At 41.9% G+C, this 71686-nt stretch overlaps 5 protein-coding genes across 6 annotated transcripts in view; 4 read left to right on the forward strand and 1 right to left on the reverse strand.

Moving 5' to 3' along the window:
* Window positions 1-3221: 3221 nt before the first annotated feature.
* LOC126394465 (myogenesis-regulating glycosidase-like) lies at window positions 3222-14851 on the reverse strand. The gene is made up of 6 exons (XM_050051283.1): window positions 14752-14851; window positions 10929-11397; window positions 7962-8493; window positions 6419-7223; window positions 6182-6300; window positions 3222-5528 (listed from the first exon to the last, which is right to left on the reverse strand). Exons 2-6 carry the CDS (start codon window positions 11204-11206, stop codon window positions 5181-5183), a joined length of 2082 nt encoding a protein of 693 aa, XP_049907240.1. The 5' UTR covers window positions 11207-11397; window positions 14752-14851; the 3' UTR covers window positions 3222-5180.
* Window positions 14852-15180: 329 nt separating this feature from the next.
* On the forward strand, window positions 15181-27317 carry LOC126394599 (izumo sperm-egg fusion protein 1). 2 transcript variants are annotated; one of them, XM_050051521.1, is made up of 10 exons: window positions 15181-15364; window positions 17122-17401; window positions 17935-18009; window positions 18124-18207; window positions 18325-18345; window positions 18512-18601; window positions 18850-18977; window positions 19179-19329; window positions 21285-21453; window positions 21884-27317. In XM_050051521.1, the coding sequence occupies exons 2-10, from the start codon at window positions 17200-17202 to the stop codon at window positions 21963-21965; spliced, it is 1002 nt and encodes a 333-aa protein (XP_049907478.1). In that variant the 5' UTR covers window positions 15181-15364; window positions 17122-17199; the 3' UTR covers window positions 21966-27317. The 2 variants fall into 2 exon arrangements, with proteins under 2 accessions (XP_049907478.1, XP_049907479.1); XM_050051522.1 differs by lacking the exon at window positions 15181-15364 and adding an exon at window positions 15485-15918.
* Window positions 27318-27501: 184 nt separating this feature from the next.
* Window positions 27502-30306, forward strand: dusp2 (dual specificity phosphatase 2). The gene is made up of 4 exons (XM_050051523.1): window positions 27502-28065; window positions 28341-28462; window positions 28608-28827; window positions 29373-30306. Exons 1-4 carry the CDS (start codon window positions 27678-27680, stop codon window positions 29588-29590), a joined length of 948 nt encoding a protein of 315 aa, XP_049907480.1. The 5' UTR covers window positions 27502-27677; the 3' UTR covers window positions 29591-30306.
* A 14338-nt stretch (window positions 30307-44644) lies between these two features.
* Window positions 44645-51056, forward strand: adra2b (adrenoceptor alpha 2B). Its single transcript, XM_050052048.1, has 2 exons — window positions 44645-45512; window positions 45689-51056. Exon 2 carries the CDS (start codon window positions 45710-45712, stop codon window positions 47285-47287), a length of 1578 nt encoding a protein of 525 aa, XP_049908005.1. The 5' UTR covers window positions 44645-45512; window positions 45689-45709; the 3' UTR covers window positions 47288-51056.
* Window positions 51057-67871: 16815 nt separating this feature from the next.
* Window positions 67872-71686, forward strand: part of gpat2 (glycerol-3-phosphate acyltransferase 2, mitochondrial) — a 198776-nt gene continuing 194961 nt past the window's right edge. The window contains exon 1 of the mRNA XM_050050490.1: window positions 67872-67941. The gene's annotated coding sequence lies outside the window, so the exon portion shown is untranslated. The remainder of the gene's footprint in view (window positions 67942-71686) is intronic.

The raw sequence follows: 71686 nt of genomic DNA on the forward strand, positions 1-71686 counted from the left end.
GGTAAACTTCCTGCACTGTTCCAGTCCTAGCACTCTCATGTTCTTTGACTTTTCCACTGCTTTCAACCCCACAAAGCCCTGCCGCCTAAGATAGAAGCTTCTGGCGATGCTACTGCACCTCAGCACCACATCCCTGGTTATGCACTTCCTCATTGGCCAGCCACAGTATATCAGAGTGGGTAGCTGTACCTCTGAGATTTCTCAGATTTCGACACACTCTACACCTCAGACTTCTGTTACAGCACTAGTTCCTGCCACCTCCAAACGTTTTCAGGTGGCTCCTCCACAGACCAGCCACCGGGGGGGTCAAAGGACAAAGATGCTGGGCCCAAAGCTCAGGGGGGCTCATGCAAAGGTCAGTGACCCTTTAAAGGGGATCAAGTACAACAATTTACAACACATTCTCACTCTGACCTCGTCTCATATTAACGTTTGGTCATGAACTTTCCACGTCCAGATACGACGTGAAAGGTACCCTGGGTGCGTTGGTTGTTGACGTTCCGGGACACCGTGTCAAGTTCTGCCTGTTACATGCATTGTCTTCTTTCAAAATACACTTCGGTTTTCATGGGAAATTTACCGTTTACATACAGTCTCTTTCAAGAACGCAAATTGATGTTGTTTTCCTCCAACAACTAACGCATGTGGTTGGGTTTAAGCAACAAAAACACGTGGTTAGGTTTAGGAAAAAAGAACAGGGTTGGGTTTTATAATGTTATGGGACATGAACACTGCTCTCCCGGGTGAAAGTCAGTGTTTGTTGGACCCATCCACCCTACTTGGTGACTGGCCGTGTGTCATGCCGAGATTCAAGGATGGCTTTTTCGTCAGTGCCTGACTTCATTCCGCCTCACTCTTGTGCAACTTCCCTCCTGAGGCTCCGACATGTTTCTTTGGTTGGGTTGATTTTTTTTTTGTCTTGTCTTAGAGCATGCAACATCTTCATACACCATCTTCCACTCACCCTGGAACTCGCACACCTCACTGGTGTTACCGATTGTTCACATCTCATTATATGTTTTTTTTTTAAAACATTATTTAGTAAATTCTTTATTCTTGGCCTCCGCCCTTCTGTGAAGTCTCCCTCCTTTTGTCTGAAACATGAGTCAGTTCATGACAAGAACATTATGATGTCACAGTGAGGCTGACCTTTGACCTTTGGATATGAAATGTCAGCGCTTCATCATTTTGTTAGATATTTGTGTGGAATTTTATCAGAATATGAATTCTTGAGTTATGGCTAAGAACAGGTTTTGTGAGGTCAGTGATCTTGAAATTTGAGAGAACTGGACCCAAAAGCGTGACTCAGGCAGCTGTTCAGTTTAAAGTGGATTTATTTTCAATAAAGCAAGACGGGGTGTCTTGGGTCGATCGAGGGCACTCAGGAGAAACAGGGCAGGCAGGCTGAGCAGGGCTGGAAACAGGTTGGCAGGCTGGAGTGGCAGGCAAACAGGTGACAGGTGAGTGTGGATCTGAGGCACAGAGAAACAAGGTTTAGGCAAAAGGAAGTAGGCCATAGTTAGTACTGCAAGGTTGACTGAACGATCTGGTAGAGACTGGACTGCAGAGCCGGGGTATCTGTACTGCTGGGGTTGATTAGTGGCTAGCTTTCAGGTGAGCAGGCAGATCGGCAGCAGGAGTGATGAGAGCCATGTCCAGACATGCAGACACAGAGAGAGACAAACAAGGATCCACAAGAAACAAAGGTGAGGGGGGAAACAGCTGACACATGAGGAATGAAGGAAAGGCACAGACTATGACAGAACTGTTGGTAATAGCAGTCACTGTAGCGCCCCATTCCAACAAACCATGTAGTTTCAGTTGGGAGAAGTGTCTGAGTGGTGAGTTTGTTATGTTCCACAAGCTCAAATGGAAAGAAAGGAGACACTGTTACATCTATTTTCCCTATTAAACATAAAAGCACCCCTTCAGAATTTCAGTTTCTCTCTTTTACCAATCTGAGACCAATGTTAGCTTAATTGCCTTGTTAACTTATCGGAAAACACACTTAATTCAAGCACAGAAACAAAGAAACAAAATAAAAACTCATCAAAATCTTGGTTAGTCTTATCATTGTTCCAACATATTGTTCCAACATATCATTAACTCTAGATTGGTCGGAGTAAGCCTTTAATTTACAAAGATGTGAAAATATGCTAGCTCTGTTTTCACCAGGCTGTCACCCTCTGTCACTGCCGGCCGCATGTTTACAGTCTTGTCACATTATCCCGATCACTCGGCATCTTTCTCAGCTCAGCTGCCTGGTTCACCAGTAGAGACTGACCTCTGGTGGCGCGTGCTGTGCACTACATAACATACATCCTCAATCCAGCATCTCTGTATCAGTTTAATATAACACGTTTCCACCAAAATTAGCACATATATGCAGGTTTTTAAACATGGTTAAAAACGCTAAAAATAGGCAGTAGACTCCTTTCCCATTGCCAGTAGAGCAAAGCTGTGTAAACGGGGGTGTTTCATTCAGTGTCATGGACAGGCCAGGTCAAGACCCAGTAGAAAGGAGCATAGAGGCCAGTGAAAATATTACAGTGGTTACTTCCTCTATATATGTCTAACTTATTCAGTCTCTTTCTCAAACCTGGTGCAGACTAATTTGGACTGATATTTGAGCGCTGCTTGAGCGGAGATGGACTGTATTTTATTACATCTCACTGATGAAGGAGCTAGAATTAATTAATTAATGTGTTAACCTGGCTGTGTGTTCCCAATGCCGATCAGATCAGATTCCCTTTTTTTGTAATTTCTATGATGAAACATAAACAGGAAATACTGTTTCACGTCTAAAACTGGCAAATTTCAAAGTTCCCTGTGCAGTAGATCAGAGCCGGAGGTGCTAAATACCTAACTACTGCAGAGTCATTTGTCCTGAGTGTGAATGCCAATCTCTCCCATTGTATTAAAAAGTCAAATGTTAGCAGGTGTTTACTGTAGGTTTTTTGGGCTATAGTTAAGGTATGGGAGCGTCCATATTTTTGACAGTATTGATGATCATACCTCTCTCGTTACCTCTAAATACCCTGGTGTACCATGATACCGTGATATCCTCCAAGCGTACATGTTATACTATATTATGTTAATATGTTACATTGACTCTTGAACTATATTCTGTTAATTTAAAACATTACTTAGCCATATTATATCATCAATCTGCACTCCTTACATAGACAAGGTGTGTCTTATCTGATCTTACAGATGCATTTATTGAAAAATAAAAATGTCATGTGAAAACTTCTGACTATAGTTTTGGTGATGTTTGTGTGCTCACAAGAACAAACATGTATGTGAACAGAAAGTTCAACAAGTATTTTGTTTTCTTTGGCAGTTCACCTTCATAACTCAGGTAGTATTTATTCACTGCAATACAAAGACTGTTAACATTGGCAATCATTCAGTTAGGAAACACTTCCCATCAGCATTTCAAACTCTGTTGTGTCACAGTGGAAACACCCAGAACGATTTCACCTAAAAACTCCTCCACTAAAATATTGGCCACATCATTTATTCAGTGTTCTGACAAAAATCCCTTTATATTAATCTGACACTTTTTCATACAGCAGTTAATCTAGTTTACTGACATGTCTGCCACAAAACATGAGTATTATTACAAATTATGCATATATTATTATTATTGTTTTAAGAAATGTTACTGTCATTCACCAGTCAAAGTCACTGTGTTTGAGATTTGAACATTTGTGATGTTGGCACCATCTGGTGGTCGTGTCAAGAATGCAAAGAAGGCAAGACAAAGACCTCCAATTTACAGCAATTCTTCCAACATTCATCAAACAAAAATAATCAGACCATTTTTAAAGATACTCTAATCCCATGGCAATCTTGTGTATAGTGACTGAAACATTTCAAAAAAAAATAAAAAATACTGCACACTCTAGCTTATATAGTACACTTATTTTCAAGCAAGGCATTTAGATAATTTGTCCACTGGTGTGCTTTACTGTCATGCCATAAATCAGTGTGTGAGAGCAGACAAACGTGTTTTCAGATGGCAGACAAACGTGTTTTCAGATGGCAGATCCTCCTGTACTTTGCAGTTTCAGTGCTTAAAAAATGTTAAGGTGCAATGCATCAAGCATATATCACTGTGTGCAGAGCTGAGTGTTTAATCGCTCTATGGTTCTCGGTGCGAAGGATGGCAGAGCTTTGTTCAGCTGATAAGGCAAATAAAGTCACAAGGCAGACATGGACGGCACGTTAGAATATGGCATCTTTACAATACCTGTTTTAAGAGGCAAACCAGTAGCAATAGTGTAATAAATCTATTAACTCTAACATGAATGTTTTTTCTTTTTTATCTACCCTGAGCTGTGATTATAATTTTTTGACGAAAGCAGCACATTTTGGCACTGAAATGACAGAATGGCACAACAGGTCAAGGAGTGTCGATCATGACAAGTACCCCCAATTTAAACCCAGAATCACATGAATTTCCTGTATATACACTCAAATACGATCCATTATTCAAAAGAATAATAAATATAAAGATCAAGTGACTGACAAAAGAGTCACATGTTGTCAGTGCAATGCTAATTAATGCACGTTAGCTTAAACATAGGTTCTTGAGAATGTTTTCCATGATACAGCAGTTGCTATGGTGACATTAACTTAGAAACGACCTCTGAGGAGGAGTGCAACTGTCCAACTCAGAGTGCAGATTTATTGCCGGTTGAGTGCCTAACCCTGCCAAGCCACAACAAAGTCACACATTATTTCATCTACCCTTCATCACCTTTAAAACTAAAACCACTCTAGCTTTGGGCTTAGAGGAAACTTTGTCATCTAGATGTCTACGTGGTGGAAGACTGTGATGACAATACAATCTGAGATCGGTTTAACTATTGGCTGTGGAAGGCACATGAGGATGAGAATCAGCTTAAGGATGGAGCACAAGAATCAGAAGTAAATACAAGTTTCAATCTAATTCTTTGGGTCGACGGTTATAATCTGCAGGAAGAAGTCTGGAGAAAGAGCAGGTCGGACGAGACATGGGGCTCATCTTTACCAAAAATCACACTCTGCTGTAGCAGATCCCCTAGTGGTCATTTCCCTTTGAAAAACAAACACATCCTGCTTTTTCTTGGCATGTGTGCTCACAAGAATGTACATGTGCATACAATGTGTGTGTGCGAGTGTCTTCAATGTCTTCAGTGAACCCATGTAAAGAAAGCGATCTCGTCCAGGTCCACAGGGTAATCAGTTAGGTACATGGGACCCTTATCAAAATGTTCCCCCTTGTAGCTTCTCCATCGTCCCGCAGGCAGGTAGATGTCCCTCTCCTGCTTTCCTGGCTCCAACACTGGAGCCACCATCAGGTCGTCCCCGATCAGGAACTGGGAGTCGATCTTATAGGCTGCCTCGTCGTCATTGGCGATCCACCAGAGGGGCCTTATAATTGGATCTCCTGTATCAAGAACCTCACCGGCCAGTTCGAGAACCCTCGGGGCCACAAGAGTCTCATGGAGCCCTGTGAACTTCTGTGCAATCTGTACCACCTGCAGATTAATGCACAAAGATACAGTGTTGGCAGCACAGTGGAGCATGATTTGATGGCATCAAAACACAGGGATAGGTTTCTTAATTTATATACATTTATAACATCTACTGTAGTCATCTAGCAAATAATAATAATAATAATAAATTGGTTTAATGTTTTTGTCATGTATCTTTGCACCTTTTCTAAATGTAATAAAGTCAAGTCAGACTGAAAAGCTGCAATTATCACATAGAAATTCTGCTCCTTGTGGTTTTAATTTGCCCTCTCCAATTTTAAAATTAAAGCACAGAAAATAACAGAACAGGAAAAACAAACATTTATTTTTGGCTGGACCGCAGCATGCAAGGCCAGCCATATAAATGGGAAAGTCTGCCTGTGACTGACTGACTGAATGAGTGAATGATGAAGTTACACCATTGGTAAGGCAGAATTTATACTTCTGCGTCGTATGCTGGGGGGCTGGGCTGGAATGCTACAGCACTGTAAGCTAAAAGTCCCCGACTGAGTATATACTGCCACTTCCTGTTTCATATTAAATGTCTTTGTTTCAAATTAAAAGCCCTGTAGCATTTCATACACAGTCCAGCCATATATTAGGTTTTGACCTTGTCTTGTTTTCCAGCGAATATAACACTGTTTCAGTTTGCTCACCTCATCATCATAGGCCCATGGCGGTATAGAGAACTGCATGGCAGGCATGAAAGCAGACAGCTCCAACCATCGGATGTACAGCTCTCTGTCTGGAAGGACATTTTTGCCATCTGACCCACCTAAAAATACAACATAGATGTTAGACTGGCGACTAAAACCATATCTAAGATCTAAATTTGACAGAGCTAACCCTTGACTCTAAAACTCTCGGTAGCCATATGTTACAGAGTGTCATACCTGTGGTGCGGTTGGGGTATGCGTTCCCTCCTATCATATCCGGTAAAACAAACTGGTAGCCCAGAATGCTAATCGTCAGAACAGTGGGGATGATGGACTTGAGGCCGAGCTCATAACCCCACACAGAGTCTCTGTCAATGATCCTGAAGAAGCAGGAGATGTCCTGACTCTGGTAACCCACCCTCAGCTCTGCACGCTCACTGAACGGGATGGCCATCTCCGTGTAGCGGCGGGTGAAGGTGGAGGGGTCAGACAGTGGGACCAGGGTGCTAAACTGGCGTGGGAGATAACTTGTCTCTCCTGCATCGAACTTGAATGACGTCACGTCATAGCGGTTTTTGATCACTTGCAGGTGAGATGAATACCACTCACGGGCTTCTGGGTTGGTGAAGTCCAAGATTCCTCCAATGCCGTTCCACCAGCGAACCAGAGCAGGCAGCTCACCGCTCGGCTCCCGCACAAACAGTCCTTTCTCCACAGCGGCACCGAAATTAATGGAGTCGTAGTTGATAAACGGATGTGTCCAGAGCGACACTTGAAACCCGTCCTCTCGGAGTTTGTCAAACATACCGCTGGCATTGGGGAACTTCTGCGGGTCGAAGTCAAACTCTCCGTAGTCGGCCGTGTAGCGGTCATCCAGCTCCAGATGGGAGCACGTGAAGCCATGCTTGGTGATGTCAGAGGCGTAGCGCAGCAGCTTCTCCTGAGTTATAGCAGTTTTGTGGAGAGCCCATGTGGACCACAGTGGCTGTTTGAACACTTCAGGAGAAGGGACCTTGATGGGCTTTGGGAAATACCGACGCACCTGAGGAAAACACATGCATACAGAGCAGAGAGTTACTACAGAGGTATTCACATCCACATTTTTTGTTGTTGCTTTATTAATTAATCTATTGTTTGTTTTGATTAATGAAGTAATCACTTAGTCTATAAAATGTAAGAAAATGTACATCACTGTTTCCCAGAGTCCAACGTTACTGTCTTCAAACACCTTGTTTTTGTCAAATTATTGGTCCCAAAACCCAAAAACATTCACAATATTGTAACATAAAACAGAGAAAAGCAAATCCCCACAATGGAGAAACTAGAACCAGAGACTGTTTGATGCTTTTGGTCGATAAATTTCTTAATTGTCAGAATTGTTATTGATTCATTTCCTGTCTTTATACCAGTTAGGAATACGTTATGATCAGATGAACATCCAGCCAAGACTGCAACTTGGCTCAGGTATGTCCTGTCATCTTCACTCCAATTTTGCTCTTAGGTAAATTTGTTGTGCTATATTACACTATTCTTTGGCCTCACTCTTTAAGTGCACCACAATTCGCCTGGAAGAGAGCCAACACAGGCTTTTTCAAGTGTTCTTGTGCAGTTATTTGGTGCATACACGCGAGTAGACATCGCCCACCTGCCCCAGAACACCTCAACAAGGTAACTTAATCTGAACTACACTGTTCTTATATGAATAATAAAAGTTATACAGAAAATGAGACGGGTGATTGTGCTCTCATCATCAACAGTATGTCTGTATGTCTATACTTACCATGTATTTGTGAATAGAGGTGACATCCGACCCCACACACACTCTGTAGCTGAGTTCAGGGAAGGCCTGCTGACCTTCTGGTGGTCTGAAGGGAGAGTCCTCGTATCGGGCCTGGAACCTGAGTGTCCTGTCCTTCTCTGACCAGCCCAAATGAAACGATACCGAGTCATTTATCTTGATCGCAGTCGCATTTGAAGACAGCCAATAGCGCTCCAAGATTCCCCCAAAAGCGTCCCGATTTGAGTAGACATCGCTGGTGATGAAAGGCTGCGGTTCCTTCTCACCCTGCATCCTGACAGGCCAGTACTGAGTTGCAGTTTCCGCCCCTCCATACCAATGAGAGTCATTGTAGGCCATGGCGTGCTCCACCAAGCGCTTATATTGGAGCTCCTCCCAGCGGACACGGTAACACATTACCGTGTCTTTTGGTCGAACTGTCTGGATGAAGAAGTTGAGCTTGCCAGAATCTGACTGGGTGCAGCTCAGAATGTTTCCCTCCTTTGAGCATGAGTCCAGATCCAGAGTACCAGACCTGGAAGGGAACATCGACAGAGGGGAAGAAAATATGAATTTGTATGTTAAGCACAGCACCAACTGAGCAAGATTATTCACCTATAATAATCATCAGTCTGTGAGATTACTACATCAGAGAAGAATTGCTCCTTTCTTTTACTCTATTTCTTTGCAAGTGCAGGGATTGTACTGTGGCTATTCCTGTCAATGTGCTGATAAGGGACACGACTAAATCAGTCTTCCCTGAGGGTGTAATCATCATGTGTCTGCCTCATCTGGCTTTCCATTATCCATCCACATATTTGCAGACAGGCAGCTTTTTAGTGCGGCACAGCTCACAAAGAGGAACCACTAACAGAAGTGATATATATATATATATATATATATACATATATATATAGCCAAGATTTATAGCCAAGATTTACTGGCTGTTAGTTTCACAAGGGAAGTATTCATTATGAGAGTGCACTGGATTGCATTACAACGTACAAATGTTCCTATTTTTGTGGTCACACCACATTTTGATTTCTCTTAAATGACCATGGCCTCAGCAGGATAATCATTATCACATATAGGATTGGGTACCATTCACATTTATTCCAATACCAGTACCAGTGCCTGGAATTCGGGACTGCGAGCTGCAGGGCTGATGTGGTCATGTACTCTGTAATCTGCTCCAGTCAACAAGCAATTTTGCTCCTCTGCTCATTTCTAATCACATGTGGAGATAATCTTCTGTCTCTGTCTGCTTGTGTGTGTGTGTGTGTGTGTGTTAGGGAGCTGGCTTGATCCTCCCTGTTTCTGCAGCTAAGGAGACACAAGGTCCCACTGTCCAGGAAGTCAGAGCCCCACTTCCTTGGATTCAGAAGAAACCCCAGAACAGAAACTCGACGCCCACTCTGCTGATTTTAGGGTGTGGTCAGATTGGCCGGATCTGAATGATCTCTGTGTTTGACCTGGAGTGTCCCTGGAGTGGGCGCGGTCTGACCAGACTACAGGTCCTTCCCACTAGACTCAGCCTTCTAGGGAGTAGGGAGGAGGACTTTTAAGAGGCTTAAGAGTTTCAAAGAGGCAACCTGCCATTACCAGCGTTATCGCACTTAAGCCTGATTTATATATATAACGCTTTAACAGCCTCATATTATGATGCAGTTCATTTCATAATCCACCAGGTGTCCACGACTTGCAGGCTCACAAACACATCTGTTGACGGATGTACCGGGCAACAGGGTCAGCTACACCTGCTCACTAAGATAAAAGTTTCTGTCCATTCCTTGCTCAGAGTTCATCTGAGATGCCCAGTCCCACATGTTGTAGTGGTCAATGAAGAGTCCATAAAGGTGTTTGTTTCAGAGGTGGCCTACCTCTGACTCTTACCTAGAGGAGACCATTATGACCACAGCATTAAACACTGACCACTCTTTAATACCGTCTCAGACCTAGGTCATAGGTGCAGCCTCCTTGTTTTCATACTTGGCAGCCTTGGACACATTTGCAGGTTGGTCTCAAGAGAGCTTCAGCAACTTGAGATGCCCAAAAACAGGGCTGAACAGTAAACAGCCCATAAAGTACTGTGCTGTTTCTGCTATCATTGGCTGCCGGCATTTTGGCAGACACGCTGCAACTCGTATCTTTGACAACTGAGTACTATGCTTTCTGTTTTGAAGACATATGTCAATGTGCATGACTTTGCAAGTGTATTCTGGAGCACCTTTGACATTTGTGTCCTTGTACCTCCTTGTTATTTTTATGTGGACATTAATAAATTGTTAAAATGTGCGGTGTGTTTGTGTGCCTGTTCGGCTCATGCGCTCTCAATTTAGACACAACTGACAAATATGTGGAATACGTACATAGTTAAAATATAGTAAACAAATATCATCAGAAACTATAAAATAAAAAAGAAAATAGGCCAAACACCGAAACTATTGCTGCAGATTGCGAGCCAGCCGGAGCGTTCTCACCCAGATCTCAGGTACTAGGATTTGGTACCCATTGATTTAACGTAAGTCTTGGTAGTACTGACATAACTCAGTTGGTACCCTTGAGAGTGCCGAGTTCAGTACCCAACCTTTACCACGTACAGTACATATGACATCTCCCTTACTTAATTGCAAAGCTGACTTAATTTTTTGATTGACAGAAAATTAGTTGTCTTATGTCAGTTATTTTGATGATCAATTAACAAGTCACTTTCCCAGCAGAAACTTCCAAAGATTCTCTGCTACCAGCTTCTTAAATCTACGTATTTTCTGCTCTTTCATGCAGTTTATTTCATTTTAAATTAAGTATCTTTAGCCTATGGACTGTTGATCTGAATATGTCACCTTGATCTATTAAAATTGAGATGGATGGATGGTGGATATTTGTCATCATTTGTCTTTGACATTTTAAAGATTAAAAGATGAATCAAGACAATAATAAGCAAGAAAATAATCCAGACAGTGAACCCACCTGAAGGTCATACTGAAGATGAGCGCCCCCGCCTGGTTATGAATGATAAAACCATCCTTGTTGAGGTCCAACAGTTCGGCCTTCAGCAGTTCGGCTTTACGGAGCGACGCTGAGTAGTAGCACCAGGCAACCACCGCAGCCAGCACCAGCACACAGCCTAACATGCCCGCCATCACCAGGGGCCGGCCTTCATGAGCCAGCTTCTTCTTCAGTGGAGAACCACCAGCTCCCCCCGCCATCTGCTGCTCCCCTGGAGCCACCGGGACGATCTGATACATACTGAGAACTTAAGGCAGTGAGGTATGCAGGTGAAACAGGTTTGGCTGCAGGAGGGGACAGCTGCAGTTTACTTGCTGTCAGTGTCTGTGACAATGTCAGAATATATCGTTGAGGTGAAGGGGAGCCTGATGTCTACCTGCCAATCTTCACCAAAGTCTCCATGACTGAGTCAGAGCTGATCTGTCCAAACCTGCAAGACAAACAGACACAGACAGGGATCAACATTCAGTTCAAGTATAGCCCAATGTGCAACACCACATCAACACACATCATGTCGTACACTGATCGGCCTGAATGTCCACTAAGGATGGAAGAATACATAAATAGACTGTGAATATATTTAGTAACAACATGATATACTGACAGACAGATGAGTTAAAGGAACAATGTGTAAGATTTGGGGTGATTTATTGGCATCTACCAGTGAGGACTGCAGATTGCAACCAGCTAAAACTTCTCCCGGTTACAATTTCTTCAATGTTCATTGTTCAGGATGTTTTTACTGGTGGCTGAATTATCCATAGAGGTCTCTTCCTCTCAAACACAAGCTGACCAGGGGCCTCATTTATAAAATAATGCGTAGGATCCATACTAAAAATGTACGTACGAACAAGAGCCAAAGATAGCGTGTGCCAAAAAAATATTCAACAGTTTCTACAATGAGGCTTCCACCTCACCATCTGCGTCGCCAATTTCCCTTCTCCAAACTGTAGTTTCTCCCATAAAGTCTGTTTTTATCCATCACAACTTTGGCGTGGGAAGTGCCTTTTTCAGGCCTCGTTTTGTGCATAAGCAATGTTTATAAATGAGACCCCTGGTGATTTAAAACTTCAGCATGTTGCAGACAGGCTACTTGCCCAGCACCTGCTAATGTGTGCTATCCCTTTTTCATCTGATATCTTAAGATCCAGATGTTCAGGAGGTTTTTACCATGAGCTGAATTATCCGCAGAGTTCTCCTCCTCTCCAAAATAAATGAACCAGGTGATTAATAAAGCGGTTTCACATTTTAAAAAAATCAATGTTTTTCTGACGCTGCTCATCGCAAATGAGGTTCTTGCTACTGTGGTTGATATGGAAACACAAAAACATGAATGGCCTTATCTAGAGCCAGTGTTTGGTTTGTCTATTCTGGGCAACTGTAGAAACATGGCAGTGCAACATGGTGATCTCAGTAGATGAGGACCTGCTCCTTGTGCAGATATAGAACAGCTCATTCGAAGGTAACAAAAACACAACAAACCTTATTTTTAAGGAAGTATACTTACTTTATTATATTCCATATCTGCCAATATATCCCCATAATCCTACATGCTGTTCCTTTAATTTTCAAATAAGCAGCATGGCACATACAAATCCAGAGTCTTGTAACCCCCATCACACAGGGTGTTTGCTTGACAATCCAGTTCTAATTATTACCACTCCAGGAGCTGTAGTTATAAATAGCTTTGGAGCTCTCCACACTCCATGCTCTCATGACTAAAACATTTAGCACTCACCTTCTGTTTCCTACCTCTCTCTAAAAACAATGTACTGTACAATGATTCTGTAAGAGAGTGTTAATTTTGTATGACATGTCTGTTATTAAATTTCTCTATAGTGCTGCTATGTGTGCCACTACCACACTAATGTATTCTGTGTGTGTCTCTCTAATAAAGCTGCATGTTACTGTGCTGTGTGCACTTTCTGTTAAGTGTCTCCTGCAGCATAGTTCAGCAGCAGCAGTGTCCAGCAGAGAGAGAGACAGCACAGAAGCTTTAATCTGGTAAATGGTAGGTGGATTGGCTCTGTAGCCACACAGGCACTGATGGTAACCGAACCAATGACACCATAAAAACAGGCTATGATCAGAGAAAGCACAGACACCGAGTCAGCGTGGTTCAATTACATTTATCTCTAAGGTAAGAGCACCTTGCGCAAGCGTAAATATTATTTAAGACTAGCAGCCCTCACTTAACTGCACTGCAGCAAGCCTTCAGTTTTTGCATCAATCATCCACAACACAACCGTATTTAACCTCCCAACAGGTATCATTATGCTCCAGCTCAGCGTTCTTATTCACACCAATGAAGTGTGTGTGATAGTGGCAATGCAGCAGGGAGGAAGGGAAACTTTGCAAATGCATACACAGCAAAAAATTCCTTCAGGGACAGACTGCAGTTCCACTTTAAAAAAGCATACACAAGCCTCTTGTTCGAATAACAACTTACCTTCTCTGGGTGTACAATTACAGACAAAAAGCAGCATCTTGTTCATATAATTATTTTTGATTATTCATGTATTTTGCACTAGTTGCTATAAGTTAACGCTTTGTTCTAGCTTTACAGTTCCCTCCCGTATGCACAAGATATCCCCGCTCTTTTTGGGCCAGACCTCACCCATTTTAATCATCATTTATTGGATCAATTCTAACTTGGTTTATTGGGTTTTTAAAAAATCAATTGCCTTGATGGCCCAAAGCAATTCCATGACACACTGTGTTGGGAGAGTCTTTGACAAGTCCCAAATATGGCGGCAGTAGCTCAGTCCATAGGGACTTGGGTTGGGAACCGAAGGGTCGCCTGTTCAAGTCCCCGTCCGGACCAAAAATATGGAGCGTGGACTGGTAGCTGGAGAGGTGCCAGTTCACCTCCTGGGCACTGCCGAGGTGCCCTTGAGCAAGGCACCAAACCCCCCAACTGTTCAGAGCGCCTGTCATGGGCAGCCCACTCTGACATCTCTCCACTTAGTGCATGTTTAGGTCCAGTTTGTGCATGTGTGTGTTCGGTAATGTGTGTAATTGACAACAGAGTGAAAAATTGAATTTCCCCTTGGGGATTAATAAAGTATATATAAAAAAAATAAAAATATGAGCACTCACTGCTTTGTAAGGAAACTACCAGGAACCTTAACCACTTTATAATGCATACAGTATCATTTTATGTAGATGTTAGGGGTAGTTTGTGACATAAACCTCCTCCCTGTGACCAGAAATATTTTCTTTTTGCCAGCAAATGTATGCAGTACAAAATGCTCACTGTTTTGATGTACAGAGGTAAATAACTAGTCTGCTCAGTGCAGTACAATAGACTGTACTATGTTGGCTGTGCATGTTTTCATTAAGATGTTTTCACTCCCTTGTGACTGCTATTTATTTTGTGTTCACTAAAATACAGCTGAATAATTAAAATATTACAGTAAAGACACTGTCGTCCGACTTTGCTGAAATAATGGTCACGCACAGCGCCTCCAGATGCACATATTCAGGTTGTTTTCCACAAGGTATCAAGATGACATAACTAACTGACCAAACATTTTCAGTGTGCCAGTGCCTGATCGATAACCAACAAGCACTTGTCGACACCACTATTGACGCTGCATGGGGACATTACAGTAGCAGCACAATACTTTGACTGGTTGTACCGGTTGTCACGAACTGGGCTTAAAAACAGTCATGTTCACAGTTGAAGTCGACGTTATCTACGTAAATAACACACAAATAAGTTAGAATATATATCAAAACGGTCGTTTAAAGCGTTTCGGCCACAAAAACAGAGTTATCTTACCTCCGCATCTGACGCTCTGGGGTCAATGTGTACAGCTGTGCGCGCAGTAGCTCACTGCGCAGCTGCAGAGCGGTTCGAAGTTCCATGATCCCGCCCATCAACGCACGATTGGTCCATTTCTGTGTCGATCATATACGTCATCACTTAAAGGGCTTCTGGGAAATGTAGTGTAAAAATATAATTCGTTGAATAAACAGACAATAGAATCAAGAAGAGCTTTCAAGTTTGTTTCCTTTGAGTGATTGAATTGTGAAATCCACAGGACAGAGATTTGATAGATATTTATGATTTTAAATTATCGTCTGTGTGTTTTTTATCTTACATGCTACCGTTGCCAATGGAAACAAGTGAAATGTCAGATACGCACGTTGAAGTATTTCATATTTTAGGGGATTTTATCATAAAAAATATAACTCTAATTGTATTTCTACGGACTATATAAACCTGCTAAAAACTGTGACTACATGTCATTGAACGTGACAACTTTGGAGGGTGAACAGTCTGTTAACAGTCAACAGTTCGCCATATCAGCAGAATCTGACCGACCTGGACTTGGTGCCAAGTCAGCTGGCACAGGAGCAAGATTGCACAACTGTCCTAACAAACTACAGAGGTGAGATCACTCAGAGCAAATAATGATGTTGTTGTTACGGACTGTAACTTACTTTATACCACTAGGTGACAGCAACAAGCTACAGTCAGGGGAGCTGAATGACACCATGTCAGAGCACTGTACAGGCTCTGTTGTATCCTTGTTTATCGTCTTTGGCAATGAATATATTCTTATTAGTTATTGTTGTTTCATTAAATATCAGTTGGCTAGTAGTGTCAACGATGCTAGCAACAGTAGAAAAACGTCGAGTAATTTAGCATGTAGTTCGCTTTATTACTGTTATCGTAATTAGCAACATTAGTGGTGTTGGCACCAACGGCTGAATTAAGCTAACCTAGCGTCAGCTATAGCAATTAGCACTAGTGACAGTGTGCTAGCATCTGTAGTAAGTTAGCTGTAGCAGAAGCAACAGCAGTGTTTAAAGCAGTTAATCTAAGTACTGTAAATAAATGTATGTATATATCAGTGGCAGAAGTAAGAGAGAGTCAAAGAGGCAGCCAAAGCTGGGTTACCAACTGCTAACTCCTTGATGTCCCAGGTGCACCCAGTGTCAGGTGGTTTTGCTAATTTAATGACTGTAGTGTTGTTTGGGGTTTTGCAGCTCTACAGTACAGTTTCATTGCCTAATCTTTTGGCCTTTCAGAGGGGCCATGTGTCAAAATATATGTTTAATAGCCAAATTGTTCTTGTTAATTTCGTGCCAAAGTGGTTAGATAAGATAAGAGTTGTTGAATGGCACAACTATACACTCAGTACTATTTACACTATATACAACTTTCACTAATGCACATATGGAAACACTAATATGTATATATTAATAGATGTATGGGTATATATTGACAGCTGTACAGGATAATTGCACATTGGATGTAATACACACTTGGTGTTTAGTATTAAAATATAAAACAATGTAAGAATAATTTAAACAGTGTTGTGGAATAGATAAATATTGCACGGAGTAAATACTGCAATTGTTTTAGAGCTAAAACAATTAGGCACATGACTGATTAATGCTAGATAATTGGCAGAATTTTTATTTATTTTAGCCAAAATGACAAATATTTACTACTTACTGATGTGATAGTAAACTTAGGGTTTTCAACTGTTAATCGGACAGAACCAGTATTTTTAGGATGTTACCTTGGGCTTTGGGAAATTGTGATTGGCATATCTCATTATTTTCTTTGGCGATTAATTGATCAATCAAAGGAATTAATGGCAGATTAATCGCAGGGTGCTGGAGCTTATCCCAGCTGACATTAGGCGAGAGGCGGGGTACACCCTGGACAGGTCACCAGACTATCACAGGGCTGACACATAGAAACAGACAACCATTCACACTCACATTCACACCTACGGGCAATTTAGAGTCAGTCACCAATTAACCTGCATGTGTTTGGACTGTGGGAGGAAGCCGGAGCACCCACGCTGACATGGGGAGAACATGCGAATTCCGCACACTGTGAGGCGACATGCTACCCACTGTGCCGTCCTGATTAATCAGTACTGTGTAAAAATGTTCCCTAATAAATTTGTTTTAATGAAACAACCATGACCAAATACACTGATATATATATATACTGCAGACTTAACTCATGAGGCCCACATGGAGCCAACAGCAATTTTTCTTCCCTACTTAACAAGTAATCTAGCAATGGTAATTTTGTCTTGATGAACAATAGGAGTGATTGGAGTAAAACTGTTACTCGTGACAGCAGCTGTGGGAGTAATAAAAATATCTGCCAACTCTGTTTCAGATCCTGCACTGAGTGAAAAATCAGAGGCGCCAAAGTGACTCATTCTGATGTGCACAAAGCTCAGGGTGCAAAGGGCAGATGCTGCTGATACTGGTGTCCCTTCTCTGCTGTGTCCATGCGGCCGAGGCCTGTCTGCAGTGTGACCGCAGTATCAGGCACCTACATGAGGACTTTGTCCTGTCTGCTCCCACTGTGGACGACCAGATTGAAATGAAAAAGATTTCTGAGCATGCCTATGTGACCTACAGAGAGACCAGTCTGGAACGAAAGGGAGTCATTGGTGAGATCAAAAAATGGTCTGCCACTAAACAATGTGGCTGTCTTCGCAGATTTCATGGATCTAGACTGAGCTGGGGGAAAGATTCTTCTACTATGGCATCTTGCTTTAATAATCTGCAGAGCATTATACATTTTTGAAATCTTGTCCACTTAGAAATATTTAAAACCATGTTAAAATTCAGTGTATCTGAGAAATGCAGCTGCCTAATTTGAGCTTACTTTAGTCTCTCCTTTTGTGTTTGATAATTGTATGTCCTGTCTGTTGTGTTTTATTCCTATTTAAACTGTAACTGGCGTGTTGTCTTTCTATCTCAAGGGACAATGCTGATAATAACCTTAAGCACTTAATATCTCACATCTTGTCTCTTAGTTTCCTTACATTTTTCCCATATATTGTCAGTTTTTTCCTGTTCTAGCCATTGCAGCTTTTACTGCTATGGTCCTCACTTGTTCTGAATAAAAGTACGAGTGACCTGCCTAAACTATAGAGTATTAAAACCAGTAAAACATTACTGTCTGTTTCCCACCGATTAGATCCCACCACTCTGTACAGAGCCAGAACTGAGTACCAGAGTGAATTTGACCGCTTCTTGAAAACCCCGCACACTGGTGAGAAACAAAATTCTCCCACATCATCACTGAATATATTTAGGTATGATACTGTGATCACAACACACTCAATGTCCACCAGATGTTAAGACAAAGCCTCCTCTTATTTTAAAGGATCTGTGACATTTGAAGCTATTCAGATCCTGGAGAAGGGCAGAAAGATCTTAGAAAAACACTTGGACACATTCATCCGTGATGGTAATTGACTTGAATAGCAGTGAGTGCCCTGCGCGGTATGAGGCAGGGCACTTTGTGTAGGTCATTGTCATGTACAAGATGCATTAGTTACAGACCATTTGTTTGTCTCTCCCTCAGGATTGTGCCCCAACAAGTGTGGTAAGTTTGCTCTGCTTGATCCTTCCCTCTGTATCTGTGTAAATCCTTTTGTCTATGTACTATACATATATATATATATATATATATATATATATATATATATATATACATCAGTGCATGTTTACAGAACACGTGGGTGTGCATGTGTGTGTGGTATGGTCTTCAGGGCTTTTGAAACGCAGAGTAATGGATTGCTTCTCTTGCCGCTACAAGATGTACATCTGTCCCTCTCCCTCTGGTCAGCAGGACTGCGGTGGTATGTTTTTATTTGTTTGTATGTGTGTGTGTGCATGTTGTTGGCGAGTGGTTGCGGGCTCGTCGTACGTATGTACTGGGAGCACAGAGTACATCGACACAAGCTGTCACGAGTGTGTAAATGTGTTCCTAAGCAAGGCACTGCTGCTGCCAGTCCATGTGCACAGCTAATGAAAAAGATTACTCAAGTAATCCCGATGAAAATGAATGAAGCGTCTCTCTTTTTCTCTCCTCTCTCCTTTTCTCCAGAGTACCCATTGCAGGCAGAGGAGGGAGGCCAGGCAGTGCTGAACTGTTTCCTCCCGTGGCATCGCCTTCTGTTGGGAAGAACAGAGTACCACTACTCCTGGGCCCCCGGAGAGCCGGGAACTAAAAAGGTCCCTCTGCCATCACTGGATGTTTCTCAAACGTGTACACACACAGATGCATAAGTAGTAGCTCAGCACTTTAAAACCACTCTGCATACTTCCTGATTCCCATGTATGACATTCTGTTCCTTATTTAGCTGCATGAATATGCAACTTTGCTGTCCTACACCCACTAACTTACAGCTCTCACTTCCTAATTTGTGTGTGCAGCTGAACGCCAGTGACTTCAAAGCCTTGGTGGTGACAGACGACTCATCTGTGGTCTTAAATCAGCTGGATGAGGATGAGCAGGGAACATATCACTGCTCTCTGCAGGGCCGTGATGGAACCATCTTCTACCGAGTCACTTTCCTACTCACTGGTAGAGTACAGCCCTCAGATAGAAGAAAAGATAGATGGAAAAACCGTCAGATAATTTAACTCTGAAAAGGCAAACAGTGACATCACATTGAGTTAATTCAGCACATATTAACAGCTGCCAAACAAGAGAACAAACACTCCAATAAACATTTGTGAACTCTAAATAATTGGCAGTAAATGACACACTTGAAGATCTGTAAAACAGTGAGCTGCTTACATGAGATGAATGTCTCACTCTTGGTGTTCTAGTTCAAGTGCTCCTTAAATTTTAGTCTTCAGGCCCATGGAGATGTTAAAGGTTCTCTATGCAACGCTCGGAGTGTTAATATAGCAGCAATTTGGTTTGTTAAGTGGACGACAGCAGCATGGAAGCATAGCGCCCTCCCTTCAGTTTCGTCAGCACTGTTGCCGTTGTTTACTGTGTGCTGCTAACCGCCAGCTTAAGCAGGCTTTGTACTTCTGAGTTAAATTGACTCCATACCCACGGCATAAGCTGACGTGCACTTCACCAAAAATGTAACTACACGTCACAGTGATGCAGACCACCTGTTCATTTTCGGAAACTGAAAACCATTTTCCCCAGTTGGAACCATAGGTGGAAGCATATTAAGACTGTGTGTAATTAATCCTGGCTTCATATGAATAGAGGAAATTCCACTAGCCACTGAGCTAATTTTTGCAAAGGGAAATGCCAACGGCTTATGCTAATAAAGTTAGCATGTTGTATTTGTGGGGATAACGTATCTAGCAAAAGACAGTTGTTTAGTTACAATGGAGACCAATTTTGTACATGTGTCTAATACTGTCGCTTTTTTTTTGTGTGTTTTAGCCTAGTTCAGACCAATGATTCGTGATGAGACAAAACCATTTTTCTTTGCAGAGAAAAGTTGTAGCGTTGCGAATTAGCCGGTCTGAGATCGACTCCAACCGGCTGATGGTGTCATGTGCAACTCAGCTATTCAAGTCACCAGTGGCTGGTTTTGCTACGTAAAGCATGTCACCTGTTTCTACAGCCAATCTGCTTGCAGTGAAGTCTGCTGGTCAAGTCAAAATGACCACAGACGGCGTGTTCGCTTGTTGTGGCAGGTGCTCCATTCCCGCTGAGCCCTTTGTTTCTGTCCTCATGGTGTGTCGGTGTCAGACGGTGGGTAGCTGCTGCTGCTCACTGATCAACACAGACACATGACCGCACAAGTATATGCTCACAACAACACAGCAACTTGTGAAGGCCACGGCAAGCTCGCCGTAGAACCTCTGAACATCTATAAATCAGCTTTTAGCCGCCTTTATGTTGAGAACCGTCTCCAGACAACTCATATGCTCTGAATTACGCATAGAGCCCCTTTAAAGGATATTCAGGAGGTCACATCCAAAATTAGAAACACAGCAGTTCATTTCAAAGAAATTAATTCACTACATGTTCAAAAGGTAAACTAAAGGCTTATAATTAGTATATGCGTATGTGTGTGTGTCTGAGTTTGTGGTTTGTGTCTGTGGGCTGGACGCTGGGTGTGTCCATTTTTTTATGTGGGTTGGTGTTTTTTCTCTTTTTTTGTTGCTGTGTGGACTTTCTTGTATTTTATAGAGCGCATACTTCCATACATGTCTCTTATTGCTGTATGGATTTTAATAAAGAGCACATTTGGTTTCACATCAGGTGAAATGAGCTGTATTCTGCAAATTGAAAACTACTTCTAAAAAGTGGTTTCATTCTCCACATCAGTTCTGTACCTAAAGCTTACAGTTCCAGCAATAACCTGCTAAATGAACAAGATAAATCCTCCCTGAAAGAAAGCCTTTTGTAGATGGAGTCCATGGCCGACTGTGTGTTAGTGTGGAGGTTGGTGACCTGTGAAAACCCCTCGTCATTGTCAAAATGTCAGAAAGTCTTGCCTTCATATTTCCCGTCTACAAATCTATAAGCTCATCTGTTATTTTCATCCTCTATCTTCACAGTCGCCTCTTTGTCCAACCAAACTCACCGACCTGTTGTCACTCTGCCCTTCCTGCCTCACGGAGACAACTACTCACCTTTTCAACCTACTGCGGGCCTGCTGGTGCCAGTCATCGCCATGGTTACCGCTCTGAGCCTGGCAGCGAGCGTAGGCCTCGCAGTCGTCCTGGGGTGAGAGACACTAAGTGGGCGGAGGGGAGAAAGCGAGGAGTGGAGGTTAGCAGGAAGGGGTGGATGTGAAAGAGGTGACACGGAGCAGTGAGCGAGCATGACAAACTAAATGATGCAAGACGAAGGAAGTGGTGGTGTGGTCATGTAGTTTGAGGAGTGAATCATGATTCATGAGGCTTAGGTGTATGTCACACGAAGCTACAATAGCTTTATAAATAAGTTAATTGTTTATAATTGGGGCGATTATGTCACTAAGCTGTTTTCTCTGAGAGTATCATCACTTTTTCCAGGAAGTGATGTCACCTGAAAAGTCACAGGTGTTAGCTGAGATTATAACACGCAGATGGGCAGGTTTTTCCGTTATTTGTTGTTGTTTTTTTGATTAAGTTGGGACTTTAAATTAGCATAACTGTGTTTGTGATCTTTGTAGACTGATGATGAGTCAGAGGAGAGCTGCAGAGGCGCCAAGGAGAAGGAGGAAGGAGGGAAAAAATAAACAAAACCCAGTGTGATGAAGATTTTTTACACAGTCAATACACACCTTAATGACAGGGAGGTTTTACTCACTTCAGCTGTGACATTTCTCTCAGTGGCTGAATAAATTTCCCAGCACACAATGCCAAGTCACGTCTAAAAATGACATGGAAGTGAGAAAATATTTGTAAATGAGGCTTCATAAAGCATAAAGGGTGTGAAGATGTTTTTGATAAACATGTTTTAAACAATAGAACAAATCCAAAACACTGACATTGTGAATCATGGTGAATCAAACACTAAGATCTTGCTCATAAAACAGAGCTCAGTGTTGTAATAAAACCAGAGCGTACAATACACACACACTTAAACACACCCACCAGAAGTCCCCCAGAAACTGCTCAACTTTCCGTAACATTAAGCACCAGCTCGCCAGAACACATTGGTGATCTGACCCCAGCAGGGTCACGTTCCCCCTCAGTGGAGCGATGGCGTTGTCACGTGGGCGTTTATGAGAGGAGTCGGGGATGAGGTAAATCTCCTGGATTACAGTGTTTTTTTGTTTTTTCCAGAGATTAATAGTCCCAGCCATCCAATTAATCCTGGATAATCCCCCTGTGGGAGGAGGGGGCAGACGGGAAGGGGTGAAAGCTAGCAGCAGATGTTTTCATCAGGGTTTCTTTTCATGTTTATTTACCTATATATTCATTCAGAGAGTGAACAAGGGCTTTTTTGCGTTACTAATAATGTTATTCTCATTCTGAAGTCACCACATCTTGCGACACCATTGCCAGACTTTTTAATTCTCTGTCTCCCTCTGCCCCCAGTGCGCTCTCTGTACATTTTGATGACGCAAGCTGATTCAAAAAATAGTCACCTCTGATATTTACACAAGTTCTGTCATGATCACCACCACCTCCTTGTCATCAACTCTGCACGCTGGTCACATGCCGTATTTCCGCTCACTGTTTTTTATCTGTCATGACCTTGTGCTTTTGTCAGCACCTTGCTGGATGTTGATGTAAATGTCAAACTTCCTGTGTCGGAGCAAAAAACGTCATCATCGTTATCAACAAGAGTTAATTCACACACATCTCTCAGCATTGTGTCAGGCTCTGATGAGCTTACATACTGTAGGAAAGATGATCTGAACCAAATGAAAATGAAAGCAAGTGACTGACAGATGTATGAGTCAGAGCAACCAGGAATTAAATACCTAAGTCACCTATGAGATCAGTAATTGCTGCTCAGGTTTTTCAGGGAAATTTCTAACAAACTTTTTGAATCAGAGATAGTTAGTGCGGGTCATGACAAATGTAACACGGCTTGTGATGATACAGTGTGAGGGTGTGTGTGTGTGGATGTTGAGGCCTGCATGGATGGTGACAGGATGTATGTGCGGTGCAGTTTCCTGTCTGGCTGCTGAGGTGGGGGCGAATGTTGAAAAAAGAAACCGTTCTTTAAGACTCCCTCACACAGAGACAGTCACGTCACGATCTTCCAACCCGACAGACCTCGTCTTTTCACTGCGGGTTCATATGAGTGTGTTCAAGCCTAAAGTGCAGGTTGAGGCTACAGTAAATGCACGCTCAGCAGCTCCACTGACAGCCGTGATGAACTGTGTGCTCAAGTGTGTGTGTGTGTGTGTGTGTGTGTGTGTGGATTGAAATCGCAGCCTCAGCAGGGGGAGAGCATGACAAAGTGGGAGTGCTGCTGAGGGGCCAGCAGGCAGCGGCGAGGGAGGAAAAGAAGGGAAGTGGGAACATGAGGAAAGTGGAGTCAGAGGTTTGAGTGGGAGACGTATGTGGGAAGGCAGAGTGCTTTGAATGTGGGTTATGAGGAAATGAAGACAAAGACATCAGATTACACTTTGATATAAACTATCCCACATTGCACATAAAGTATGTTTCTCTGAGGGTTACAGAACAATGAGTGTCCTCTATCTGGGGGTGGAGAGACGTCTGAAATATCCTACCCAATTAAAATTACTGGAATTAAATATTACTCATGTAGAACTGAGACAAAACGCACAGAACAAGTCTCTTACAACAAAGTTAAAGATCATTAAAACCCCTTTTTGTTTATTAACACTCTAAAAGCTATTCTGCTTCATCAGAAATGTGTTTGAACACATTTGATTTATAGCGGACAACACCGTCACCAACAACTGTCATCACATTTGGATCCAAATATTGCTCAATCTCGACTGGAGCACAGGTTTACGTAACATCATCCTTTCCAAACTGAGTCCTCCCCCTACTGTAAACCAGTTAGATGATCACACAGATACAGAAATGACCCATGTAAAATAATCAGAATTGCTCCAATTTCAATAGAAAATGTGAGGTTCTTATAGGACCCTAACAGTCATGGGTGTCTTGGGTGATCCAATCACAAGCAGACAGCACTAAGGGTGCTTTCAGACCTAGAGTTGTCTTGCTTTGGTCCGAATCAGGGACTAATTTTGTTTTGTATAATTGCCTAGAGTTGGGTCGTGTTCTCACAGCAGCATTTACAAGTGGACCTGAGCGAGAAAGCTGCTCTTGATTGGTCAGAATTTCCATGCGGGAAAACAATGTTTTGATGCATTGGATGTGCTGAGTGTGCATATTAAGGCAGTACAGGAGGAGGTGCACATTAATAATCCTCCAGGACTGTAACACGCTCATGTTTAACCCAAACAATGTGTCATGTGACTGCAGTTGGTTTGGATCCAGGTCGGAACACGTTCTCACCACAAACAAACCGCACCAGAGTTCGTTTGTAACCGGACCGAGACCACCTCTTCAAGAAGGTCTCGGCCCGGATGTTTTGGTGCACATACGAGTGCGATTGCTGTGTTCACACCTGCACAAACAAACCGCACTTACCGAACTGAACTCGAGTTCGATTGAACTGAGCCAAACAGGGCAGGTGTGAAAGCACCCTAAATGATCCAGTCACTGAAACCACTTACGGAGGTGTTCTGGGACACATTTGACCTCATGTTTTTTTGTCAGTGTATCCTGATGCATCCCCAACAAGGATTATGTCATCAATGCAGGACATTATTGTTGTTATGGTGACAGTGACAATGCTCTGCATCTTGCTCATTTGACGACAAGTGAGACAAAGTTTTGCATGACCGTCCATCGTTTTGTCCAATTGGAGGAGACATGTTGGATTCTACTGACAGATATCTCCAGCTGGGCTGACATAACCGCTAACGTTACTAGCAAGCATGCTAGCGAGTGTGGGCATAATAACTACGCATGGGACTCTTTGACTTTTCTGTGCAAGTGACCTAGACCAGTGAATCCCAACTGGTGCAGCCACAGGGTCCAGATTTCTCCTTAGTTAAGAGTTCAAGGCCCACAGAGGTTAATATACTCAGCGTCATAGTTGCATTTGGCCATGTTGTCGAGCTAGTTTGCTGACTCTTTCAAGCACCTGTCCGATAGTCACTCACTCTACAGCAGGAAACTGCACTTCAAAGTAAAAAGCTCTGTGTAATTTGTACAAACTTAACACGTTTGTACGTCACTTGCGGTCCATTCAGAATGGACTTGTGACCCACTTCTGGAACGTGACCCACCAGTTGGGAACCACTGACACAGACAGTAACAATATCTGAACACAAGTACACCAGTTGTAGATCCATGATAGACACAGGTGTGAATGGCGACGTGTCTCAGCTGTCCATTTGTGTTCAGATCACTGACAAACACATTAATACCAGGTGTAAACAAGCTCATGAAAAGAAGCGTAAAGGGCCTTTGAGGTCTTCAAGGAGGAGCCAACATCCTAACATAACAACATGCAAACACCCTATCAGCTGTCTCCAATTCATTGCTGTCTTACAGTGAACCTTGAAAAGTGTTATTTTAATATTTAACACTATTAAAGGAAAAAATAATGATCATTTGAGTTTAATAATGAGTGATGACCATATTTTCCTGCTAGAAAGCTCTCTAGCAAATTTCCTTAAGGGAAAAGAGGATCACTGCAAACTTCCATAGGATGCACATCCTGTTTGCTGAGCTGAAGGCTTCCCTCTGGCTTTCCTAGTTGAGCACTTGACTTTAACAGCAATCTGCTCAAAGGACACTGTAAGTCTGGTAATGTTCTGCGTTTCTTATTGTCAGTAATCCCATGAAAAGCCGAAGTTTGACACATCTTATTCCTCTGTGCCATAACCTCCATCATGTTTCAATGTTTTCTGGTGCTGCCTCTCCATTAACCTGTGCTGGTTGGAGCTAAATTAAAGGATGGAAAAAATACTGAGGGTTACATTTGAGGTATTATATTTAGGGAAATTAACATAGGTCTTTCAAGATTTAGAGACAAATATATTGTATGTTGAGGGTTTTTTTAATCTCTCCTTCAGAAGGCTGAAGACAGAGGCACCTACAATTTAGGACTGGGTGGATGTAATACATATGTGACGGAAAAGTTGACTTAACTGATTGAGCACGTATCGCCGAGTAGATCGGAGTTTGTATAAGAGAACGTGTAAACTGAAGAATCCCTTGGTTCATTGGTACAGGGGAGCACAAGGACAGAGATTTTTTTCAGGCAGTTTTATCTAATTTTTATTTATTTTAGTATTTTTTGTTGTCTTTTTTTTCTCCTTTGTTTTCTTTTCTGTCCTTCCTATTCTTCTCTCTATTCCAAACTCATCAAGAGGTCCACTTGGGTTCCCACTTGGGAAAAAAAGTAGAAGGATGAAAGAGTTTTTAATATAAATATTTATTTGACTTTTTTAAAGATTGATGTCTTGTTGATCTTTTAATCTGAATTGTTGACAATAACAAAAAATATAGAATATTACTAACCGTGAGAAGTAAAATGTGCTCAAAGTGCAAATTTATGAAAAAGTGAATCACTTAATTATGGGACACTTTTCAATAAGTTACTTTACACTTCAAAAAGAAGCTTGTGTGTGTGATTAAACATGTGTAGCCCACATGTGGCGCAGGCCTAAACCCTCAGAAAATGAACAGGAACTATATCTGTATCTATAATTTTAGTAAAACCAGTGCACTCTGCAGCTGTTTCATTGTGATTCAGGTGTTTATATTTTAGTGCAATGGGCATTAATGTCACAGGAAAGAAAGATTCATGTGCTCCAGATTTCCCAGCAGTGCAACATTTTACTTTTCACGAGGTAAAAAGCAGCAGCAACAAATGTTAAGCACTGAGAGGAAAGTGTTACTGTGTGTGTGACCTGCATGAGAACAGAAGCTGTGATGGCCCAGAGGAGCTCAGGTTTAAGCTAAACCAAATAACTCAACTCTGAGGGCTGCTGTTTTGAGGGCAGGGTGAGGGGGCGGGGTTTAGACTCTCTGCATCACGTCATTCAACACAAAAACACGGGATAACCCCAAACAACCACGTGCGCGGTAGGAAAATCAAGCAGACGTCAGTGTCCATATGAGGAGTGACGGGCAGGCCATATATGGTCGTTCCGCCTGTGACGGTGTTCCTTCTGTGGAAAAACAAAGGCGGGGTTGGGCTGGCCACGCCCCTCTTACAGCTGTTATCAATGAACAAGTGAAACTCTCAATCTAAAGCCGATTTTAACAGAGCTGACGGAAAGTACTCTCAAGATACATCTGCAGGAGATCCTCCAAGAGTACTTTACCCACGGCTTTAAATTATTACAGAGAAAAAACACTTTATTTTTTTATTATTTGATATTTTTAGTTGTGAAGAACTAAAAGTTTATTATTTATTATTTTTAAGTTATTGTTAACACACTTTTTTCAGCCATGACTTCAAGCTGCGAGCCTCTGGAAATAACTGGCAACGAGCTGGTTCACATACTCAGGACCCCCCGGGACCAGTACACCTCCGCTGGGTGCGCGGTGCTGGACTGCAGACCTTTCCTCGACTTTTCCTTTGCGCACATCCGCGAGTCCCGCAACGTCAACTGGAACTCAATGCTGCGCCGCAGGTCCAAGAGCTCGGTGGTGGCTCTGGAGTGGCTCATCCCGGACAAGGCTCTCCTGGGCCGGCTGCGGCGCGGCGAGTTCTCCCCGCTGGTGGTGGTGGATGAGAGGAGCCGCTCAGTGGCCGAGCTGAAGGCAGAGAGTGTGGCCCAGATGCTGCTCACAGCCCTGCAGAACGAGGTCCAGACACAAATCTGCTTTCTACAAGGTAATAGGACTTTTTAAATTTATTTTTACGCACCAAAATTTATCATTTGGACTCTACTATTTTACTTCTTTTTTTTTAAAGAAAAATATGAATATATTTTTAAGTACAAGAGTGTAATTGTCAGTGTAAAGGATAAAGGATGAATTTTTATATGTTTAAAGGCTTATATTTTATGTTTGCCACATAATTATTATTGTTTCATGCATAACACATTTTTTAAGGAGGTCTTTGGTGAAAGCTTGGAGCTTAGCTAATACTGCGTGACCTCCATTTAGGTGGATTTGAGGGATTTTCGGAGGCCTATCCAGAGCTCTGTTACAGCTCAGCCAGCAATCACCTCCCTACAGTGGAACCAGAGCCAACAGTGACGGGTCGGAGGACACCAGCATATGATCAGGTAAGAGAATTCATCTCTATGTGAGGTTAAAGGCAATACATAATACAATACAACTCTTTAAGTAATGGAAATATTTCTGAATTTCCAATCTGTATGGTGATGATTCTTGTTTTTAAACATAGATTCTGTCTTTATTTTTTAACAGGATGGTCCAGTGGAGCTGCTGCCCTTCCTGTTTTTGGGCAGTGCCATCCACTCGTCCCGCAGAGAGACCCTCGCAGCAGCAGGCATCACAGCTGTGCTCAATGTTTCCTCCACATGCCCTAACTTCTACGAGGGGGAGTTTCAGTACCTGAGGCTCACCGTGGAGGACAGCCTCGCTGCTGACATCAGGGCCTGCTTCTCCACGGCCATCGCCTTCATTGGTGAGTTCCTCCCCTAGACGTCCAGATATCAACCTGTGTGTAGCATGACCTGAAGATAAAAGTAGACCCACCAAACACACAGTTAATTAGTCTTGTCTTAGTTAAGTGAGTCATCTTTTTACACTCTTGATGAAACATAAATTATCCAAAGCATTTCTCTAAGCAGCTTGTACAGCTATAATCCACTCTGTAGCCCAGACTTATGGGCCAACAGTGTAATCGTCCGATTACAAAACAACTGGATTAAACTGCACAAGTTGTAGAAGAGATTTTTTTTCTTTTGCCTGTTTTGACCTCTTACGTTGCAAACTTCAGTTCAGGAGATGACAGATTAGGATTTGTAAGACCTAACTTCACTAGTGGTGGATTAGTTTTAATTTCTGGGTCGATTTTTTTTCCTTCAGTCCCTCAGTTTAAAGCTTTCTATGTATTTCTGCTAGTACAACATTTTCACTGATGTTAAAGAAACTGATGTGAAGTGGAACACAATATGCTAATCTCTCTTCCTCTTTCCGCCTTGTCTTTTTTCCGCTCTCCGCCTACAGACTCAGTGAAGCAGAGCGGTGGTCGGGTGCTGGTGCACTGCCAGGCAGGTATCTCTCGCTCTGCCACCATCTGTCTGGCCTACCTCATGCACACGCAGCGCGTCAGGCTGGATGAGGCCTTTGACTTTGTGAAGCAGCGACGTCAGGTCATTTCTCCAAACCTGGCCTTCATGGGTCAGCTGCTGCAGTTTGAGACAGATGTGCTCTGTCAGGGATGAAAGCACAGACGAATGAGGAGGAAGGAAACACACATGACTGTTCTTTATAATCAATTCTCCTGCCTGGTGTAGGTGTTGAGTCAGAGCATTATCAGGACTCATTTGTACAAATGCTTGTACGATTAAGGCGACGTTGTACATTCAGCAAAAAGCTATTGGTGCTGCTGGTGAATCTGGAGAAACTGACAAACAGCAGCTGGCGATATAAACCTGTTATGAACAATTGTGTTTCTCAGCCAGCAAGTCGGAGCAGCTATGAGGTAATTTCCCTGACGTTTTATACTCGAGGGAAATGGTGCCTGCTTGTCTGGTTTTGCGTGTTACTGTGTTTGAATTATGTGCCTGGTGTTTTACAAGGGCTGTCTTATTTTCATACTGAAAATCATTCCTTCACATTTACGACCACTGTGACATGACGTCTTTTTATGAGACAACACTGTGTTAACTACTTAAGGCAATACTGGATGAATTACTGGTCTAATTTATGAAACAATGCACCAACTACTGTTGGTGTCTTATCATGCTGTATCCTGAGATAGATTACACTTTGTCAAAGCTGGAAGAAACTGTTTTTATGTGTGTATAGAGTTTTTATTTTTATTTATTACCTGTTCTGACAGTGTTAGCATTATTACTGTCTGTTTATGCACTTTATACCTTCAAGGTTTGGCTGATTCCTGCTGTTTTTTCCACTAAAATAAAAACATGCTGGAGAACACTGAGTCTGGTTCACTCCTTATTTTATACAAACTGTAACACACATATCCAAAAAGATACAGTCACTATATGGTCCACATTACAAATGCATATGTTCACACTGACCTTGCTACACTCTTGCTCAACCACGGGGTATTAAAATTGTGCATTGCGGAGTGTTTTGGAGGATTATCCACAGAGAATGGGTTTTACAGTCTGAAGTCCTTTTTGACCTCGACAGCCACTGACATAAATTTCACATCCACTTACTCAAGTTTTGAGAACAACTGTGGACGATGTGAGCAGACTTGAAAGAGAGCAGGATGCCTTTAAGGAAGTTTGGAAAGTCAACTGAAGAACTGTTTCCTCATACGCATACTAATAATACATTTTTTACAAACTGCATGTGGCTTTAGTTTCCTCATTTTGCAAAATCCCACCTGAGCTATTATCACATCCACAAACACGTCAACATGTCTGTCAGAAGAATATGAGGTCATATGAGGCGCAGTTTAAACAAAAAGCAGTGAACTTAGACCAAACAGGCAGAGACGACAAAGAGCTACTGCTAATGGTCCATTAAAGACCAGCTGCCACCACTACCTCATCCCCTAATGCTAACTGTGCCACCCACGCCCTTTTGAAAAAGCTAAAACAATCCACTTCCTCTCATTTGAAAGTATCCATTACCCAAAATGTACGCAAGCGTAACTGCTACCTCTTGACTTCTTCCTCCCATCAGCCATAGTTTTCCAGACACAGAAGAGAAATGCCCCTCGGAGTTTTCAGGTTTTGGTCGAGACTTGAGCTGAAACCCAGAAAAATAACATTTGTTTTGGTTTGTGTTCATTTGGACTCACAGTCACATTCAGTTTACGTCATTTAGAGTATCAGACCCTCATCTGTTTAGGCCAAAATGTGCTGCATATAAATATCCCTGCTCAGTTAGATAAAGACTTATTGTAGGGCCTGAGATTCAATTTATATGATGGAAAACATCCACACTTTAATCCATCCAACATTCATCTATAGGTTTCATTAAGAGAGAGCACTGATTACCTAACATTTAAAAATAGAGATGGCTCAAAGTCAACCAAACTTGCAATCACTGTTTCTCTCACTGTCTCACATGCTCATTGTTTTTACATGTCTGCTACTATTCTAATGTATTTTAGTGTATTATATCCCACTGTGTCACACTGCAGTGCTGCTTAAGTATTGTATTATTAAAATTAGGCCACATTAGCTGACTCAGGCACTTTTACATTTACATTTCACACCAGTTCATTAATGTGACAGCCACAGTTACCAGTTACTTTTTAGATTAAGAGTTCAACATTTTAAAACTATATAATAAGCCTATGAAATGCACAACATTGTTAAGATTAAACCAGTGTTTTTTTGTACCATTTTTGGCTTTATTAAAAAAAGAAAAAGTAAGAAAAAGCAGTGGTTACTTGGGGCTCCTTGTCGCATTCATTCTGATGTCTTTGAGTTATCAGCATTTCCACAAAAGAGCAATTTTCTCCTCTAAATTTGACTCCCTTCTCCTGGATTTACCATAAAGTTAGAATATATCTCCATACCTCGATTACGAGGTAAGTTATTTAGATTTCTTTAACAGAATCAGAAGTGTTTTTCATCATGTTTCAGAATTGTTTCAGCAGGATTGCCAACATAACACATAACTGATGTGTTATTCAAAGCCTAAATTCCATACAAATAATATTCATACTGGTTCAGATAAATAATTTGACTGTTGAGCAACAGTTTTGTGTAAAGGGAATCAAAGGCCTGTCCCAAATATAGCCCTGCTGAGTTCAGTGATTTAAGCAGATTATAGCCCGGGCTACTAATTGAAGTTTTACGGTAACTTCTTTTACAAAAGGTCAAAAGCCAAAAATGTTTGGAACAGCTGCCTTTGTCCGTCACTCTAACTCTAAACAGTGTCTATTTGGGGCTCCTTGTCACATTCACATCACAAATGGTTCATTGAAATAACAGTTAGAAGCCCAAAGAGGTAAAATTATCCCAATATTTCACAAAAAAAGATCCGAAGATTGGAGAAAATTTAGAAAAACTAATAAGAATATGTGTAGCCAGAATTATCTTGTGACCCTTTGAAGGAGGTTCAAACCCTAAGATGGAACCTATCAGGAAGTACTGGTAAATAACAAAGGAGGGACTCAAAAGCACGACTCACAGATGCACTGAAATGTCAAAGTATATCAGAGGTCGGTACACAGGAGTCAGTCCAAAAATCAAAGTAAAGGTTTCCATAAATACAGAAGATAGGTCAAGTACCACTAAAACACTCAAGAAAAACTGCTGGAACGTTCACTAGAAACAGTGAGGATGAACTAAATACACAATCGGAGGCAGCGTAACGAGGGCCAGGTGAAACTAACCAGGGTGACGTAGGTTACCACACAGACAGAAAAATACACAAGGGCAGGTAGTGAGAGAGACAAAGGAGGATCAAAGTAAAACAGGCACTGGTAAATGACTAAACTGAAAACAAGAACAGATAGCTTTAACATCTGGAGCAGGATGTAACGGGAACTACGAGACTTAACAAGACATAACAACCTAAATGTACAAAATTAAGTAATAGTTAGCTTCGACTAGTTATCTAATGATGTAATATATAACCACATGTAAGTACTTTTGCTTTTAAAAGTTCAAGTACATTCTGCTGATAATACCCCCAACACTTTTACAGTCATAGGCGGATTATGAGACAATGGACCCCTGAGCACAGATATTTGTTAGTTATGTGTCTCTTTGTAGTTCCTTAGCATGTCTCTGTTGGCATTATGCGTCTCTTTAAAGGTCAATATGTGTCTCTTTCAGGTATATCTGTGTCTTTTTGGTTGCTTTGTGTCTCTCTGTAGTTCCTTAGCATGTCTCTGTTGGCATTATGCGTCTCTTTAAAGGTCAATATGTGTCTCTTTCAGGTATATCTGTGTCTTTTTGGTTGTTTTGTGTCTCTTTGTAGTTCCTTTGCATGTCTTTGTTGTTGTTTTGGGTCTCTGGAGAGGTTGATTCGTGTCTCTTTTGGGTCTGTCTGTGTCTTTTTGGTTGTTTTGTGTCTCTTTGTAGTCATTTTGTGTCTCTTTGTAGTTCCTTAGCATGTCTTTGTTGCTGTTTTGTGTCTCTTTAAAGGTCAATTTGTGTCTCTTTCAGCTATATTTGTGTCTTTTTGGATGTTTTGTGTCTTTCTGTAGTCATTTTGTGTCTCTTTGTAGTTCCTGTTGTCATTTTGTGTCTATTTAAAGGTCAATTTGTGTCTCTTTTAGGTATATTTGTGTCTTTTTGTTAGTTTTGTGTCTCTTTGTAGTTCCCCTGTATGTCTTTGTTGTTGTTTTGTGTCTTTTTAAGGTCAATTTGTGTCTATTTAGTTGTTTTGTGTCTCTTTGTAGTTCCTTTACATGTCCCTCTTTTCGTTATGTGTCTCTTTTAGGTATATTTGTGTCTTTTTGGTCATTGCATGTCTCTTTTTAGTTCCTTTGTGTGTCTCTGTTGTCATTCTGTGTCTCGTAAGAAGTTGATTTGTGTCTCTCTGAGGTATATTTGTGTCTTTTTGGTCATTGTGTGTCTAATTGTAGTTCTTTTGCATGTCTCTGTGATTGTTTTTTGTATTTTAAAGGGTCAATTTGTGCTCCTTTCGGGTTTATCAGTGTCTTTTTGGTTGTGTCTCTAAAGGTGAATTTGTGCCTCTTTCAAGTATATTTGTGTCTTTTTAGTTGCTATGATCTCTTTGGAGTCATTTTATGTCTGTAGTTCCTTAGCATGTCTCTGTTGTCATTATGTGTCTCTTTTAAGATCAATTTGTGTCTATATTTGTGTCTTTTTGTTTGTTTTATGTCTCTTTATAGTTCCTTTGCATGTCTTTGCTTTTCTTTTGTGTCTCTTTAGATGTTGATTTGTGTCTCGTTCAGGTATATCAGTGTCTTTTTGGTTGTTTTGTGTCTCTTTGTAGGGCCTTTACATGTCGCTGTTGTCATTTTGTGTCTCTGAGTTATATTTTTATCTTTTGAGTCATTGTGTGTCTCTTCGTAGTTCCTTTTCATGTCTTTGTTATTGTTTTAAGATAAGATAAGATAAGATAAGATAAGATAAGATAAGATAAACTTTATTGTCCCACAGGGGAAATTCGTCTTGGGCAGTATGGTGCAAACAGCTGCAATACTCACATACATACATGCATACATACATACAGTCAACACAGACAAGTTGCCAACATAGTGCACTGAGTGTGTTACAGTTGCAGAGTACTGGTGCAAGAGTAGTGCAACCATTTGCCTTGTATGTAAGGTTACAAACAGGCGAACTACAGGTATTGCACTGGCCTCTGTGCCTCCGTAAAGGTCAATTTGTGTGTCTTCCAAATATGTTTGTGTCTTTGTAGTCAATTTGTGTCTCTTTGTAGTTCCTTTGCATGTTTATGTTGTTCTTTTGTGTCTCTTTCAGGTATATTTGTGTCTTTTTGGTTGTTTTGTGTCTCTTTGTAGTTCCTTAGCATGTCTCAGTTGTCATTATATGTCTCTTTACAGTTCAGTTTTTGTGGTATATTTGTTTATATTTGTGTCATTTTGGTCGTTGTGTGTCTCTTTGTAGTTTATTTACATTTCTTTGTTGTTCTGTGTCTCTTTAAAAGTCAGTTTGTGCCTCTTTCAGGCATATTTGTGTCTTTTCGGTTGTTTTGTGTCTCTTTGTAGTTCCTTAGCATGTCTCTGTTGTCGTTATATGTCTCTTTAAAGATGAATTTCTATCTCCATGAGGTATGTATCTTTTTTGGTTGATTTGCATCTCTTTGTAGTTGTGGTCATTTGTGGTCACTCTCTTCCTGGTATATTTATTTTAACTGTGACATTTTGCAGGTGAGCACTCGGGGTCACCTGACACTTTGGGCCCATGGGTCTGTGCCCAGTAGGCCCATTCAGAAACCCATCCATGTTTACATTAAGTAGGATGTTGAGAGAAATACAGGATTTTTTTACTTAGAATCGTGTATGTTTACATTGTTGTACTGGTGTGTTTACCAGATTAAAAGGAGCACTTCTTCCACCACTGCGAATAAAGAAAAATCAGCCAGAGTACCCCCTGTGATGTCACCAAAGCAAAGCGTCAACAAGCACTGGATATTAGTTTGTGGTGAGACAGTGCTCTCTAGTGACAGCTTTTGAAATTACCAGAAATTAAGATGGCTCAACAATATCCAGCAGATGACGCCAGTGGACTGATTATTAACTGTGGCAGCGTTTTTATTATGGACCCTTATGTATACACACACACATACACACACACCAAACACACACACACACACACACACGTCCTATCTGTGCTGCTTCTGAATAAATGGCTGTCCCTTTACACATTTAAATGACTTGTGGTGTCATCTCACTAGGTCATTTATTTATCACTGGAAGCAGGCTGTTCCACCTCCCTTTCAGTTGAATGTCTCGTTTGTTGTATTCACTTCCTTCTCAGTCAGTCAGGCTCCTTAATGAAAACAGACTCAAACTGTTACTCACACTCCGCGTCCACATTAAACTAGTGTCAGGATCAATCATATTGCATTAGGCTGTGGCAGTACCTCCTCGTGGTGTGTGTGAATGCGCGTGTGCATGTGCACTGTATGTAGGAAAAAAAGGAGCGTGGGAGATTAGGGATTTGCACAGTGATCACACTTAGAGTATTTGCTATTCACAGCTGAAGACGGTGTCTCTCAAACAAGAAATCCCAGTCGGAGAAAACTGCTAACAGATAATATGAGCAATATGTGTGATATTGTTAACTGGGGAATTACCATGTGGCAGTATTACACACACACACATGCACTGGCCTGCATGCACACAGACACTTGTCATCATTACAAATGTGGTCAGGAAAATTACTGTGTGACCATCTGGGAGAGCTCCCTGTAATTGTTTGCAGGTTACACACACACACTCACACATTTAATACTATACCTCTGAGGACCCTCACTGGTGTAATGCATTCCAATGAGTTCAGTGTAGGGGGTCGCGAGAAGATGAGCAGATAGGAAATAAGATGAAAACATTATTTGTTACATCTATTTTTCAGTATTTATTTTACAGTCTTTTTACAATTGTACTTCAGCCAGGAACACTTCAGTCAAAGACAATGTTATTTCCATTTGCAGTATTATATTTTGTGGTATGGCTCTGTTCTGGGGCCACTCTGCCTTTCCTCTGGCCTACACAGAAAGCCTCTTTCACTTGCCTACGTGGAAAGCATAAGGCGGTGACAGCACACCTCTCTGCCCTTCCACACACTTACATGGGAAAGCCTTAAGGCAGGGAGAGCAAACCTTCCTGCCCTTCCATGCGCCTACATGGAAAGCCTAAGGCAGGGAGAGCAACAGCCAAGACCCCACAGTAACAGAACAGAGCAGCATCAATGACAAACAGAGATGACATTGATAAGTCAGACACAGCATGAAAAGGAGGAGCTGGGGTGGAGGCAGGTTGCAAAGCAGCTTGCAGAGGAAGCAGCAACAGTAGGCAGGCCAGAGCAGTTTCAATATGGCGCTCTGAATGAGATTCACCAATTGGTTGCATAGAAGGGAATCATGTGATCTATCGGCTGACTCCCTTCCATCAATCTGCTTTTGTCCCTAATCCTAACTTTAAACATCACAACTACATGCCTAACCCCAACCTGTATCTTCACATTACCTAAACTTGAATCCAATTTTAAAGTGCACCATTTCCACTACGGGGAATAGTAATTGTTAAGAACTGATACTCTTTAGTAATTGGAGATAGCTACCAGGGTTCAACGTTAGTGTTTATTTCACTTGCCGATCAGGCAGGTCAGTCAGAAATCTACTTGCCCTGCTGTGTTATTTTACATGCCCCTACACGAATTGATTTATTTATCAGCAGTTACCAAATAACACAACTTGACCATCCATCTAAACTCCTGTTAAAAGGGAAACTGAAACGCTTTAAGCTCATAAACTTCGCCTCTATTTTTTGCCTTTTTCTCCCGAGTTGCAGATGACTAATCATCAGTACTGTGAGAGGGCTCACTCCTTAGCTACTTCCAGCGTCAGTGAGTTTCTAGATTTACTCGCTCGATGTGGTATTTTACCTGCCTTGGGCAACTGGGCAATCGTTACTGTTGAGCCCTGGCTACAGATAGCTACCAGGAAAAACAAAGGCGCCATTATCTTCCTGTTTTGGTTGCACAATGGTTGACGCACTTACTTTGCACCATTTATCATGCTCTAATTTTCCAGGAAGATCTGTGGCAGACAGAATTGCATAGTAAAAGCATGGCTTAAGGGAATCAATCTAAATGCAGATGGTGTCATTATTCTACAGCCATTACATTTTGCAATCTAAAGGTACAATCTGGTGGATTTAGGGGCATCTATTGGCATCAACTGTATGTAGTATTCGTAACTATGTTTTCCTTGTTCATAATCAGCTGAAGTTAAAAATAATTTTGTTTTTGTTACCTTAAAATGAGCTATTTTAATCTACATATGGAGCAGCATGGAGTACGCTATGTTGTTTCTATGGTAACCCAGAACGGACAAACCAAACACTGGCTCGCGATTGAGCCAGTAGCATTTTTGTCGGCCACCACAGTCCTACATGCTTGGCACACTGGAGAAGTTTCAGTTCCACAACTTCACAACTGGATGCCACTAAATTCTACGCACTAGACCTTTAAACCAAAACACTTGTCTTACCCTCTTTTGCTGGCTGAAATTTCCCCACTTTCCAAACTCACTGTCAGTTTTCTAAAACACTAGTCCTCACAGAGGTGGAGCTGCATGAGCGCACACATAGAAAACAGGAGGCAGAAGCAAGCCAGTAACTCAAAAAAACAGGGTCCAACTTGAAAGCATCCAAAGGGCAGGTAGGTACTGTGCTATAATTGATTTGGACCTAAACCATAATGTGCACAAGCTCCCACCACAACGCTGCAGTATGCTGACCTGCAGTTATCTGGCACTCATTTGGGAGACAGTCTTAAAAAAACAATTTATCTTCACTTCTTCATGTTTGCATTAAATCTTATACCGTACCAGGAGACTTCAGGAAGTGTTTTGAATAAAGAAAAGTTTTCTCAAAGAGTCAGTGCCCTCTTACAGACCTGCTGCAAACTTTTCCAGTGTGGATGTCAAGCAAGAATTACTGATCCACTGTGTTTGATCCATGACAGAAGAATTTCCTCCAGGCTTGTGTAGGCTACTGTGTGTGCGTGTGTCTGTGCACATGTGTGTGTGTCTGTGTTTACCTTGCACACGTTTGTATACCACACACCCTTACACAACAAGCACTTCAGAAGCATTGTGCTGTGCACTGAACGCTGTGTGCTGCTCAGTCTCTCTAACCTTGGCATCAGTGACACACCCCTCTCCCCCAGAATGCATTTTCAGCGTGTTACTAAGCACGGTTCACCCATGGAAACAGAGACACTTGATTGGAGTGCACTCTCCCGCTAAAAGCCTTATTCTCTTTCCCTTTATATTTAGAATGTGTAGCGTGGAGCGGAAAATGTACAAACCATTATTGGCTGCTGCTTCAGGTCACACAATCAGAGAGCAGGGCTCCCAATTGTAATTCCATGGGTGGCTAGCTGGGTTTCTCTCTCTTTTAGGCGACAATGCGTGGGGGACGCACTACAGAGGCAAATAAACAGGACCTCCTACCCACACACCATTCATAAGATAGCGTGTGTGTGCATGTGTAGGCTGCCGGATGTGTGTGTGCTGTTTGTTTGTGTGAGTTTATATCGAAGAGGCCACCTAACTAGTTTCAAACACCACGGGATAAACTCAGCTACAGTTTAATTTATGGCTCAGTAAAACAACCATGACGTACGCCTGACTCAATTATTGAACAATCGGGCACTTGATCTCAGGTAGGCAACAAATCATGAGGGGCGCTGTGGATGTCTGTGCCCTTAGGGGGAGGTAGTGTTGTCGGGCGCATAATGCAGAGGGATTTAAATGGAAGTCAAGTGATGATGTAAATGTATGAGCACAGAAAGCCGGTGCCTTATACCTCTGCCTTGCAGCTCGCACAATGAGCAGAGGTGGAAGGTAACACAGTGCATTAAGGCCAGTTGTGAGGGAGAGGCAGCCGAGCATGAGGAGACTCTATAATTCAGCTGGACCATATTTCATAAGGAAATGGTTCACTTTAACTGCAACGTTTATGTGATGGTTGTAATTAACAGTTTCTGTGCAGAGTAGGGTTTTATATGCAAAATCTGACCACCTACAGTGTAGAGCATTAATCATTTATTTAGCACTCTGAAGGGGATCGTTTCTCAAAATGAGGGCTTTGACATTATTGAAAATCCTAAATTTATGAACTACATTACTTACTACATTTAAAAAGATTTGCCTACTTGCTCACAGTGAGCACCTCTTAACAGTGGTGTCCCCACAAAATATTCATATGGGTGGCCACATGGGGCCACTGAATATCTTAGGGTGGCAAACCAAAACCAAAAGCCGTAACTGACGTTCAGGAATTCGATTATACTGCTGAAGTTGGCAGTTTAAAAACTATGTCAATATGAGAGTTAAGGAATCATTTAGCTCAAACTGGTCTCACTCTGAAGTCGTCGAAATCTGGCGCTTGGGCAGTCAGACACTGACGAAAAAGCCGTCCGTTAACGTCGACGTGATACATGGCTGGTTGCTGTTATAGTTTTATGGTGCTCAGCAGCGGCAGCGGGAAACGCAGCAGGACACGAATGAAAGTTAAGGCGACAAAAGTCCAAGTAGGGCAGGTGGATGTGTCTAACAAAGACCTTCATCCGGCGTCCCGTAAGATTATAAAGCCAACCCTGTTCCTTTTTCCTAAACCCAACCACATGTTTTTGTTCAATCAGGAGAGACAGAAGAATGAAATAAAGATGAAATTTAATGCAAAATATAAGCGTACTGATTAACAGATGATTTGTGCTGCGATGATTCTAACGAAGTCTTTGGCGCTTCAACACCAGAGGGAGATTATTTGTGATCGTGGGACATCTGAGCAGCAGCAAGATTAATCCCCCCATGGAGTCCAGACACTGGCAGTGGTGACTGCTGATGACCTTGGTTGATGACTGCTGAGGCGAATAGAAGCTGCATCTGAGAAGAGTAGGCCGTGATGGGGAGGTGGAGGGTACACACAGCAGCAGCATGAAAGGACTGGTAGAGAAAGAACCATATTTAAAGTGAGGAGCAGTGAGATGACAGGCTGATGGAGAAGGTGTGTCGCTGTGCTATTGGTTGATTGTAGGTCAGCTGTAGAACAGCTGATGACTCAACTGACAGCCCCGAACACTGACAGCCAGAGATTGAGCGTGAGCATACGTGTGAGGAGTGAAAAGCAGGGTGAGGAAGAAAGTTACAGCCTAAGCATGAAAAGTATTGTCTTCCTGACTGAACTTTCACTAGAGCTTCATTTGGTGAAGGCAAAGAAATTTAAATTTGTGGTGTTGTACCAGCAAAGTGCATTTATTTTGAAAGAGACTGTATGTAAACAGTAAATTTCCTGTGAAAACAGTAGTGTATCTTGAAAGAAGACAATACACGTAACAGGCAGAACTTGACACGGCATCCCAGAACGTCAACAACCAATGCACCCAGGGTACCTTGCACATCATATGTGGATGTAGAAAGTCCATGACCAATCATCGATATATGTGACGAGGTTGGATTGAGAATGTGTTGCTTAGTTATTTATTTTGGTTTCTTATTTTACAGTTAATGTCAGTAATTATGTATATTATAATTATATGCATAGACTAAAACTGGTTCAGATAACATTCTGAGTTCCTCAACAATCCTGTTTGAATATGTAATGTATCCATTTTAGATGATTCATTGTTCTTTAAATAAACAGGTTCTTCTTTTTCTTAAAAAGACAAATATAAAGCTGTAATCTGAAGGAGTTCATTAACTGTAGGGAACAGAAGTTTTACTGGGAACAAACCCTCTCAAGTTCAGAACCCATTTTCATTTAGATATCTTAAGATGAGAGTTCGAGTGACCCCTCTGAAAATGAACATGCCAAGTTTTCCTTCCAAAATTTTGCCCAGCTTTGAAGTGGTATTTACCACCCTTGCCGACAAGCCTTACGCCTCATTTCCACAAAACTCTGTGTACATATGCGAGTCAACTGGAACCCCATTCATTCCTGTGAGGACCTCGGTAGTCTCTGATGTGTTTGCAAAACTCCTTATCGGTTTTGGGAGGTTTTTGTTTATTGCGTCCATAATTTGCCTCGAGTATGTGGAAAAAAAATAAACTTTTGCGGCAGATTTTGAGCAGACCGTATGCATCGTGCTATGGGAAATTGACATGAAAATGAATTATCTAACAGACTGAGGAATGTAATACAGCTCCCTTCAGCCATTGTAAGAGCTTAGAACTTTACATAGAAAATGCTGGACGCTCTCTGAGGCCCCTCTCATCCCGTATGCCTTGTTTCCACTTTCGTATGTGTACAGAGACATGGCAACTGGAAGTCCATTCATTCCTATGGGAAACTTTGTGATATGTGATGTCCCTGCAAAGCTCCTCCCCTTCATAATATTTTCAGAATTTGCCTCGAGCATGTTTAAAAAAAAATTGAACTTTTGCGTTGAATTTTTTGAAGAGACCATCTGACAGTCTGCTATGTTTGCCAACAGGTTGCTAACTGACTAACAGGCTATTTCCTTCAATTCATTTGCCTGTGTTGATTGACAAGTGAGTTGTGTGATTAAAAAGAACTTGTTTATCTAGTTTTAACACAATGTGAATGTTATCCAGCTAAAATATGGTTATACATTATATTCAGTCAGATTGCCATTCATACGTCTTTTTAATTAGATATTTCACAAAACATGCTATGCACCTGGCAGGCCAACATCTTCACTTATTTGTTGCTATGCAATATTGATCCTGTTTTTGTCCCAGTAATGTTCCAAGTGATACCCCAAACCGCTGCAAACAGGAAAAGAATCCAGGCACTCCAAACAAAAATGAGAATGAGGAAGGAAAGATTAGATTAAAAAGCCTTTAATATAATGGCCAACTCATTAAAAAGCCAACATGTTTCGACCACTGTTGGTCTTCAACAGGGCTGGAGAAAACCCAAACCACTGGATGGCAATAAACGGATAAAATTAGCCTCTCCCCCATGGCTACAGGTAGTGTCAGGTTTCTATCATCCATAAAGAAATGCATAAATATTCACGGATCTACGGACACCAGTCACATACGTAAGTTGAAACGAGGCATTACAGGCGCAAAATAGTTAATAGCTAGCTAGCTAGCTAGCTAGGAGTCATCTCTAAATGCAGCTAGAGTAGGTGACTGCTAATGCTCCTGGAGCACCAACCTACATTGTCATTTTCTTTCCATGAGACAGAAAATCGGAGTTCAAATTAAGAAAAGACAGGAAAAGGGCAAGAAAGCAAACTGACTTCTTGAAAATGCAGTTTATGAAGGAGACATGAATCAAGTGAGTAAGGCTGGGGGGCCCACAGAGACTGCTCATGCACAGGGCCCAGACTTTGGTGTTACACCCCTGTAAACACCTGACAGGCCAACCTCCTCACTTATTTGTCGCTGTGCGTTATTGGTCCTGTTTTTGTGTCTGTACCGCTGAATGTGCATATTCCACAAGACTGGATGGTGGAGAACGGCCTTTTCTGCGATAATGTTTTCTCCATCCAGAAAGAGATGCAATTCCTTGAGTTGAACACTAGGGGTGTACTCCGCATACTATAAGGAAATACGGACACAAAACAAGGCATTAGGTCGAGTTTTCCAAAAATACCACTACCTTTGCGCTAGCTTACAAAATGAGTGCCCTACAACCTTTGTCATGATTCTGAGTTTGTTTATATTCTGTCATCCTATGGACTTATTTGGGAGTTTTCTGTTTGTGTTCCTTGTTTCATGTTATTCACTCATGTTTAATCTGTTTCCTGTTTTATTTTGTAGATTCTCTCCTCATGTGTCATGTCTGGTTTTACTTCCTGTCTTTCTGTGTTTTCCCGCCTTTTTTCTGTCACACCTGTCTCGTTAGTCCTTCCCTATTCCCAGAGTCTTCCCTTCACACCTGTTCTGTATTAGTCTTGTTTGCTCCACCCTAGTGTTCCTCTTCACACCCTTGTTGTCAGTCAATCCCCATCTCCCTCCTTGTGCCCGTGTCCTCCTGCTCCAGCTGTGTCTCGTTCTTGTGATCAGCCTTCTGTGTTTATATACCTGTGGGTTTCCCTTTTTCAGTTTGTCTGTGTTCCTCCTGGGTGCATTCTGTGGTCGTTCCTGCATTCATCCCTGTGCTCATCCCTGTGCTCATCCCTGTGCTCATCCCTATGCTCATCCCTGTTCATCGTGTTTTTCCCAGTTGGCTTTCAGTTTGGTTTTTGTTCTGCTTTCATTTGGACTTTGAGTTGCCTCCCTGTACTGGATGTTTTCAATCAGCTATATTAATGCTTGCTTTTTGTTAGAAACTCAGACTGTCTGTTGATCTGCATTTGGGTCCTCCTCTGAACTGACAAGTGACACCCTTTTAAAGACAGGCCTCCAATTGTTTTCACCAGAGGGGCCAGGGCCCTCTCTCACACCCCCCCCCCCCCCCCCCCCCCCGTTGGGATCGCCACTGCCCTTTTATGGCGCTCTAGCAGTCTCTATTAAGAATGACCATGACAAATCACTGCAGCATGTTCACAAATCTAACCCCTGCATCACAAATGAATGTGTGTTGGTCCTGTACACCTCGAACATTAGTCCTAACTTTAACCTTTGTTGTTTATCAGTGCCCTTCAGTCACTCAATCGACCTCCAGCTGCTGCAGTGAAGACGTTTATTGGCCCTAAATGACAGGAGCTGTCGGAGGTTACATGGAAACTGGTGTTAAGAACAAAGTCTAAAGATGCAGGGATCACACAGGCGACCTAAATAAAAGCCATTAATCAACCAAAGGTGCTGTGCCTCATATTGAAAGGGATGATGATGAAGATGATGATGATGACGGAGTAGCTTTAAAAAGTGCAGGAGTCCCTGGAATGAAACTAATGTTTTTGTAAAGCAGATGGCATCAACCCAGCGCTCTCAGCTGGACACCTCAGCGTCCCGCGGAGTTAATTGACCGGAGCAGTACCACCCAACAAGCCATTCCTAATATAAGTGCGTCGGTTGAGCCGCTCGGTTATACATATAATCTGAGAGAGGGAGAGAGAGACAGAGGGAGGGAGGGCTACAGGGAGAGAGAAAGTAAGGATCCCATGACGCCCACAGCTCCACAGTGACATCACCGGGTCTAAAAAGTAGCGCAGGAGGGAGATGGGAGGCACCCCACTCATTAGATTTCGTCGTAAGGTCCTGTTCAGTAGTGAAGATGCTGCTGCGCCTCTGTGAGGAAGCCTGTGATGTGCGCCAGCGGAGCGACTGTACCTTGGCATCCCGGTGAACTTCTGAGGAGACAGAAGGAGCGAGAAACAGCTCCAGAGACTCACAGACTGAACCTGCTCTGCGGGGATCGTTTCACCACTGAAGAAACTACGCGGCTACGCACTTTGACTTCATATCTGCCTTCATGCGCAGAGCTGGAGAGCTTGAGGTTAACTTTGTTTGATTGGAAACGCTGCCATCAGTCAGGCTGTCCTTCACGGGGAAGCATTAGTATCTTTTCATCTGTAAATCACTGTAAATATCTCATTGTAACTTTATTTCACTTTGTCTAAACCATTCTGTGCTCGCTGTTCAGATGAGACTGTCAGTCATACGCGCGTCTCCAAACGAGGACGCACCGAGAACGCACAAGGGTCGAGATTATTTGCTCGCCTCTGAGCTCTTAAACACAATGTCGCTTCGCTGCAAATGACACCAAATTATATAATCATGAATTAAATATCCCCACCTTCAAAGCAGTAATTTATCCACTGAGGAAAAAAAGGACCAAACTCCGTGCGCTAAGGAAGTTTTAAGTTTTTCGGGCTGTAATGTAAATCCGCAGAGGCTGGTGCACAGCAGTCAGCGTCACGAAAATTTACTCGTGTTCTGTTTCGGAAAGAAATCTTATCTACAAAGTGGCAAATATTCTTAATTGAAAGGCAGTGATCTGTGTCTTGACGCATTGCCCAGGACTGTTTTGTATGCTTAAAATGGACTTGGAAGAGCTGCCGTGGAGGATGCAAGGGAGCTATCGTTTGGAAACAACACAGGGACAAAGCCAGAGCGTCTGAGGTAAATATATAATTATGATTTATTATAATCACATGTATTATGAAAATAAGCACAGCATTTATTGCGCACAATGTATGATTATCTGAGACACAATTGTTAACACCGTATAAAAAGTGAAATACATTCTTTAAACACAGTTTATTTAGTGATCAAACATATTCTTTATCTATAAAGAGTCCTGGAAAGCTAATCCCAGTATGGCCTCGGTTCTGGAGAACGGCTGCTCCATGGAGCTGAACGGCTGGAACAGCAGTGTGAGCAGCGCCGGAGCCTCGGTGCCCTGTAACCAGAGCATCCTGAAGCTCGCCCCTTACTCCCCTGAAGCCACGGCGGCCTTCGCCACCGCCATAACCTTGATGGTCCTCTTCACCATCGTGGGCAACATCATGGTCATCATCGCTGTCCTGACCAGCCGCTCCCTCCGAGGACCGCAGAATCTCTTCTTAGTGTCACTGGCTGCTGCAGACATCTTAGTGGCCACACTCATCATCCCCTTCTCTCTGGCCAATGAACTGCTCGGCTACTGGTTCTTTAAGTCTCTGTGGTGTGAGATCTACCTGGCGCTGGATGTGTTGTTCTGCACCTCCTCAATTGTGCACCTGTGCGCCATCTCACTGGACCGCTACCTGTCCATTTCCAGGGTGACCTACGGGCGTCAGCGGACTCCCCAACGCATCAAAGCCGCTATTGTGGTGGTGTGGCTCATCTCTGCCATCATCTCCTTCCCTCCTCTGCTCTCACTCAACAAAAGCGAGGGAGGCAATGCGGGGACTGACAGAGGACCTCAGTGCCAGCTGAATGATGAGCGCTGGTACATCCTTTACTCCACCATCGGCTCATTCTTTGCCCCCTGCCTCATCATGATCCTGGTCTACATCAGAATCTACCAAATTGCCAAACAAAGAACACGATGCCCACCAGGAGAGCCCAGGAAGGATGGGGTCGGTTGTGCTACACCCAGTCAGCCTCCACGACATGTGCAAGCCAACGGGAGGGATGATGAAGAAAGCACACCCCCTTCATCAACCAAAGCCTCCAATACCAGACCCCCCACCCTCGCCATCACTCCCTCTCCCACCTTGGGAGACACTCAAACCACCCAGAACACCACCACCAATAATCTCCTGCAACCTCCATCTCCTTCTCTAGCCATGACCCCTGTCACAGCCTCCCTTGATACCTCCCCTCATGGCCCCACAACTCCGCCCTCTGTGCCTCAGTCTGCCCCTGCCAAGACTAAAGAGAAGGGGAAGAAAGGCAAGCGGCAGGGAGGGAAAAAGGCTGATAATAACAATGGTGACAGCTCGAGCACAGAGAGTGACATGGAGCACAGCCATGGAGGAGGCCGAGGCAGCACCAGCATGCCCGGGTCACCTGCAGGGGTCCACTCCCCGGCCTCAGTCAAGCGCTACCGGGACATGATCGCGACCTCAAAGGGGGCTCGGCTGGTGCCAGGGAGGAAGTCGAAACCAGAGAGCACCCCTGGAGCAGCCAGGCGCAAAGCAATGGTCAACAGAGAGAAGCGCTTCACCTTCGTCCTGGCGGTGGTCATCGGTGTCTTTGTGGTGTGCTGGTTCCCCTTCTTCTTCTCCTATTCTCTGCAGGCAGTGTGCCCGGAGACATGCGCCATCCCTGACCCTCTCTTTAAGTTTTTCTTCTGGATCGGTTACTGCAACTCCTCACTCAACCCAGTCATATACACCATCTTCAACAAAGACTTCAGAAAGGCCTTCAAAAAGATACTGTGCAGAGGCACCAAGGGTACTTTCTTCTAGCATACAAACCCACTGTACAGGACATGGACATTTAAAGAAATGCAATCATTTCCATTTGTCATAACACTCAAAGGGCTGTTTTAAAAAATATGTTGAACTGTGGAAATTCCAGCATAACATTCAGAACTGAGAGCCACTCTTTTACAGCCACAGTGTGCGCAAACATGAAACTTGGACTGTGAAATCTAGTGTGCAGCAGAAACACATTTTTACAGGGTGTGGGATGAAAACAGGACATGGATCAGAGACAGCACCAGACACTTCACTGCTTAGCACTCCAGTATAGCAGATAAGATTTTGATTGCAAAGTTTTATCTGCAGATCACATTGAATAATGGATAATGCTGGGATACAGAGGGGTGCAGAACCATGGAAGAAATGTACACATAAAACTTAAGGTCTTGAGGAAAGCAGGAAAACAGTTGAGAACGAATTCCTGGCTAAAAATACAGACAGTTTAATGTATTATATATGAGGTTTTGTAGTTATTTAAGACTCCAGGACTAATGGGGAAAGAAAACAAGTATAAAGAAGGAAAAGTGACCTTAGATTTCTATGAGCCTAGGGCCATTTATTTATCAATACAGAGCACAAGGAGCACACAAGGTTAGTGGTGATTTCTTACGTCTGCAGTCTTAATTCACCCGGCTGCAGGGCAAACATGTGTTCCCAGATTTTTATCTAAAAGAGCAACAACAAGAGAAGGGTTTCTGATGATCTCTAATGCGACGGCACAGACAAGGGCGCCCTTTCAAACTGAACTTGTGGGCTTTCATGAGGAAAGTCTGCACGTCAGACACCTTGCTCCTGGCTTGGTGTGGGTCATAATGGACTCTCAGATTGTTTGTAATGACACTCTCGGCTTTTATCTTTCATGAAGTACAGAAATGGCCGAAGTGTGGGGATTTTTGACTTGAGTGAAAACCACATGTGTGATATGAGGATGTGAAAGTAAGACAGTGTGACCCCCCCTCCTCATCCTCTTAGCTTGTTGTTTCTTGCTTTTTAATTTAACCTAGGCGATCACATCACCGGACTGGACTGAGCCATCCTTCTGATTAACTAAATATTTGGACATTTAAGAAACAATCACACCAGTTTTTAGCTGCTTCAGATGTTTTTCTGAGTATCTAACGGGAGGTGCATCTGCTGAAGACTGACAAAGAAAAAAAAAATCCTATTATTCAACATTGTTTTCCAGACACCTGATTAAGCAGGTAGACATTTACATTGACTGTAAAGGACAGATGAACAATGCAATTATGGATGTGTAATGTTACCCCTAATTACGCCTACATGGGTTATTCTGAGAGCCATTTGGCTGAGTCACTCCTTCCCTCTGGCACATCATCGCCTGCAGTGGACCTCTACATGGCACATTTGGTTTATAGCTGAGAGGCGAGAGGATGAATGGTACATTTATTTTTCTCACCATGAGACTGAGGCTCTGTCAGCTTCCTTGACAAAAAAAAGAAAAGAAAATGTGTCTGTGACTGTGAACAGCACACAGGCTTATTGACTCAATGGGACAAGGGCTGTCAGCAGCAACTCTTCAATTTACTAATTGTCTAATACTGCTGACCTGTATGAGTGTGTGTGTGTGTGTGTGTGTGTGCGCGCGCGTGTGCGTGTGTGTGTGTTGACTTGTTTTTCTGTAGAGAGTGTCAGTGCCTCCTCTGGCTGCTATGTACTACAGATCTACTGTAATATTGATAAGAACAGAGACCAGATTTCCTGGTGCAGGCATCGTTTTGTGAATGTTTTTACTTGATGGACAGATCAGTGGTATATCGCTACATTGAGAAAGTCTTACTGAACTTAAAGTCAGTGTTTATCAGTGATATTGAGTACATGGCTTTTTAGTGATCACCATGGAAGGATTACTGAATGGGGCCTACTGTGCACAGAGCTAGGCGCCAAAAGTGTGCACCTGGGCCTTCACCTGCTAAATGTTGCTCAAATTAAAAAGTACAGAGCAGGAACAGACTCAAAATTACCACAAAGAGATGCAAAGTAGAAGCAAAGAGACTCCAAAATAACTTCAAAAGCAGCCAAAACAACCATGAAGAGACACAAAACAACCTCAAGAAGACACAAATGACTGTCAAGACACAGATCATGACCACAAAGAGACAAAAAATGACAACAAGGAGACACAAATGACTATCAAGACACAGAAACTGACCAAAAACGACATAAAATGACCACAAAGAGAAACAACAAGACCACAAGAAAACACAAAATGACTACAAAGAGACATAAAATGACCAACAGGGACAAAAAATGACCACAAAGAGGCACAAAATGACCAAAAGAAGACACAAAATGACTATCAAGATACAGAAAACAACCCAAAATGACCACAAGGAGACACAAAACGACCAAAAAAAGACACAAAATTACCACAAGACGACACAAAGTGACTATCAAGACACAGAAAATGACCAACAATAGACACAAAAAGACCAAAAAAGAGAGACATAATGACCACAAGGAGACACAAAGTGACCAAAAGACACAAAAATGACCACAAAGAGACACAAAGTGACTACAAGGAGACACAAAGTGACCAAAAGAGACCCAAAACTACAACAAGATGCATAACGACTACAAAGAGATGCAAAACCATCACAAAGTCTGTACGTCTTGCTCCTGTGTAGGAGAGGTGGAGGGGCCTTTTGCGTATCTGAGCCCAGGGGCCCACTGTCTCATAATCCACCGATGGTGATCACCCTCAAGGGACCAAAGAGCCTTTCAGGACACCAGCCTGACTCAGTGATATCTGGCTCTGTGTTGCTTAAACAAAGTATTTCTTTATATTTGGTGTATGTGACAGGAGGCAAAGATTGAAAACACTGTATTATTTATTTCAAACTATTTTGTGTTTTCTGTCTGTTACCTATTTATTGTTCAGTTACTGTGCTTTTGCTCTGAAAGTCGAGCAAAGTGGAAGTGATATCAAAGAGTGAGAACACTGTACAGATTTTTAATATCTTCGACAAGAGCAAAATCGACTCTTGCTTCATGGAGGTTGAGCTACATTTGAGCTTGGGGGGACGTATTTGTGTTGAAATGATGGAACGTTGCGCACAATGCAGAGCCTACAATGCAACGTTTGTCATTGTTTCTTCTAGTTATCGCAATGTTCGATCAGAGATACAAGCACACGATCAAGCGTACCGCAGGAAAATCTCTCTACGGCACTGTTGTCAAACTTTTTCCTGAAATAAGTAATCGAACATGAAAATGTCAATAGCACCCATAGCCAGTTTCAGCTGGATGATCTGAAGGCTTTCTGCGGGACATTAAGGCTACAATCCATACCACACAGTGCTGCTTGGCAATTCCAATAACTGATAAAGCAAAATGGGTGAGAGTAAGAGCTGCGAGCACTTACACAACTGCTCCCTGCCCTCATCTGAAATGGTTATTTTCTCTCCAGAAATAAACAGCTATAGCAACGCAATTATAACAAAAAATAGCCACAGAGGCCATGAATCCATGGTCGTTTCCGATATGAGTTGCAACGCCGCTCAAACCCTCCCCAACCATGGCTTTATGTGGTGAGACTGCAGCTTTGTTTATTTTATAAAAAGTATGAATTTTGGCTTCAAGGTGCCAGATGCAGTAATCTGCCTCTTGATCACCGTCTTCTCCCCTGAAACCGCCTGTATTGTCTCTTCTCCTACTGTGTTTGGACCAAACTGCATGGTCTAAGCTTTACAATCCTCTATCCCCCATCTGTCATCATCCTTCTCCAGTTTGGAAATAAAGCTACTTGAAAAAGCATGAGTCATCTCCTGGTTCGTTTATTTCATATATTTTCACATGACGCAACATCAGGCATGAGGGAAAATAAAAAAATAACAAAAATAAGGTCATTTCCAGGGAGAAAATTACCAATAAGTTGTTTCACAAATATGAGAGAAATTACACATGATGTTTTTCCAGCATACACGTCGAACCGAAGTGCAATCTGAAGCAATTTGCAGCCATAATAAAATAGCCCTGAATGGCAACACAACTTCAGGAAATAGTCCATAACATTGTGGGCTGATGGCAGATCAAGATGTCATTGGAAAAATCTCCTCTCGCAGTGGGACACGAGAAGTAGGCCGCAGCAGTGATGTCGCCCGCTGCCAACAAATAGAGGACGTCTATAAGGAATAGGAGCATGTTGCCAAATATCACATATGCACACGTACATACTGAACGTGTCATTCTCCAACAAGTGTCACATTCTGCATTCAAGTCATGAAGGAGGCTCAACCCACACAGATGCAGCCACACACACACACACACACACACACTGGTAGTGACAGCTTGTTATATTTGAGGTCAGCAGCCTACGGTGAATTGTAATAGATTTATGCTGATGGGCAGTTTGGGGATTTCTCCGCACTGAATCAAGTCTCTCTGCCCTGTTTTCTCCTTCACACACATATCTCCACTTGAAGATCCCCACCCAAGTGATGCCCCACCTTTATCTCCTCGCAGTTTCATCTCCATATTCATGGCAGTGCTGTGGTTTGAGGTGCACGAGGAGGTGAACAGATAACTTATCATAAGCAAGCGCAGGGAGCCATGAGGTGTATGTTTACAGAGTTGTATATTCATACAGACACAGTGTCCCTAGGCTGCTTATTCTCCAGCCTCAGCTGGAATATAAAGCAGGCCTGAATGGTGGCGGCGGACCCTCCAGAGAGCGGATGGAGGGGAGATGGACAAACATGAAACGCTACATACTCATTAGCTTCTACTCAACACAAGATGGTGGCCTCCAGAAGTAAGAAAAGAGGTGTACACACAAATATAGAAACACAGACACAGATTAACTCTCATTTTCAAATTTATGATGGATGTGGCGTTCCACGGCATGAATATGTATGTGTTTGGAGGGCGTTCCAGCGTGGAGCATTTTTTCATTTCCAATCTCCTGCACGTTACAACGGCAGATAGATTTCTTCACTCTGTAATTTGGCTGTTGAAAACACCCAAGAGGCAGGATGAAAAATGAGAGACAGAACACACGCAGGCTCTCTCCCTGTTGAAGGTGGAGGCATTAAAATGCACTTTGTGGAATCTGTGATAAAAACGTCATTTTTAGGGGGGCACAGGCAGTTATGATTAGAATCGCTTTAGGAGTCTGTGGCTGTTTAACGGAGTGGTACTCAATGGTCAATGTGTGTGTCTGTGTGTGTGTCTGTGGGGGGGGGGTCTTGCAGTTCTATCTTTAAGGGAACCAAATTGAGCTTTAGACCTTGATAGCGAGAAAATAAGGACATTTTCTTCACGTTTATTTGGCTTTCCATTAGCTGTTACCTTGGCAACAACAGCTCTAGGTGGGGTCAGAAAAAGACACAACTAATGCAGGTTTATACGTACACTACATACAACATAGAGAACCTTCCGTATCTTAGCTCAGTATGTTAATTCTCATTGCTGCCTTCAGGACGTCACCACAGTCTATCTGCCTGTTTATTTATGTCATTCATTTGTTTATTTATTACCAGTGCAAATAAGTTTTGTACACTGTGATTATTTACTTTTGCGATAAACAGTGGGTGTTTTTTTTCTCTTCTTCTTTTTTGGGCGATTTGACTATTTATTCCTCCTGGCTTTAACTGATAATGTACAGTGTGCCAGTGACGTTAGCATGCACGCCACTGTGCATTAACGTAAACGTCAATGTCCATGTAAGTTTTTATCAAAACAGTACAGCTTTAAAAAGTTTATATAAATGCAGTAGCTGCCTCCAAATGCCCCTGCAGGGATAGATGAAGTTGAATTGAATTAAATTGAGTCACAGTATCACCATGGCCCCAAACAAAGGCTGACACAATATCACATTTTCACTACACAATATTGTTGCCAAAGAGGTTCATCATAAGGATATCATCGCCATCCATCCATTTTCATCCACTTATCTGGGGCCGGGTCACGGGGCAGCACGCCAAGCAAAGCACCCCAAACGTCCCTCTTCCCAGCAACACTTTTCAGCTCCTCCTGTGGGAACCCAATACGTTCCCAGACTGGAGGCGCCCAGGACGCATCCTGATCAGATGCCCAAACCACCTCTACTGACCCCTTTCGACACAAAGGAGCAGCAGCTCTACTCTGAGCTCCCTCTGGAGGTCTGAGCTCCTCACCCTATCTCTAAGGTTGAGCCCAGACATCCCACTGAGGAAACTCATTTCGGCCGCTTGTATCCACGATCATATTCTTTCCGTCACTACCCTGAGCTCATGATCATAGGTGAGGGTTCGGACGTAGATGGACAACACATTGTCACTCCGACCTCGTCACATATTGACATTTTGGTCATGGACTTTCTACGTTCACATACAACGTGCAAGGTACCCTGGGTGTGTTGGTTGTTGAAGTACTGGGACACTGTGTCAAGTTCTGCCTGTTACATGCATTGTCTTCTTTCAAGATACACTTCTGTTTTCACAGGAAATTTAACATTTACATTCAGTTTTTTTCAAAATGAATGCACTACGTCGGTTCAACACTACCAATTTATGTTGGGTTGTTTTCCCCTCAAACACATGTGGTTAGGTTTAGGAAAAAAGAACAGGGTTTGGCTTTAGAATCTTACGAGACGCAAACACCTCTCTCTCGGGTGAAAGTTGGTGTTTGTTGGACCCATCCACCACCCCTGCTGCCCGCTCTGCTTGGACTTTTGCTGCCTTAACTTTCATCCTTGTCCCGTTGAGTTTCCCCTAACACTGCCAGGCACCATTAAACTACAACAGCAACCGGCCATGTATCATGTCAACGTTAAAGGACGGCTTTTTTCGTTGGTTTCCGACTGCCCAAGCGCTGGATATCGACGACTTTGGAGTGAGATCGTGCTCTAATCAGATGCCCAAACCACCTCAACTGACCCCTTTCAACGCGAAGGAGCAGCGGCTCTTCTCCGAGCTCCCTCTGGATGTCTGAGCTCCTTACCCGATTTCTAAGGCTGAGCCCAGCCACCCCACGGAGGAAACTCATTTCGGCTGCTTGTATCCACGATCATATTCTTTCAGCCACTACCCAGAGCTCACGACCACAGGTGAGGGTTGGGACGTAGACGGACCAGTAAAGCAAAAGCTTCACGAGTGAGGGTATTATCGCAATGATTGAAAAAAAACAAACAAAAAAAAGTCACATTCATCTTTAACTTTGTTTACTGTGCATTTTGTCTCTTTTATGGCAAAAATATGACACTCAAAAAGTGTAAGGAGTTTGTAACCACAACTGTATAACTGTACCTCATTCATAGTGAAAAGGTGACCAGGTGGCGCTGGAGGACGGCAACAAAGAGATAACAGAAAGAAATGGAAATTATTTGAAAGACACTAGATCATTCAAACGATATTAACATGTAGATTATTAACAATCAACATTTCATTTTTGAATTATACAGTCACCTCAGTACTGGTCCTTTGTGGCACATTAAATTAAATCCAGATTTATGGCAAACAAACATCTGTATGAATGTGAGCACCTGTACTGCCAACATGCATTGCTTCTGATAAAGAATTTTTATTATTATAATCATTTATTTATTCTTGAGTTTGAAAGTGTGGCAGACGACTCCAGAGAGATACGACAGCTCCACACATTACTGTTTTATTGCACTGGTGTTCGACTGAGCTAATTTAACTTGTAAGGTTTATGGGTTAGAGAAAACATTATGTCACTGAGAATCCTCACAAGTAGGAGCACAGATGTGTGTGTGATTCAAAAACACAAATAAAATAAAGAATAAGAATAATAAAAGTTCACTAATTGACACACAAAGAGACGCGTCAAAATAAAAGCTGTGCAGTTTTGAAGCTCCAAGTGTGATGATGTTTAGAAATATATTTCCTCACCACTGAATTAGGAATGAGACTCATTTCTGTTTTTCCCCGTGGACACAATTACTTTCATGTTTTTCATGGATATAAACACTGATGCATTATTGTGCCTCCTGGTGTTGGTGAAGAAAAGAATCCAAAAGGCCAAATTGTCACATTATTATCACGGGCAGCATCAGCCTTTGCTGTAATAACTCTATTAGTGCTATGCTTCTGAGAAAAAAGCAAAAATCAAAACAGAATCATCTGATTGAAAAGTGACAAAAAGCATGCACAGGCTGTGAAATGGCCATAAAATGTGTTGACAGATCAAACTCCAATAAATTAGATTAGTTGTGCCGTTTAGTGCGACTTCCAAGCGAGGTTGCCCAACATGAAGACTGGTAGAAGACGGCCGTGACTTTATTTAGCCTTGTCATCATGGATAGGTCACAAGGATCCTTTTGATATGCCCTCACACACTCAGGCGAACACAAACAAACACAAAGCAGGAGCACACAAACACGCGCGCGCACGCCAAATCAGTGCACACACAAAGAGAAACAAACTCAGGCTTAAAATAGAGAAACAGATGACTAACACTCAACTGCACAAACAAATACACACTTATGAATGTCAGCACACACATGCTGTCACATGGGTACACACATACACACACATTGCAGACGGCAACAAAACAAAAAGAATAAGATTAAAGATTATTTTCCTGATCCGCGTCGATTCCCTGACACAGCCCATCATTTTTAGCTCAAGCGTCAGTAGTGCGTTACTGTATAATTTATGTATTGATCCACAGTAATCAGCGCAACATCAATCTCGTCTCCAACTTTGTACTAAAAAGACCTTTTTGGAGTGTGGGTGTGTGTGTGTGTGTGTGTTTGTGAGTGTGTGGCTAGAGACGAGAAAAAAAAGTTTATGAGAATGCAAAAGGAGGAATGTTTGTTTGTTGACATACAGTATGAGTTTTCGAGTGTGTGTGTGTGTGTGTGTGTGTGACTTTTGGCACAGGAGGCAGAACAGGATGTGCAGGATGGACGTGACAGTGTTGTGTCCTTTCGGAGCTATACAGTAGTACAGTAGGCCAAGTAATGGACACAACACTGCAGATAGTTACCATTACAAATACTCACAAGACATTGCAAGACATTGCAGCGAGACGTTTAGGGCTCCCGCATCTTCCAACACCATGTCGCATCAATTTTGGTCCAGTTTTTGCTGCTGTCTGCAGTCTGGGACTCCTTCCAGGCGTATAGCGTACCATTTTGGTTCAATGAAATGTTGAAATGTCGTTCAATTTACACTTAAATGCAGTTTTAAAATCACGATGCCTCCGCTTCACTCACAGAAAGCAGTTAGAACAAAAATGCTGCATAAGTATTTTATGAAGCACGCAATGAGAACTTTCAGTATGTGAACTTCTTGTGAACTTTACCCAACAGAGTTTGGGTGCACGTACAGAATGGAGATTACCCACAGATAGGGTTTAGACATGGCTCCTCTGTTTGAGTTATTGCAGCAGTGGTGCAATGCTTCTATTTACATATTGGGGCTGTATAGACAGTGAAAGAATGTCCAAAGGTGCAAATGTCTCAGTCAATGTTAGACTTTCCTCACTGCGAAATGAGGCATGCTTGATGAGTTACCCCATATGTGAGTTACCCTACAGGTGCACCTACTCAGTCATCAAGGCTGGACTGAACACACATGAAGCAATAAGCCAGCAGGTCAACTCATAACAAACAATCTGAGTTAATAATATTACATATGGAAAACACTTTACTATTCATAAGTAAATGTTTTTAAAGAAATAGTTAATTTTGGGACATAAACTTATTCACTCTCTTGCCAAAATGTAGATGAGAGGATCACTACTGCTCACAGGAGCTGCTGACTGGGGGTTTCTGCTGACATCATTACACAAAAACAATTTAACCGTAACACCATTTTATAAATTAGGCCGCTGACCTTAGCTTCCTGGCATCATCCCACAAGTTCTCCCATCTGCTTTGAAGCCTTAACAGTGACTGATTTCAGTGGTCGGCTTCTTATCATCAGTGTGGATGAAGGGCTCCATGTGACTAACAGGAGGAGAGCGTGCAGCACAGTAAAGAGAAAGAGGCATTTATTTCTTATCACAGTCTCAGCATTCAATCCTTGTTTAGGTTTTTGTATCAAGAATATCTCCAAGGGTTTCAAAGCCTTTCACTGTAGTTGTTTCTTTTTTAATATTAATGTTTTTTTGGTTCACTTTGAAAACTAAAAAATGAGGCCAGCAGACAAGACTCTGGACACAACATACATTATATTTCTCTATCTTTTTGATGATTAGATTCAGAAGTCTCCAGTGTTGTTTTCCCTACTCATAAAGCACTCAACCGGCACATACAGTCATATGTTTTTGTGTTTTGTGCCGGCAGCTCTGAATATTATATTATTAAATTTTCAATTATTCTACATCGCCTGAAAAAGAGGTTATGACATGGAGGGGAGATGAAGTGGCTCCGTCCTGCAGGCATTTACAGCAGCTTTCTGTGTGAATGCTTAAATATGTCTGAAATCTATCACTGCAACATTTAGGTAGAGCTGTGTGAGTCCAGCATCGAAAAGAGGAAACCCTTGCTTGCTAATCCATCATAATAAGCTCGCAGACTTCACAGACAAGTCATGTGAGATGTTTAAGATAACTATTTCCTTTAAGCCTCTCTGTGCCAAGTTAATAACACTCTGTAAACCATATTTCAGAAAAGGGTACCACTTATTTCAGGATGCTGAAGCGCACATACAGTCTTCCCATGCCATTCATTTGGTAATGTTGAATGTCAAATGTCAAAGCCATTTAGTGACATTTTGAAGAGTTTTTTCCTGAAACACACTGCGGAGAAGGGTAACGATCAGCCTAAATTATCTCCCATTTAGAGTGGATTCTGCTGCCAGAAATACACATTTAAAAGCATGAAACCAGTGCCCTTCACTCTGATGTCACATAAAAAACGATTAATGATATTTAGGTTCTAATTTCTCCCCTTCAGGCTCTGAATGACTTTTGTAAACAAGCGGACAAAGTCTTACTTCTGAATCTAGCAGTTACTGCTTCTTTTACTGGAGGCCATCAACACCAGCAAACATTCATAGTTATATAATTATCTTATTATTATCCCAAACAGCCTGCTTATTAGTGGTGGGTGTTGGAAACCAAACCCCTTTTTATTGTTGCTGTGGTAGAATTAACTTTGGGTTCACACTGCGGACCTGCAAAGAAATGTCAAATATTCTCACTTAACCATAATTTTTCCATTTTTTTCTTCCCATTTACATAAACATTTTAAGAGATGCTTAAACACATGCAACCATGTGAAACAAAACTATTTGTTTAAAGGAACAGTTTCCCCCAAATTCAAAGATATATTTTTTTCTCTTAAGCCTCCCACAGACTGTGATTTGTTTTCACAATCTTATAAGTTTAATGCAGCCACACTGTGTGACATGGACACGGAAACCACTCTCTCAGGTGAAAGTCAGTGTTTGTTGGACCTATCCACCAGCCCTGCTGCTCGCCCCACTTGGACTCTCACTGCCTTAACATTTATCCTTGTCCCGCCTCATTTCCCCCTGACGCTGTCGGGCACCATTAAATTAGAATGGCAACCGGCAATATCATGCCAACATTAAGGGACGCCTTTTTTCGTTGCTTTCTGATGCCGCAAATCACTGCCAAAGTGCCATTCTTCAACAACTTTGGACAAAGCATGTAACAGGCAGAACTTGACACGGTGTCCAAGGACGTTGACAACCAATGCACTCAGGGTACCTTTAATGTCGTAGCTTGACATGAAAAGTTCATGACTAAACATTGGTTGTTAGGTGGAGGTGTGTCCTTTGCCTTGGCAACACTGTCTCTAGGTTTCAGCCGCCTGTAGCTCACTTGTCACCCAGTTTGGTGACCTCTGTTTCACATATCTCTGCATGTCATCTAGGTTCATAGGTTCAGCAAATTTTGCCCCCAGAAATAAGCACTCTTCAATGTACTTCTCCATAGTTGCCTTAGGTCACCACAGAGGACAAAGTTGACTTTATTGTGGCAGCTGGTTAGTTAGCAGGCTCCCTAGCTAGCTCATTGGTTTGTTAGCAGTTTCTAAAGTTACAGTACAAGGCTAATTGATACATTATTTTGTATAGGAATTAGATGTAATTGTCTGTATACAGTTATTATATCATGACTAACAACCAATCAGATTGTTTGATTTGACCCATCTGTTTTATAAAATACAGTTGGTGGCTGTAGTTCAGTAGATGAAACTGCTCACAGCAAGGTCCGTGGATTATCTTGAGTAACCAGGTCATGATTTCTGGAGAGAGACATTGCTGTTGAGTTTGTCAAATGTGTGTTTTTTCTGTGCTATGAGCACCACAAGGCGAGTGACACCTAGTACTATTATAGCCGATATCTCCAACACTCAGCATCTCACACTAAAACAATCTAGATAAACAAACAGCACTACAGGTAACAGGAAAATATGTTCTTTTGATTTTAGAGGAACTGTGCCTTTAAGAGAGAAACTTTCTCTAGTTACACCTCGCTGCCACCTGAGGACACTAACGCAGCCAGAGACACAGCTTGGCAATTATCTCCTCCTGTGTCAGACAGACAAAAGTGTTTGTGAGCATGTGCATGTGTGTGCTCATGTTTTTATGTATGATCGTCTCGCAGGCATTTCAAACTCTTACTCCAGTATAACACATGATTGTTGAAGGCCGGTGCTGTGGCTGTCATTGCGTGCCAAATGACAAAAGCGGCTGACTGTGTGATCAGAGAACAAGAGGGGAACCAGGAGAGGAGGGGGTAATTTGACGGGGACGAGTGTTACTGATTGACAGCTGAGAAATTCTCTAGATTACTTATCAAGCATGGTGACCCCTGAGTGATGGAATGAACAATAATGAAACATGACACGGGGCTAACAGGAATTGGCATCTCTTGCCGCTTATGGCAGGGTGAATATGGGAATATCTACCTGTTAGAGTGTGTGTTTCTCACACTCATGCAGGGACACACACAAAAAACAATCACATTACGAATGAATTTGCTCCTGCTTTATGAGGAACTGCGTGAGCTCTCATACAGCAGTAGCAAATCAGCTGAGCCTTGATAGATACAAAGCCTGCAACTGAAGAGTCATCTAATGCCTGACGCACACTCCAGTGCCATCACCGGATATAATGACGCCATTGGACTTCAGGAATTAACACCTGAGTCTACTAACTAGCTATTAAGGTAATTTTGTGAGTCTTGTGATGACGAGTGTAGCGTGCCAAAGTATTATTTGTCCAAGGCAATTATCTCAGTGATGTTTCCTGATACGTCTTGGAAAGGCGCATCATGCACCATTCTGGCTTTAGTGAGTGTATGCCTACGTGCCCTCTCTTTGATTCATTTGTGGGTGGATGCCCAATTATCTCAATATTCTTCCTTACTGAAAGTACACTAAATACTTTATTGACATTATGTGTAGCATGCAGATGAAAACTCACATGTGACTGACACCAATTAAAGATATTCAGCGTATATGGTGAGTCAGAGTCAGTCAGTGATGCGTCTGCAATACTGAGATGGTTGAGAAACACAGCACTTAAAGAAATTCCCACTCTTACAATAAATATGCGAATAAATACATCATTACCCATAAGCATATGGGTCTTGCTTTATTGGTGTGGCTGGGCAGTCATGTGTGATGGAGTTCTGAGAGTACACTGCAGCTTTTCACCACTTCTCCTCGCTGTCAGTGCCACTTCTCTCTCCCCAAAGAGTAAAGACAAGAGGAGGAATAATTTGGAAAAGAAGAGGGGATGAGCTAAAGAGGAGGCCATGTGGATACATAATTTCGCTGCATCATATTCAAAAGAGGAGTTCTGCAGTTAATGAAGTGGGCCTGTGATAAGTGACGTAGCCCAAGCTTACACTACACATTGTAGCCAATTAAAGCTGCGGGTGTGTATGCCCAGTGCAAAGCATGAATGTCACGTTCATATTTCATCCAAAATGCCAGCCCTGCTGTATTTACTCCATGATTAACATGGGATATTTAGTAGAGCTATGTACTCAAAACTTATTTGTGCGCAAACCCTTTTCCTCAGCCTTCATAGTGAATTAATTAAAGGCCCAGTGTGTAGGATTTAGGGGGATATACACTCACCGGCCACTTTATCAGGACCCCCTTCTAGTACCAGGTTGGACCCTTTTTGCCTTCAGAACTGCCTTAATTCTTGATGTCACAGATTCAACAAGGTGCTGGAAACATTCCTCAGAGATTTTGGTCCATATTNTCTGAATGTCGCAGCAGAAATCCAGACTCATCAGACCAGGCAACATTTTTCCAATCTTCTATTGTCCAGTTTTGGTGAGCCTGTGTGAACTGTAGCCTCAGTTTCCTGTTGTTAGCTGACAGGAGTGGCACCTGGTGTGGTCTTCTGCTGCTGTAGCCCATCTGCTTCAAGGTTGGACGTGTTCATTCAGAGATGCTCTTCTGCACATCTTGGTTGTAACCAGTGGTTATTTGAGTTACTGTTGCCTTTCTATCATCTTGAACCAGTCTGGCCATTCTCCTCTGACCTCTGGCACCAACAAGGCATTTTCACCCAGAGAACTGACGCTCACTGGATATTTTCTCTTTTTCGGGCCATCCTCTGTAAACCCTAGAGATGGTTGTGTGTGAAAATGCATTAAGTTGCTGCCACATGATTGTCGGATTAGCTCTATGCATTAACAAACAGTTGAACAGGTGTACCTAATAACGTGGCCAGTAAGTGTATTAGCAGAAATAAAATATGATACTTCAAATAAGACATTTATATCTATATAGGGAGTGGGTCCTTGTCCACGAAGTCCACCATGTCCCACTGCCATGTTTCTACTGTAACCCAGAATAGACCAACCAAACACTGGCTCTGGATAAGGCCATTTACATTTAGCAGCAGCAGAAAAACAAAGATTTTTTTAATGTGAAACAGCTTGATTCATTGTTTTTACCGGTTTAAATCACTGGTTACATTTGTTTTAGAGAGGAAGGGACCTCTGCGAATAATTTTGTCTCCTGGTAAAAATCTCCTAAACCTCTGGATCTTAAGTTATCAGAGAAAAAAGGTGATCACACATTAGCGGGTGGGTGCTCCAATGAGCCTAACAGCGTAGGAGAAAAACCTATTTGTAGCATGAAGCTGCTTTATTCTGTGTATTTAAGGATTTTAATCACCTGGTCCATTTGTTTTTACAGTCTCCTGAACAATGAACGTTGACTGAATTCTAATCACGAGAATTTTCTCTTTTTTTTTAAAGATTTTTTTTCTGGGCTTTTTGCCTTTAAAGGACAGGACAGATTGAAATGGGGAGAGAAAGAGAGAGAGAGAGAGAGAGAGAGAGTTGACATGCAGCAAAGGGTTGCAAGCCGGAGTCGAACCTGCGACTACTGCTGCAAGGCATTGCCACTGTACATGGGGCGCCGGCACTATCCACCACGCTACCAATGCCCCTAATCAGGAGAATTTTCAGCTGGTTGCAATCTGCAGTCCTGACCACTAGATGCCGCTAAATCCCCCTATATTTTACACACTGCTTCTCTAAAGCTGTAAGAATGAATATTTCTACAATAACAATGGATCAAATTCTTCTATGTATGTGAAAGGGGTCCCTGATGAGCCCACAAAGAATCATCACCCAATTCTGTACTTAACCTCAGCTCTACGGAGCTTGTTTGCCTCTTTTAGCTCCTTGTTTTGGTTTCCTGCCCCATAGACTCTCCTCATCAACCTAGTTTTCAGCAGCAGCATGCAGATGTATTCAGCTGAAAAAGCTCTGAACCCACTGAATACTACTTGCCCAGCACCAATTAGCAGGCAGATAAAGTAAACGAGTAGCTGAGGGGCCAGATATTTTCCTTGGGGCCTGGCAGACATCAAAACAGAGCTAAAAGGAGAGTGAATATTGGACTTTCGATTCGTCAAGTGGCCAGAGACATCACTCCAAACGAATGTTAATGTGAGCTAATGACTGCTTTGCACATAACAACTTTATACGTTGATAATATGTCAGTGTTTTCAGCTTGAAGAATGTAAAATTAATACAGCTTTGATTCAGGAATGAAACAACTAACTTAAAACAGTGAAAAACCCATCAAACATATGCCGCCCCCCTGTGCTTTGAAACTGAAAAAGCTCCACAGGGAAGAAACACCTGTGCAGCAGCTTCTCTCGTCTCTTCTTCTGCTGAGCCACACAGAGATACCAGCATTAGTTTTCATGTCACAGACGAAAAGACAATGATTTTTGGAACGTTTGGGTGCACCCTAGGTGACTTTACTGATTAACAAACTTTCACCCAGGGAGGGAGAACTAATCAGTAAAATTACCTTGGATGAATATCAAATCCATTAATACCTGGTCAATACTTGTATGCACCTACAATGGGGAAAATCCTACCCTGGATTCTTGGAAACAAGTATCTCATTAAATGGGGCAAATAGAGATTTGAGATGCACTGAATGCTTGATGTTTTGTGCACAATCAAGTGTTTGTAGCTTCTCATTTCTCCATCTGTTTAAACTAGCTCAGTAATAAACTACAGCACTACAGACATGATGCAGCCTCACAGGGAATCTTGAGGCTTACCATTCAGTCAAGTCACAATCCATTGCACTTTATTGGCAGCAAAACTTCCACTACTTTGGTTTTGAATTGTCTTGGCCCTACAGCTACGGTACTACTATATTTGAGATGACTCAACTGTCTGTGAGTGTGTTATTACTTTGGCTCTATTCTCCTTTTAGTCTTGCCTTTAGACAAGCTACAGCTTATCTTCCTTTCTTGATGACCTGGGGTTTCATTTGTAAAACAATGCGTAGGATCCATACTATGAAATATACTTACAGACAAAAGTCAAAAATGGTGTGCGCTAAAAAATATTTGACAATTTCTACAATCAGGCTTCTACTTCACCCTCTGCGTCGCCCATTTCCTATTTCCAATTGTGCATAAGCATGGGTCAAAGTTTCTCCCATCAAGTCTGTTTTTATAGATCACAGTGGTTGCATGGGAAGTGGCCCTCATTTTGTGCATACGCTATGTTCATAAATGAGACCCCTGTTCTGTTCTGTTCGAAGCAGCCAGGTCAGGGCACAGACAGGGGGTTACCAGTGAAACTCAAACAAGAGTGTGGCCTAAAGTGGGATTTATATCTGTGTCAGCTCTATGCAGAGCCTACGCTGTAGCCTACGCATATGGCCTACGCCATTGTGAGCCTTTATACTTGTGCTGTGGTGTCTGTGTCACTCTGCAATTACACCTCTAAAACACTAGTTGGCGGTGGAGGTTTCTGTGAAGTGCTGTAAAGTTAAGTTGATTCAAAACACAACCAAAACACACATTAAACATGGCTCAGTAGCGACGTGTAGTTACATTTCTGGAGAGGTGCACGTCAGGCCATGGCGTAGGGTACGGTGTAAACTCAAGACACACAAGATCCTAACATCTGTCTTTAGTCAGACTTACACGCTGCCCTTGTGGCTTTAAAAGTTAAGGTGGGACTTGACAAAGACTACACTGACAAGACAAGCAGTCTCAAGCAAACCACTGCAAATGATTGGAGACAGATACAAAATAAAACATACTAATACCCATAATAAACCTTTTTGATTTGGTGATTTCACATTTTGTGCTTTAAATTCCAAAAGCTAATCCCATCACTGATCTTCACAGTAAATAATAATGAATACACAAATACATGATTATTCTGCAATTATTTTAGGTCTACTATAATCTGAGGCTGCGTCCCAAATCTGCACTATATATTACAACATCATATTAGAGTATTACACAACACATGCAAAAAAGGTATGCATTTTTCCATTTTATAATGACATGAAATGATAATGGGGCTCACGCAGAAGGGTGTTAGTCATTCTGCAACTCTTGAGGGCTGACAAAGATTAGATGAAATATTGATAGGATCTATGTATTGCAGGATTATTAATTTATTAAGGGCTGTGGGGAGACGTTTGCCTCTAGGGCTTTCTGTCAGAAAGCATTTTCTTAGTTGTGTTTTGGGAAAAGGTAATGGTTTGGGTTAAGATGAAAAGATTTCCCTCTCCCATGGGCTTTGTGGCCTTCATACTTGAAATTTTTATGACAGTGACCAACTTTTCTTTGACAAAAAATCAGCTATCTAAATGAGTGCAGGAGAATTTTCCCTTTTTTAAGAATATAATATTATAATAATATTTAGAGCTGAGGAGGTAGAGCATGTTGCCCTTTAATCACAACGTTGGGGGTTTGATCCTTGGTTCCTCCTGTAATGGTGGAAGGGTCCTTGAGTAAGATACTGAACCTGATGCACGGCAGTGTGTGAATGGGTAAAGTACAGTTAATTTTACCTCATACCATAAGCATTCTTTGTCTGCAAGATTTAATTTGTATATAATTATTATTTTGAAAGCCCCCCAAGTTTAACTGGAAAGGTTTTTAAGCTCTGGCAACAGTAGTAGCCTAAGGGGTTGAAAACTCCAGAAAAAGCTAAGAAAAATATAAAAGAAGTACTGTTATGATGACATTCATGAAAGCCTTCAAGAAGCAAGACTTCCACCAGATTGAAAAGCACACATTAAGTGATACTTAATGACATTTTTTAAAAATCTAAATATGCATGTTTGTTTTCCTTGTTATTGATCTCCAAACAGATCATGGCTCTGTCCAGCAGAGGCTACGATGCAGCTGCTGGACAGAGCCATGATCTGTTTGGAGACCAAACACGCGTATTTAGATAATCTGGTGGAAGGATTTTTCAGTCACAGTTAAAACAACAAGGATATGATGGGTTAAAGTATTATTTGCAGTGTCCGCCCCATGGACCCTAATAGGACATACATCAAAGTCTCGCTCCTTGAACGCTTGACTGTCATCTTGACTGTTCCTTCTTTTATATTTTCATGGAAATAGCCAGGAAGTAGACCTTGAATTGGGACTGTTTAGTCAAACTACTATTTTCAGGGTCAAGAACAAACTGTGCTAATTATAATATTTGGATCAGTGACATTTCTGGACCTCTTATTAATGGTCTGTGCACCTCCTTTGGTTTGGCCTAGCTCCTTACTGCATGCTGAGAGTCAGGAAGCTGCAGGAGGACTAATATTAAATCTCATGACCTGATATAGGATTTCTGATAATGCTCTGTTCTGATCCTTTGGCGTAATACGTTAACATTGGTACTGTGTTTATGCTGTCTATGAACACAAAAAAAAAGTTTACCATTTTACAATGACATGAAATGATAAAAGGACGCATGAAGAAGGGTGTTGGTCATTCTGCAACTCCTGAGGGCTGACAAAGATTAGATAAAATATTGATAGGATCTATGTTTTGCTATGTATTGCTTTGTATGGCTTTCAGACAGAATTTTTATGATGATGACCAGCTTTTATTTTACAAGTAATAGGCTAACTAAATGAGTGCAAAAGAATGTTCCCTTTTTAATGATATGATATTATAATATAATAATATTTCAGATTCCTGGTAATGTTCTGATCTGATGCCCTGGCATAATGGCATAATCTGTTAACATTTGTACTGTTTTTACTGCTGTTTATTAATAACACGTAAAAAAAAAAAAAGAAAAAAAAAAGACTAACGTTAATATTATATTTCTAAAAGGTGATATTACACAAGGATAAACATGACAGTATTAAAATCAATATTAAAAATAATAAATATCAATATTAATTAAATACTGACCACGTATAAAAGTAATGTTAAATTATACAACAGTTAGTTCTGGCCCTGCGATCTGATTGGTCGAGAGACAGTAAAACCGTGACGATATTGGAGTACAACATCACGGTTATTTCACTGTGTATGTATCACTCCGCCTCACAGCTGATTGCAATCAACAATCAAATCAAAACTGACGGTTAGTGTCAGTTAGGTCAGCAGTTGCGTTGTAGGCTAATTAATTCATCCACTGTCAAACAGCCAAAAATATGGATTTATTTCCTAAAATAAGTTTTGAATTGAACTATGAATGGTCATCAGAGGAAGATGAGGGAGAGGAGAAGCTGAATCCATCTGAGCACACATCCAGGTTTGTCAGTGTTTCATCAGCGGAGCTCAGTGACTTGGAGAAAAGCAACATACTGTCAAATCAGAAGGCAGAGTCGGCTGTGCCTGTGAAGCGACAGTCCACCATGCAGTCACCAGAGACTTATTTCACCGGCTGCACAAATAATGGAAATGTGCAGATAAACGTGTATAAAGAGTAAGTGCCTGGCGCACCATGTCTGCGTTACATAGCAACGGTGACAGCGGAGTCCTGAGGGAACTATTTTTGTTGGCGGAAGACAAATAAAATGCTTAAATTATATAATTTTGTCCTCATTTTTCAAAATTTCTTAATCAGCCTTGCTTATTTAACTGTTGAACTGTTGTATAAAAGCAATATCACACTCGAGCTCGTGATGTTATACTCGTATATCGTCATGGCTGTGATTGTCTTCCTATGACCGAATCACAGCCGTGACGATATACAAGTATAACACTATGGTATAACATCACTCCCTCTCGTGTGACATTGCTTAAATAACATCTCTCCTTCTATATAAATATATATTAATACATTTGATAACATAAGGTTCGAACTTAATGTCCCACAAATGGGCAAGATGACATGTCACTTCCGGTAGCCATCTTTGTTTGGATTAGGAGACACATGAAAAATAACGGCAGTGGCTTATTACCTGACAGGACTCTGGAAACATCTTTAAAACTGCGGTAGGTGTTGTGAAACATCAAATCTGTGAGTTTTTTTTCCCCGTGGAGAAACAAAATGCTGGTATGTTGTTGTATAACGGGCACAAGCGGCTGCTAGGCTAGTTAGCGACAGGGTTGGTTTAGCACTGCTGCACAGCAGAGGTGAACAGATGCGAATAAATATTTACACACAGGACATTTGACATTTAACTTACCAGAAGTGAATTTAATGTAATTGGTAAGTAAACCTGTTTTTCCTCTGTAACTGTAAGGGGAAAATATCCGTTTATTTCGAGCAGTTAAGCTAACCTTAATGGACATGCTGAAACGTTAGCTGACGGTTAAAACCATACAACGTCAGGATTAGCTCTCGGTTTTGATGACTAAACATGCTGCTAGCATAGTCTCTAACATACTACGTGTTTGTTTTATGTGCAGTTTTCATCAGTATTTTTCTTTTCAGTATACCATATAGCTAATGTGGCTTAAAATCATGCCTCTTCTAAAATACTTAAGGCTAATGGCGCGGCATACAGTTAGCTCGGAGCTAGCATAGCCTCTCACGGTCATCTTGTTAGCGCTGTTTTTTTCCACTCCCAGATTAAACTACAGTCTGATTAATGCTCATAGCTCCTGTAAATGGCTGCTGTGTTCCACCCTGTTTGGCCCTGCAGGTCAGGCTCTTGGTGGCTATAAAAGAAAGCCTTGGTGCTTGTCAGAAGATGCTTTCACTTCGTCTGCTTTGCAAAAGGCAATAAAAACACAACAGAATACCTGTAGGAGTGTTTGCTTTACTGTGTATTAATTATTAACGATAATGAAAGCAAATAATCAGCTAGGATTATTTTCTCAGTGATTATAATGAAGTCACTTTTGTGTCTAAGGCTTCAGATTTTTAATTATTTTTTAATATTTAATGCCAACACTGCATCTGATATTAGCGCGTGCATCAAATAAGCAGGAATATGTCTTTATCTGTGATATTCAAATACATCCACTAGTCTAATGTGTAAGGTATATTAAGTGCTCCTAGAGTTGAATTTTCTTGTGTGAGGTTCTCACAGTGGAGGGAGGAGGTAGTGACAGACAGACAGACAGTATCAGCATGCTTTACGTGTGCCACTCTGTGGCCTACGTCTTTACCTTTATGTCAGACTCACTATCGTCTTTCCCCCAAAGTCACAGTGAAGTGGCAGATCAGTTTCAAAGCTATGACTGATTTCCCTCTCTTTATCTGCTTGCTTTTTGATATGCTGTTGTACAAGAGTCCAAGTACTGCACAAGAGTCAAAGACAAAATGTCCTAGGTGTTTTGTGTGCACAGTAGGGGTGGTCAGGGACTGGGTTGTACATAGATTATATAGATAGATAGATAGATAGATAGATAGATACAGATATGGTGATACAAGACTAGATTTAGTCCTAGATTTTGGATATTGTATTATTGTAAGTGTTGTCTTTTCCTTGGTTTGAAGGACCCTAAAAAAACCTAAAATAAAATATCGTCACAATATGGATATTGAGGTATTTGGCAAAAAATATTGTGATACCTGATTTTCTCCATATCACCCAGCTTGGGGCTGTGTTACTCAACAAAACAGCCGACAGAATAATTGCATTAATTTGACTCTGTCTCCACACAGCATGAAACATGGCCAATAATTGCTGACATGAAAGGACAATTAAAATTTGCCCAATAGAAACAAACTCCTGAAGACTCAATTTTTCTCTTGTAAATGGATTAGATGGCCAAGGTGACTTGTTTTGTCTCTGGTTCGTAACTATTACATCTTCTGCTCTTACTGGCAGATTACAGCCACGGGTAAAGCAAAGTCTATACGTTCAATTTATGACAAAACTGTGCTTCACGGAGCCTAGTGTATTTGCTTCAAAGCAGCTGATAGAAACATGTCTAATTTGCTTTTCTTTTGGCACATTTCAAAAGTTCACTGAAGATTAAGTTCATTTAAGTTGGGCTTTAATGGTGGGCGGTAAATGCAGAAGGGGTGAAGCTGTGACGGCTGCCATTTTGGAAAATAATAAATTGTGCTGCCGTCTTGGTTTATACTGTATCATATTATATTGGGTTAGCTTAAATTGTGGGCAGGTCAAGTGTATTGGTGACCCCCAACATGATAAGTAGTTACGGTAAATGAATGATTGAAGGATCCACATCCCATTTATGGCATCAGCATTTTTTATGGCAAAGCCGAAAACCACTTCAAGTGAGCGTAAACTTTTACAACTTACAACTTTTCTAATGTTATACTTCAAAATGAACATGAAAATATGATTAAGTAAACACAGTTATAGTGATCTTTACATGCTTTAATCAGCTGAAGTTATATCAGAATAAATGTAAATAATTAGCACGGAGCCATTATCATGGGACCATAACAACAGCATGTGAGAGGAAAAACACATTTTTTATTAATTATTTAACAACCTTTTAAATATTAATACAAATAAATGAGACTGAAGTATCTTGATGTGGATAAATCTTTAAAAAAGAGTCTTGACTAATGAACACTGCAATCTGATTTAATTATGTACTGGTGGAGGAGGATGTTCTGTAGGTGACTGAGGCCTGGCCCCACAAAGCTCATCTTCGGAGTGTAGTGCCTCCGAAGGTGTCTCTGCCTTGCTGCTGTCACATCTTCAGCATTTTTTCACTATGCTTTGATCTGCATGTTTTTAGCCTTTTTCCGGTAAATCTGTCCATCTTGGGGTTATAGTATACTTCAAGCAAATTTAGCCATGCTTTAATATGGCATGTCACTGGAATTTTGTGTCATGTAAAATTGCATTTGGCTGAGAGGAATGGAAGATAGAAATACTGATACTGTGACAGACTTATATCACAGTAAAAGAGTACATTTTCTATAGACTGAACAACTGTCTGACATCGCCAGATGTCTGAACTCAGTCTCTTTTATAGCACTTTCAGATGGACTGAATTACATTACAAGAAAAAATTACAAAAGTTTTGAGTCTTGAACCCAACTTTTTTGAGCTTCAGGGGCTATGACAAAAGTCAGGAGTTCTGGGGATGATTCACTTTCAAATAGAGTGAGTATTATATGGAAGTAAAACCACAAACACCAAGGGGTGTCTGTGCTCTGCCTAGGCGGACAAATTGCATTTAAGCGGGACCCTGCTTAATGTCATGTTTGTGATGAAACTATTTTGGTTTGCTGCTCAAAGGGTAACTGCACCCTCCAACTCTGCTAGGACCCTCTCTCCCACCATATTGGGGCATCTGTTGTAGGGCTGGGTGACATGGATAAAAATCTGCATCTCTGTATTTTCAGGCTGACTATACGAATTTTGTATGAAATGGGCTACATGTTGTCAGTTGCAAGTCAAAGCCACATTTGGGATGTCACAAGCAGTTTTATAAAAACAGACTGATCAAAATAAAATACAAAGAAAGGGATTTTATTCCCCTGTTTGAAAATATGCACCTGCACAACAGTTACACCTCCAAAACACTAGTTGGCAGCAGGGTTTCTGTCAAGTGCTAAACACACCCAAAACACACCTTAAACTTTGCTTAATAGAGAGTACAAGCACACAAATCAGCTACACTATAACTCACAGCATTAACAGACAAAGTACTTGTGTTTATCTGGACACATTTTCCCCACAAATACATCATGCTAATGTTTTTAGCGCAAGCCTATGACATTTTACCTTGTTTAAGTTAGCCTAGTGGCTAGCATGGATTTCCTCTACTCATATGAAGCCAGGGACAACAGCAACATTTA

This window comes from Epinephelus moara, chromosome 8, assembly GCF_006386435.1.
Source record: "Epinephelus moara isolate mb chromosome 8, YSFRI_EMoa_1.0, whole genome shotgun sequence".
NCBI lineage: Eukaryota > Metazoa > Chordata > Actinopteri > Perciformes > Serranidae > Epinephelus > Epinephelus moara.

Bases quoted from the DNA above. Each gene is read 5' to 3' on its own strand.
- LOC126394465 (XM_050051283.1), bottom strand. From the start codon at position 11,206: ATGTATCAGATCGTCCCGGTGGCTCCAGGGGAGCAGCAGATGGCGGGG. The intron at 7,224-7,961 runs GTAAGTATAGAC...TGTTTTCCTCAG, and splicing joins CCTCTATTCACAAATACATG to GTGCGTCGGTATTTCCCAAA. The intron at 5,529-6,181 runs GTGAGCAAACTG...ATTAATCTGCAG, and splicing joins CATGGGCCTATGATGATGAG to GTGGTACAGATTGCACAGAA.
- LOC126394599 (XM_050051521.1), top strand. From the start codon at position 17,200: ATGCTGCTGATACTGGTGTCCCTTCTCTGCTGTGTCCATGCGGCCGAG. The intron at 17,402-17,934 runs GTGAGATCAAAA...CCCACCGATTAG, and splicing joins GGAACGAAAGGGAGTCATTG to ATCCCACCACTCTGTACAGA. The intron at 18,346-18,511 runs GTAAGTTTGCTC...TATGGTCTTCAG, and splicing joins ATTGTGCCCCAACAAGTGTG to GGCTTTTGAAACGCAGAGTA.
- dusp2 (XM_050051523.1), top strand. From the start codon at position 27,678: ATGACTTCAAGCTGCGAGCCTCTGGAAATAACTGGCAACGAGCTGGTT. The intron at 28,463-28,607 runs GTAAGAGAATTC...ATTTTTTAACAG, and splicing joins GGACACCAGCATATGATCAG to GATGGTCCAGTGGAGCTGCT. The intron at 28,828-29,372 runs GTGAGTTCCTCC...CTCCGCCTACAG, and splicing joins CACGGCCATCGCCTTCATTG to ACTCAGTGAAGCAGAGCGGT.
- adra2b (XM_050052048.1), top strand. From the start codon at position 45,710: ATGGCCTCGGTTCTGGAGAACGGCTGCTCCATGGAGCTGAACGGCTGG.